Source organism: Tinamus guttatus, unplaced genomic scaffold, assembly GCF_059628265.1.
Source record: "Tinamus guttatus ecotype Peru unplaced genomic scaffold, ASM5962826v1 Tinamus_guttatus_pri_ptg000661l, whole genome shotgun sequence".
NCBI classification, from domain to species: domain Eukaryota; kingdom Metazoa; phylum Chordata; class Aves; order Tinamiformes; family Tinamidae; genus Tinamus; species Tinamus guttatus.
This window is the reverse complement of record NW_028289195.1, coordinates 262686-334774: the sequence shown is the minus strand read 5'-3', so window position 1 is coordinate 334774 and position 72089 is coordinate 262686. Positions and strand designations below refer to the sequence as shown.

Below are 72089 nucleotides of genomic sequence, written 5' to 3'. Positions count from 1 at the left end.
TTTGACCTCTGTAAACAGAGGTTATTCCTGGTTTCCTTTGCCTATGCAGGTGCTTTATGTCTTTTCACAGCTCTTTTACTACAGTTTCCTTATCAGCAATTACTTGCACAGTAATTCAAATCCAATTTCAATATTGACTACTAGATTGTGAGCTCTGTGTCAAATTCTTGCTCTCTAGCATGTTCTGTCTCCATTAAGAGCTTCAACAGACTTAAGAAGGGGAAAGTAAAATGTATCAATGGCAAATGATGGCAGCCAGTCAATTATGCTTTGTGTCGCACGGTCCTCTGAGCTCACATTAAACTCCTACTGCTCCTGATAAAGTATAAGGAACATTTCTGTTGAAAATTAAAACAGGTAACAGGTTATGTTACAGTGCGTAACATAAAAAATTACTTCTTGAATCCAGAGTAGATCACGGCTTTGTCTGTCTGTACAGAATATGTTCCTCCTTTAATGCTTTCACAAGCATTCACCAGGACACCACTAGTTAGCCTTCTCTGGGGCCCTTTTTTCCTGCCCTTTCCACAGTCTGAGCTGCAGGAAGGCGCTAAGGAAGGAACACACTTGTTCCCGGTGCTTGCTCGGTGGGACAGAACCGCTCCTGGGTAGTACAACTGCACCAAGAGGAGCAGAGTGGTTTATGTAATGCTGCCCAGTTCCACAGATAGGGCAGTTCTGCAGCATTGCTGCTGCCGTAGGAAAATGCTTTGGAGGTGATGGACTGCCCCAAAGAGGAGAGAGCTGGATTCCCCCTTCCTCTGCATCTCCTCAGTCTGCGCCAGGCTAGGAGGTTCAGCGCAGGCTGAAACGAGGTCAGTTAGGCCCGGGTTTCGTGAGGATGATGCCCGGGGAGCACCTCTGAGTCAGCCCCGGTTAGGTCAAGCGCAGAACCGGGTGCATTATTGGTATAGTGCAGAGGTGCCAATGAAGCATCATAAGAGATGAATTTTCACCTTCAGAGTTCAGAATCACTCTTGGTCTTGTCTTAGCAGGGCTGTAAAGTTTCTCCAGTTAACTGCTTATGTTTTAAGATCGTAGATGCTTTTGATTCTATGTTTGTACAACAGCCGGTGCAGAGAAGTACCAGCCTCTAGCTACTGTGCAGCTTCCTATTTCAAATATTTAAAATAGCATGTGATTCTGAACACCCCATCACTAAATGTGTGTGTGTTCACCGTCCTTCACTGCTGCCAGTATTCCAGGCTACTGCCTATCACAGCCTGGAGTCCATAGTTAAACGCCTATTTCACAGATGTTCTCTATTTCTGATCACAGAAGTAGCCAGGGTAGAGATGCAGCATGTGTCACAGCATTGTATCCACACTCTGATGTATAGCTTTCTTTTGTAACATACCTAGTCCTGACTACTAAATAGAGAGCACATTCTGTGAGTTGGTGGATATATTTCTCTGTTCTGCTCTTGCAGTCATTTCCTACCTCTCTGGAGGTGCCTTCTAAGGAACATCCTTCTCTTACATTAAACTACTTCCAATGAATGCTGTCTAATATAGCTTGAGGGATGTCTGTGATTTTTTTATTGTTTCCACTTTTGTTACATGCAAGTTTTATAAAGGACAAGTGTTTTAGCTGATGATGACCAAAGTATTGAAAGCTTCTCACCTCCTTCTGTTTAGTAGCATCACTGAAAGTGAGAACAATATGTCACGATCTTGTATATAGCTGCTTGACATCTGGCCAGGAAAATAATTTAATATGCTGATATCACTTGTAAGGAGAAATAATTGATTCTGCCAGGTTTTCAAAAAGCACACTGCTTTGCTTTCCACCTGGATATTTGTTGGTAGCTGTCCCAGGTTATTTGTCGCTAGCTGTCCCAGGTTATTTGTGTGTCACTGCTCTCGCCTGGAAACAGTGAATTCATTGTTCTGTGTCTGGAAGTGAAATGCATTTATGTTGATAATAACATGAGAAAAATCAATCTCATTGATCTAAAGTGTTTATGTATGTACACTGGATGTCCTGGCCAGTTCTTCCATGGCTATTACACTCTGTAAATTCCTAGACTGCATCTCAGCTGTCCATGAGCCAAACACTGCAGTGACTTTGGAAGCCCTTGTGCAAAAGCAAGCAGAATTCTGGCACTTTCTAAGATACTAAATTACTTTTTAAAGTATTTATTTGTTCTGAGAGAGCAGCAACTTCCTTTTTCAATAAAAGTTCAGATTCTTGTGGCATCTCATCATGCCAGTTATTACGGAAAAAAAAAAAACAATATTGTGAGACCAGTGCAAGAGTTTGTGGTCATGCAGCTTTCCTGCCACCTGTCCCACTGGTATTTTAAAGTAATTTTAAATTTTTCCAGGTTTAGCACCAGTCAAATAAATAAAAAAATAAAGCCAAATTAAAAAAAAAAAAAGGCATTTTTTGTATACTCAAATAGACCGGCTAATAACACCTGATGACCATTTCCAATGTCCAAGGGCCAGATCTGGGCTCCTGTTTAGTTTCTGCTTATGTGCTACTATAGTTGTGCTTCATTTCGCTAAGTGTGGAGGCTGGATCCTTTGCTGATTCTCATGCAAATCAGCCTACTCTGCTGTCTCCAGAGAGGCTCCCAGCTTTGCTCCCCTGGTGATTCTTTCATTGTCACAGGCATAAGAGTCACCAGAAGCCACAAAGACAGGTTCTGGTGACAGTGACTGGTAGTCACAAATGAGTGTTTCACATGAGATAGAAATATGGTTTTATTTAAGAAAATAACCATTCATAGTTGGGCCTCTGTCACTTTAAATTTTAATGGTAATAGTAGTAGTGGAACTTTAAATTACAGCTTTCAGTGGCTTCACACTGAATCTCTCAATTATTCTTCATAACCACTTTCTCAGAGCATGTGCACCGTGACACTGATATCACAATTCAAATCTAAATTCAAAACTGACTGCAGGGCTGCGAGGTATGTGGTGGCAAGTCTGCCTTGCTCTATCATTGCCAATCAGCAGGACAAAAGGAAGCATAGCACCTCAGAACGGGAGCCAGCTGTTTGCCAAAGGTTTGAACACTGGCAGATATAAATCCTAGGGGCTTCACATGAAGAACCTCCACGGTTTTGCCACTGGGCTGTATGTAGTCCACCTGCTTTCCTTCAGTTAGGTCTGCTGAGGACTGCTCCTATGGACATGGTTTTTGCGTGGATAAGGCCAGCATTATCATCCACACCAGAGGAAGAAAGCCAGTCCGGAGACAGCTTTGGGAAAGGTGAGCAGATTCAGATAGTGGTTATTACTGTTATTACCGCGGTGGTGGTGAAGGTTATTATAGTACCTCTCTGAGGAACTGGGCTTGCTGAGTCAGTAAGACAGTGAATGTCTCTTGGTTGGCTTTCAGGATGAGTGGAAAAGAATGTTACTTCAATGATACCAAAATTATATGCAGAGTAATTTTCAGCAAGAAAAGAAAGGAGAAAGTTCCAGGTTTATCACTTCCTGATATAAATTAAGCCCATACTAAGTATTTTTGCTGTAACTGTCTTAAACTTTGTTTATTATTTCATCGGTTAATGGAGCATATGAGCATTGCTTCCTGGTGGACATAGAAGACCAGGCCCCTCACTGGCAGCTCCAACTCTTCAGCTGGAAAGATGTGCGGAAGTGGCAAGAGAAAAGTTCAGTTCTGTGTAACCAAAAGTTGTTTTTTTAAACCCTAGAATACTAGAGAAAAATATTGCTGTTCAGTGATTGTGTGAGCACCTATCTTTGGGACTGCCTATAACGAAGAATTCCAACAGGAAAGATAGTATTTTCTACCATTTACAACCCATGAGAGCTAGAAGTGGCTGCACCTGCAGATCGCAATAAGTGGGTGGGAACAAGAGACCACTTTGTCCTTCTAGTAACCCTGTCCAGATAACTAGAAATCTGCATACAGTGGCTTAAACCCAGCTCAGGCAGGGCTCCTGTTTATTCCCACTTCTAGCCTGGATGAAAAGCATGAGGATGGAGGTCAGTTCAGAGCTATTTGCATAATCCAAGCTCTCATTTTAAGAAAATTAAGTGCCTGGCACTTTATGGTTGTGAAGAAACCTCCCCAAGGTGCGAGTGAAGTAACAGAGTCGCTGACAGTGAAGTCCACCGCAGGTGGAGCAGGGAATGGCAGCATGCAGGAGTGAACACTTCATAATGTAAACAAAAGTGTAAGAGAAAGGACTTTTTTTCCTCTCTCTCTCTCTCTCATTTTATTAAATCAGACTTATTCAGTAGTTGTTGAAAGCAAAAAAACACTGAATTGTATTTAGATAATCGTTCCATAAATAATGTGTGTTTTCACAGCAGTCACAAAGTCTGGAATTTATGTGCTAATTACAGACCCCAAATCATCTCTGCACAGATTTGCAATTAAAACTGAAATATTTTCATATACAATGTGAGCCCAGTATTCATAGCAACAGCTAAGAGACATGCTGGTTACAATTTGCTCAGTAAATGTGAATATTTTATGTTTGAACACAATTGTTTCATTACTGTTGTCCTTATATTCCGTATTTTAAAAGCTGAAAGAGTTTAGAGTGGAGTGCCGCATTGTGGATTGCTCTCCTTTTTAGAAGGTATGTGTGGTAATGTATATGCTGTAACAATCCAAAGGAACCAACAATCATTGGAAGATAGGGAGGAAACAAAATTCCTGTGTGTGGTTATCTTCTTAATAAATATTGTAAAAACACATACTTTTAAAACCCTGCAGTGACAGCAAAGTGCAGGAAGAATGCAAAATTAGGGAGAGTGTTGAATAATTCAGTAGCTTGTTATGTGATTAGATATGATTGGTCCACGCTAAGATGCTGCCCATAAAAATGATTTCCCATGGTAGCACTGGTCTAGGGGTGGGGGGTTTATGATGTCCATAAAATGGGAGAACAAGGCTTACTGGAACTAATAATATCATGGCTGCATGGAATGATGGATGGTCTTTAAAAAGGTCCAGATTGGTTTCATCTTTCTTCAGATTTTATCACTCACTCCTTCTTAGTCACGTGCAATCACTAAGGCCAAGAGAGGTAACAAGTGTTTGATGTATGATACTTGAGCCACTTTTGTCAGAACTGCATTTATTTCAAACTGCACTTGTATTTGATGCTCCCAACATGTAGATGTTCTTTATGTTTATTTCTTTTCTCCAAATGATGAGAACAGGCTCTCCTGGAGTTGGGTCAAGAGGTAAGCCGAGCTTACATTAGAATAACAGTGCCAAAAATCACAGTCAAAATTAAACAGATCGTCCTCCTTGCACTGGGGCCATTCCCATCACTGATTGAGTAGATTAAGAATTGTGTGGGGCTGACATCTTCTCAGGAAGACCTCGTATTCTTTATTATTTGCAGTGTGTGCACACCTTTGAGAATGCTACTTATGTCTCTTAGAATATATTATCCGTTTCAATTCACTCTATCCTTCACAATTTGCAGAGAATCACAAAAGCTCCTTTTATGTCAGAAGAAATTTCAGGTGAATAGAAAAAAGAAAAACTTAATTTAGCCATTTGGGAAAAAAGGGTCATTTTCACTTCTTTCTGAATTCTATCACATCTCCTCAAATACTACAAATCAAGACAGATATCTTAATCATTTGCTGGAAACATCCTTATCAGTAACTTATTCATGAAAGATTGCAGATGTGTGAACTCCAAAATGTTTGGCAGGGTCCCAGAGGAAAAAGAATATTAAAGGGTTGATCAAATAGCACTGTATTGGAGTCCTATTCATTAGGAGAACTTTCTGTTATCCCTGTTTGTTTTAGCTGGAAGAACTGGAACGAGGTAATGTAGTGGGAAGTCACATTTCTGCAACCTAATTTCACCGATACATATGTGTATATTTGCCCTTATGTGTGATCACAGGGCTGTGTGCATATGTATATTACCCCTATGGGCTCGTGAATTGTAACGTGTGGCATATAGACATGCAGGTCCTTTTCACTCGTGATGATTTTATCTCCTGTAGAGATGAATGCTTTTCTGTTTTGACAATTTGAACACTGTCTCAACACTGTTTAGCAAAATCAAGAGCGGTTCTCAGCAATTAATTTCTGCAGTCAATAGTATTCTCAAACCGGGCAACTCCCCTTGGAACTGGGAGCCATAACAGAAAAGCCCACGCGAGTGAAAGAGCAAGACAATTCATTAGACGGTTCTGCAGCAGCTAAAAGTGGCGGGGGATGTCAGCCCATGCTTCAATACTAATGAGAGTCATTGCATATTCATAACCCTAAATACAAGCAGCTTCGGATAAAAACTTTTGTCATGGACGCTTCGCAGCGAGAGCAAAGCACAGTGCTGCCGGTGTCGCGGCACTTCCGCCAAGCGCACGCAAGAGCAAGATGGATTGTTCTGCAACGCAGCCTGACAGCGAACTAAGAGATGCTGCCCCCAGGGTCCTGAAACTAAGCTTAGTTTGATTACAAGGCTCCAAGTAATCAAAGAAACAAAAGAGATGGGGGGGGGAAAGTGGCGGAGAGAGGAGGAGAAGAAGGTTGTTTTGTCCTGTTGGGGTTTGGGGCTTCTTTTTTTTAAAGATAAAGCAGGCTCTGAAAATGGAGCTTCCCTTATTGAGTGCTCAGAGTAATTATCTGCTAAGCATTTAAAACAGTTCATATCAATTTTTATCATGGAAGAAGACGACTGGTAAGCTCTAGCAAGCTTGTTCCCGTGTTGTAGGAACACTGCTGCATGTCTTAATAGATACAAATCTCTCAAACTGTATGAAGTTTCACATCAGTATGAATAGCAAAGATTAGTGAACTCAACCTGTCAGATATTAAAATCAGTTCTGCCAAGTGTGGCGCTACCCAGAATTCACTTCTTGCAGGTTCGTTTTCATTTTTGTTGTCAGCTGCTGCTGCTTCTCATCATTGTTGCTATTTTTGTTATTAGTTTTGAGAACCTACCTATCGACTTTGCTCACGGTCAAATTCCGGAGGTGCAAGGCACCACTAGCCTTTGCCCTTACGCTACCTGTCTGCTGGGGCAGCTGTTAGCATCCCCTGGAGTCAAAGAAGAGAAATGTGTGTTTCAGCACCCACTTTGAAAAAGCCTTGAGCATTTTCTCACTCATAATGATGTCTTCAGCTGGAATGCCAGCACATTTCCACATCTTTTTGACAGGCGAGCAGACTATAAAATATACATAAAATTAAATAAAACAGGACATTAACACAAAGGTTTCAAAATCTGATTACGGTGCAGGGTTGGATTTTTTTTTTTCTTCCCCAGCACTTTTCAAATCATGCATTTGGAAAAGAAAAAAAAAAAAGTAACTACATGGTTCAGGAGAAATCACGAAGGATTAAGGATGGGGAGGTTTCTCTATAAACTGTTAAATATCTCAGTCATATGTATACAGGCTTTGAAAGTAGAGAAATCTTGTAGTTATGATTGATTGAGGTAACTGATTATCCACAGATATTTTAAGTGTTGAGACATTAAATTGTCAGCCATATCAGTTTGATTGCAGTAAAACATGAAAACATTGACTTTTGTCTAGTTAGAGAAATTTATTTTTCCCAGAATGACAATCCTTTAAGTAGAAACCAGGCAGCTTGCCAGCTCGCCATGTCATACACTGAAGTTTGCAAATGCAACCCATATTTTCAAATGTTTTTCAAGGTTCAATGAATGGTGCATAGGTCTTTTGCAAATAGTCTCACAATAAGCAGATTTCCCTATACTGCTTCAGTCTTCCTTAAGCCGGGGTGTAGACTAGTATTTATTCATTATGAATAAATGAATGGCGTGGATGATGGTTTGCATTCAAGGTGTATTCAGAGCTCTTCACTTGTGTAAAACATTCTTCTAAAAGAAACAGTAACCCTCCTTGGACTGAAGTTATAGGAACAAGTTTGATTAATATGTTTTACAAGCCTGAAGTAAATGCTCATCATAACTGTCAGAAAGCTGACAGCTTTCAAAAAAGAGCCTTTGTTCGCAGAATGAGTAATTTGTGTGATCTTCTTTAAGATACCACATTCAAAATCTTAGAGGGAGAAGGTGTTACATTCAAGTGAATTCTACTCAAAATGTGATTGCTGTTAAGTCTGCTTTGTATTCTAGATCCTTGATATGCACACAGTATTTGACAGAATAGCAACTTTTTTCTTTTTTTTATCATTATTTGTTGTTCTTGCTTGTCAGAGCACCCGTGCTTTCTCATTACGCATATAGGAGCGTCACAGTTATTGAATGCTATACGTTAGCTGTGCACGTGTTTCTTTATTAATAAATAAAGCCCCACTTTAAAGATTTACAGTGTATCTTTAAAATTAGATTTGAATGACTGAAAGTGTAACTGAGCTCGACAAAAAGTCAGAGGACAACAGAAAGACAGATGATTAAGTTATATCTTAAGAAGCAAAGGGAGCAACTATTAAATGTTTTCTTGAATGTTAAGTATCTTTGCCTAACCAGACTGGTTACACCTTTGCCACGAAGAACTAGACAGTGGCACGTTCTGTCTCCAGTGGTAACAAGCAAGTACCCCAAGAATATGTCAACCACTGAAAAATGAAACTGAGGTTACCCATTAGTGTGGGAAAATATTTCCTTCCTGACCTCTTCAGGCAAAAAGGTTACCATACAGCATGAAGCATTCAGTTTGATTACTGTTAGATTGCCAAACTTTGCTCTCATTACATATTTGAGTAGTTACATATTTGTCTGTTTATGTGAGCATACTTGTAATGAATATTAATAATGAACTGATTCAGACCTCTAAAAAAATCTAGTCATAATACCTGAGTGTTTGGCAGTGGATTCCACAGCTCGATCTCAAGCCAGATAAGAGAACTGTCGTTTATTTTTATCTAGCCGTGTTCCCTTTTATTTTTTGTATTGAGAGTCTGAGCATAACTGAGGATATTCTCGTTGTTTTTTTGCCTGCCCCTACCAGCCTAGCTTACCCTTTTACAGACTCTGGGTTAAAGTGGTGTCTAGAGCAAGTATGAGTATGTCCACTGATGTCAGCCAGCCTCAGACCAAGGCCTACACTCATGTTTTGCAGTCCGACATACTAGGTGTCCTTCTCATACAGACTTGGATGTGCTCCCGTAGCCAACAGTGTGTTCTCAGTATGATGGTACGACAGTAATGCTACATCACAGGTTTAAAGCACGCAAAAATCTTACCTCATTGCTGGTCCAATTCAATTGCTGTTATGATTCTAAATCTGGAGTCCCTAAAATTCATAACACAAGGTAGCTTGCTGCTCTTTGCAAACAGCTCTTCCATACATCATCAGCATTACCGTCCTGCTTGTAGGCTCCAGAGTCTGCTCCTGCAGAACAAACTGGAAAAGCTGAGCCAAGAGTTTAGTACACAGCCAATCAGTAAGAGGAGGACTTTGGGGAGGGGGGTTGTATATTATTATTGTCATTACTGCCTTAAAAAGACAATGCTTATCCCTATGAATACCAACTGTACCTAATTTTTAACTTCAGAATTCTGGAGGGAGGTCATTCAATCCTGGTAATTTGCTGTAATTGAATCCCTCAAGTTGTTAAGTCAGTTTTATGCCTTACATCAACCTGCTAAGACCACATTTTTGTTTCCTGTGAAAAGAGACCTTGGAATAGAATACAGAAACAAAAAATGAAGAAGAGACTGAGGAAGCTGATTCACTAGAAAATATTGCAGTATAACTATTGGTATTTGTTGACCATGAGGAGACGTGACAAAGTCTATAAATATTTGAAGGCTTTTAACTGTAATCATGGGAAAAAATAATGACTGAGTTTACCATTAAAATACCTACCCTGATGTATCTATCTTATCAGAGAAAGTGGGCTCACTATGTCAGACACTGATGTAGTAAATGGTGTTAATGCTAAATCTTTAATGACCACAACTGTAAGATAGTAAACTGAGATAATGGGATTAGAATATGAAAAAGGAAATAGGTAACATCTAGAAATACTATTTGAAAGCATAATCCATTGAATTCTAGAGCTGTCTCTCAGATTAATTTGTGGAATCTCTATTAACTAGCTAAAACTCCAGTATATGGTAAAAAAAAAAAAAAAACAGCCTTTCTTTGACAGGGAGATTAATGGAGTGAAAAAATAGAAGAAAAAAGGGAAAGGATAAAGAAATTTTGGTATGTCCTCTGTTAAATCACCATTCTACTTGGCAGTCCCCTGTCTAGCATTCTAAATGTCATGTGGTGCTGTCTATGCATATACACCCTTGCAGTATTAACTAATATAAAGGTATTATTTCTTTTCTAGAAATGTCTGGCTATTTTTATTTCTTTTAGCTTCTTTTATCTTTTATTTTTAACTGCTCTTTGCATGTCATAGCATATACTCTAGTTTATGTTATCTGGCAGAATTTCAGCTCTAAAGTTTTTCTAAGTTCTTGAGTCCCTTCTAAAGTTTATATTTTACCTAAACCCAAATTAAAATAAATAAAGCTGAAGCAGGATTGTTTCCAAGTGCTCTAGGAAAAACATATGAAGACATAGGAGTTACCAATTAGTTTAGTCCTAAGGAATGTCTTTCATTTGGTGAAAAAGCTGAGAACTTAGAGGAAAGGTAGACCCAAATAAGATTAGGCATTTACAAATGGATCAGTTCTAGAACCATGTAATGGTTTCAGGTGGATTGTTCCCCTGAAACAGGTTGTTCAGAGAGGGTGTGGAATCTCCATCTTTGGAGACATCCAAAAACCATTGGGTCAAGTCCTGGGCAACCTGCTGTAGATGACCCTGCTTGAGAAGGGAGGTTGGCTTAGATGATCTCAGAGGTTCCTTCCAACCTCAACCATTTTGTGGTTGCAAACTTATTTTCTGTTTCAGTATTTACATTCATAAATGCTACATATTGCAGTTTATGTAAGAGAATACCTTGTACTGCAACCATTTCTTCTACCTGTAACATAACTTAACGTTAGCTAATTGTTGCTGTAAAAGGGTCAATCACTAATGAATAATATATTCCTCAACAAAATAGACATGCAAAAAATGCCACTCATAAACTAAACCACATTTTGATTCATAGCTCTGGTCTGGACTTGATAGTGCATATGTTACCAGAAATTTTGGTCTATCCTAATTAAAATGGGTAAGTGATGTTGGAAATTTTTTTAAAGAATATAAATTTTAAGGTCTTACAGTCTGTTACTTTTTTTTTTTTTTTGAATACCTAAGAATGAAAATAGTAGCTTGGTTGTTTTTTCTGCTGTTACTTCTTTCTTTGGGATAATAGATGTTAGTTATGTGGTGCCCCTGGTAGTAATTAGAATAGATGCACTGCCCTGAGGAAAGCAGTGACATGTTGCCTTTCCCAGATGCAGTGGTCAAAGCATAATTTGCAAAAGCCTTTTATCAGTCAGGTTCTCTGTCTGGTGTCTGGGAAGGAGTCTGCCTGCTCTCAGGTCTCCTTTTCTCCTACTTTCTGTGGTTGAGGTCCTAGTCATCTAAGCCAAAGGTATGCAAGATGAAAAAAATCTTTGTGCCTTCCAGCTTTTCCATGTGATTCTGTTAGGTGTAGGCATTTTCTGGCCCTGTATGACCTCATAGTAATGGAAAAAGTTCACTGTTTCTTGGACAAGATACTGCATACTAAATGAAGCTAAGGAAAAAAAAATGGACCTTCTTATCAATGGGAATAGTTCCCTGATTTCTACTGCTTAATAATTATTTTTTTACTTATCAACATAATTATAATTGCAAGGTAGAAAATCAATTACATTTTTATTTTGAACAAAAATCAAAATGAAATAGGCTATTAATTTAATCCTTTTCTTCTTCTTGAATCTACTGTAAGAAGTTATGTTAATGTTGAAATAGATAATAAATTACAGTATCTTCCTGTGTCTATCACATTCAGTTATTTTTCTACTGTTGAGTGTTGTCAGGGCTTTTTATGATATTATTAGGAAGTTAAAGCAGTGGGACTCATCAGACAAAATATCTTTCCTGGGTTTTAAGCCACAAAGAGGAATTTGGAAGAATTTTAGGAAGGCAAAATAGCATTCCACCTTTTACTCTTAGCTGATATCTGTTTTTAGTGCTTTTTGAAATTTTCAGATGAGAATTTTTTTAAAAAAAAAAAAACATAAAGCTGAGGGAAGAACAATTCTCTCCTTCCATAAGTGTTTTCTGATTCAGTATTTTGAAATTCTGTCCTATTTTCTTTGTTACTATTATTAAGCTAATCATGTGTGTAAAGCCCAATATTAAACAAATTTACAGAGAACAATTCTCACAAATTGAAATGTCTTCTCTTTTGTCCTTTCTAGGCTTTATAGAGTGCTCCAGAAAATCAGAGAGGCTTTTGGGGCTCCCAGAACTCCACTGTCCATTTCCTTCATCTCTGGTGGAACCACTAGAGAACCAGCTGCACTGTCAATTGGTTGATGTTTTCCATGCTCCTGCTTTGCACTTGTAACCAAGACAGTGGCGTAGCAAAGAGGACAGGTGAGACATACAGTCCAGGTATTGATCAACACAGCGAGTTAACTAATAAACACGTAATTTATATGGCACTTTATGTTTACTCTAAATTTTTATAAAGTAAATATTTATATACTTTATGTAATATGTGCATGGATACATGAAATATATAAAATTTTTTAATAACATATGACAAAAAGTTATGAACAAACTGAAATTATAGAGAGGTCCCTTGTGATTAGGAAATCCAATATAGAAAATATTGTTTCTCAAGTATTTCTTAAAAAAAAATGGAAACGGTTTTGGTCAGTTTGGTGAAAAACAAGCCAGTGAATCTTAAGCTGCTGTCTGGGTTCTTTAAACTTAGTTGGCTTATCTGGTGCTTAGCCAGACTAGAAACATTTACAAAACCTGTTATCAAGGGGAAGTAGCTTCTACCAGAGGGTCTGCAACAAACATCTAAGGGCTGTAGTTTTTAAACCTTTTGTTGTTTTAAGTCTTTCATTGGACATGCTAGCAGCCTCTTGGTTTATTTTGTAGTTTTGTTTATTAAATGTATTCAAATGTAGAGGGAAATTATCTGTTTTAAAAGTACTTGTTAATTATTATATATCTTAAAATCTTGGCATCTGGCTCTAAACATTCAGTTGCTGCATTATATTTTGACAAATGTGTCTTAAATACATTTTGAAATTATGCAAAATTTACATTTTTTTATTTTATAATCAAGGCATGCACTTTTAACTAGCCTGTAACCTCATCTGTTGCACAGTAATTACATGCTATACAACTGCGTACAATATTTACATAAGCTGTACAGATGTAGTAAACACTCAGCAGAAACTTTAATAAAGTCAGATTAAATCTTGAAGTTATTAATTCATTTTTAGTCAGGTCTTACAGGTATAAGCATTTGGGAAATTGATTGCAGAGGGTAGGGAATGACCTCAAGATTTCACCCAGTGCTAATAGATTTATTCTGAGATTTCTTCCTTGCTCTTAGAGAGTACACAATTCCTTTATCCGTTAATCTGAATGTTTGCTTTAGTACAGTTATTTTATAACTGAAGTTTGAAGATATTTCATAGGACTACAGCTACTTTAGCAGTTTAATCTCATAATAAGTATTAAATACAACTTGACAATAAAGATTATCAGACTGAATGGGTTTAATAGAGTTAATTTGCTGAAAAACTACAATTGCTTCTTTTTTTAATCAGAGCACGACTTCATGAAGGGAGGAAATTAACTCACTGCATATGACCAAATCCTAATTCTCCAAATCAGGCAAAATTCCCATGGAATGTAGTTTTGCCTGAACAAGGAATAAATAGGGTTAGCAAAGTTTGCCTGTTGTAGATAAAGTTCCCCCAAAATGGTGTTTTTTCCTGGTATTACTGTCAGGACAGTTCATATTCCCCATTGTGCTTCATGCTAAATTGGCTTTGCCAAAGTTTGCTAATGTTTACAAGCTATCACTACCCAATTTATCCTAAAGAATGGGTCAAAAACAGTTCTTGGTTACCACAAGCCTTTGGAAAATTTAAAATAAAAGTATGAAACTAAACAGTGTGTTTGCTCAGCTGTGTATCTCAGAGCCATAAATGATCTCCTATTGAATGAGAAGAAGTAGGAATTTCGGGAATTTTATCCAAAAATAAACAAGTAAATGTATGCATAAGAACAGATATCATCCATTGAAGAATGCCAATGCATTGAAGAGACATTTACATGGAGGAATTTTAGCACAGAAAATCAATAACAATTTATATTATTGTCATCATCAATAGGAGTTTGACTGTGATAAAAATGTTTGTTTTCCTTTTCTTCTTTCTTTTAAAAATAGGAACAATAGGTAAAGTCTAATCCTTGTTGTTTAACTCTGCTTACCCTAATGAGTAAATTTTCAGACTACAGGTGGATTGCAAAAGGATTTTGGCAGTGGATTCAACTGCCAAAACATATTGAGAAAACCCGTTTTCCCACTAATATTTTTCATTTTAAGTCAGTCTCTTGCCAATGTTTGTGGTGAAATGCAGGCAAGAGGCTCATGAGAGATCCTTTAGAAACCAAACCATATAAAGAATTTGTTTAAAGTGTATCACAGAATGCTTAAGGTTGGCAGGGACCTCTAGAGGTCATCTAGTCCAACCCCCCTGCACACGCAGGGTCACCTAGAGCACGTGGCACAGGACTGCGTCCAAGCGGGTTTTGAACATCTCCAGAGAAGGAGACTCCACAACCTCTCTGGGCAGCCTGTTCCAGTGCTCTGTCACCCTCACTGTTAAGAAATTTTTCCTTAAGTTCCTGTGGAACTTTTGGTGTTTCAGTTTGTGGCCATTTCCTCTAGTTCTATCAGTGGCCACCAGTGAAAAGAGGCCAGCACCATCCTCCTCACTGCCTCCCTTGAGGTACTTATAGACACTGATCAGGTCCCCTCTCAGCCTTCTCTTCTCCAGGCTGAACAGGCCCAGCTCCCTCAGCCTCTCCTCATAGGGCAGATGTTCCAGGCCCCTGATCATCCTTGTAGCCCTGCGCTGGACTCTCTCCAGCAGCTCCACACAATACTCCAGATGCGGCCTCACCAGGGCTGAGTAGAGGGGCAGGATCACCTGCCTCGACCTGCTAGAGACGCTCTTCTTAACGCACCCCAGGATCCCATTGGCCTTCTTGGCCACGAGGGCACACTGCTGCCTCATGGTCAACTTGTCATCCACCATGACACCCAGGTCCCTCTCTGCAGAGCTGCTCTCCAGAAGGTCAGTCCCCAGCCTGTCCTGGTGTCTGGGGTTATTCCTCCCCAGGTGCAGGACCTTGCAGTTGGGTATGCAAGTGTAGAGTACGCTGAGTCCATTTCTCTTAATTTTCCTCGCATTGTACAGATGCTGCAGGGTGGGTTTGACTTTGCCAGAGCTGAGCTTTGGTGATTTCTCTGTCAGCACGGTTATAGTGAGTAATGGCTCTGTCAGCATGGACGGCTTGCCCAGCTCGCAATCTCAGAGCTGCCTATGGCCCCACCCGGGTGTCTCTTGGACCTTCAAAATGCGCAACTGATGTTTGAGCTCCGGGAACGCTGGCCAGGCTTCAAGATGAGAGCCCTTGTACTCTGCATGGTATCCGGTGGATGTCCAAAAGTGCCAGGATTCCTATCCAAGTAAAGCAAATAAGTTGCCATTGCTGAGAGATGGTACATTGCCATTCCTCTGCACAAACAGCTATGCTGCTTGCAAATGTGAATCCCCCAGAGTGTAGCGTGGCACTTGGGATGGGCACAGGCAGAGCGTGGAATTGCCCCAGCTCCTCCCCGTGTCACCTCCCCATAGCTCAGACTCAGCACAGGCTGAGATAGCATAGTTTTCACACCAAGAGTCTGAGTTCCACAACAGTTTCAGACTTTCTCTTTCTTCTTTTCTTTTTTTTTTTTTTTTTTTTTTGCTAAAAGCCTGTCGTTTTAAAATACCTCATATATATGCATATATGTAGATGTTATATAGATTTAATAGCTACAATTTGAAAAGTAGAAAATCATAGATATGTGTATACATGTGTGTTTGATCTCTCCCACTTTTCAAGTCAGAAAGACTTGTCAGCATTTTACTATGGAGATGAAAGAGGGAGGGAAAGTAGCTTATTAACAACTGGAATATCTGGACAGGCTTAACACACACTGAAGATGTAAGGTTTGGACACAGCTTTCTGGTGTGTGATACCAGAGCTCAAACTCAGTTACTTAAAAGCATGTCATAGCCAGTATTTTACACCCACTTGGCATTAGTATAAATGGCTACGCAAGGTGCAGAGCAGTAGAGAATTAGTCCCACTGAGCTTCATAAAAATCCAAAGGAAAAAAAAAAATCATACTTTCTTTGTGAAGCTCTGCGATAAGTATGTCTTTTATAACTTAAAATGTTTTGGGACGTGCCAGTGTAAAACAAAAGATCCCAGTATAGCCAAGAGGAAAGTATACAACACAAGTGAAAACATATGGAGTCATTTAGAAACAAGCTAAAATTTGTCTTTTACAACCCCCCCCAAACACACAGTCCTGTTTTTCCTGCAAAGGGTGGTTCTGGATTTCCTTCCAGATGGAAAGTTGAGCCACATAGCCCCATTCCAGCATTTCTTACAAAACTGCTGCATTATCCTGCTTTTTCTTTTTAACACATTTTAACAATATAAGAATTTAAATAATTCATTGTTTTTCTCATCTTGTTCAAGGTAGAAGAGGAAAAGGCCATCAGCACTGCTAAAGGTTGCCTTCAGCATCTGTGATTGCCATTCATAGAACAAGCAATCCTCACTGTCACTGGATTATTTGCAGGAAGGTGTTTATTTTATGGACACCATCCAAGGAACAGCAGCAGCAGTGCAGGTACTAACACTTCAAATTCAGTAAATGGCTGGACTCATGGGATTTCTTTGGCCACTCTTTCTTTCTTTCCTTTATGATTTCCTCTTTCATTGTATGTGACATTCCGAAGGTAGAACGCTGCTGTTGCACACAAGTAGCCTGTGGCAATGAGTAAAGAAGAGGCTTTTGCAAACCCCTTTGCAAGAGGAAATGCATTAAAAATGTAAACCATACTAACTGTCACATGTTTATTTGTTCAGGTGGTTTATTGTGATGTAGACTGTTATGACACAGTGAAATCTATTATATACATCTGTGATTGTTTAATGTCACACAGCTTTCATTAAGTGTGTGTTGGCCTAAGTTCTCTCGTCTTTCCAAATTCAGCTTGGTTCCTGCAGACTGCATGATTGTTGTAGCATCATAAAACTTAGTACAGATCTTTCCTTTTCCTACTCCTTGGCATGAGTAGACCAGCCCGGAAGCTGGTTTGTCCTACTATGAGTAACAGGGTCTACAAAGTGTCTGTGTATTACCAGCTTGGACTTGCCACAGCTTTATATACATCCATATGGGGTCCACACCACACATCCCAGAAGAGCTTATATCTAAAAAGTGTGTGACAGAAAGGAAAGGGATGTGACAGCATTTGCATGTGCTGCAGAGACTATCCTCCACAGATTGAACTCCGTTGCCAGCTCCAGGTGAGGACACTGCAAGCACAGTGCCAAGGAATCAGTGCACCCTTAGCAGCAGCATAGCTTGAGCCATTAATTCAAGTTTTAATTGCAGAGGCCTGTTTCTGGTATTCTGCCCAGAGAGGAGCAGGAGTCCCAGATGAAATGGGCTGGGTCTCTCAGGGTAGGAGGTCTTACAGCAACTATAGACCCTCTAGCTGTATATAGGTCCTACTTGCCATCCTGCTGGCAGCCCTGTATCTGCTTTTCTAAAGGTGACTCTTTAAAAATGGACATTGAATCGCAGGACCACAACAGAGTTGCTCCAAAGGTCAAGGAGAAGGAGACAGTATGGGGCATGATACAGGAATGGTTAATAATAGATTAAATAATATAAAATAAGTTGGCCTCCTTCACCCTCCGAAACTGAGGCAATTGTTGGCAATAGATTCACCATACTAAGGCACAAATGTCCCGCAGGAGCCCAAGGGCTGTAATCCTTCTTGCTATTAGTGCTGACCTGTACTCTGACCTGCCACGCAAAACGGAGCAGCCACACGCCTGCGTGGTGCTCCCCATGTAGATGAGCGCGATGTCCATCCTGGTGGCAGTCATTTACACGTGTCAGTGACCACGGGCGGATCCACCACAGCCGCCCGTTAACCCTCCAGATCCCAAAGTGAAGGCCATGGGCTCCATTCAGAGGTTGGAGGTCAGCACGGTGGACATAGAAAGTGTTCTGAGATGTTTGAGATAAGAAGCCCTTAATGAAATGTACTGATTTGGGGAAATTAGCATGTGGGATTGTCCTGATTTTCCTGAAAAACAGCTGTTTCCCCATTAACCATTTCCAGATATTTAAAAAAAAAAAATCTTTTTCCCACAGATAAGAAATCATAGAATCACAGAATGCTTAAGGTTGGAAGGGACCTCTAGAGATCCTCTAGTCCAACCCCCCTGCACACGCAGGGTCACCTAGAGCACGTGGCACAGGACCGTAGCATTACATTTCTAGGCATGTCATCGACAGCAATATAAAAACATAAATTGATAATTTTTTTTAACCTTGGATATTAGTTTTTTGAGTGCCTCTACCTCCCCAAAAAAACTAAATTGACACAGTACAAAAATTTAAAACAATGATAATAGCAGGGAAAAAAATGTTTTTCTTTTTTTTTTTTTCCTAACTTGGTGTTAACTTAATGATATGTGACATTGCTATCAGTGCAGTGCAATAAAAATGAAATGGTACCCAATGTGCATAGACACTATGGAAATTTCAAATGACAACAGCAACAACAAAAATTATACTTTCCCTTTCCTTTCTTATGCCCTTTGCATTAATGTAAGGATATGTGACTTTGCTATCCATGCACTGCAATAAAAATGAAATTGGTGGCCAATGTGCTTAGACAGAACCTTCAAATAAAACAAAAATAAAATTATATTCCTTTGCATCATGTAAAGGATACATGACATGAGGCACACATTTCGCTTTGCTGCCACATCAGAAATAAAATACCAGATGAGAACCTATATTTCTTTCTCATTATGAGGGAGAAAAAAAATGTACTTAGAAACATTTAAAAAAAAAAATCTTCATTTGTGAATACGGGAAACATGTTTTAAAACAGTGTATTCTATTAGACTCATACTGTGTTTATACACTTCCTAAATGAATGCTTTTTTGGTAACGTGTTTGTGTCTAACATTACTCATATAAATAAAAATATACAGTCACTTTATGGGATAATAGGCAAACAGACATCTGCATGCAACATTTCCCTCATTAGATCTTGTCATGCTAGCATATTTTTATGACTTCACTACAAAATACAATGTGCTGATTTGAAACCTTCTTGAATATAACTTATTATACTTATATATACGTATGTTAACGACCCAAATGCTTTAGTTATGCTTGGAGAATTATTTAATAAAGGAATAGTTAATGCTGCTGTAGAACAAGGCAACTAGACCTGGAGGAATACACCAGTAGACACTGTGCGAGCTGGAACAGCAGCTCTTAATCTATGATCAGTGAACCTGATGGTCCACCAATTGCTTTAGACAAGATGGACTAGCAGGCAGACTGTCCTTATTTTCAGGTACAGAATTGCATTACAAATAACTGTATATGTATTAGGTACCTTCGCATAAGTTTTCATAGGCAAGTAATTTTCCTCATTAACGCAAAGATGCATGGTATTTATTGGAAATAGCCTGTGAAACTGGGAGTTCTTCAAGAGACTGCAATTCTTAAGAAAATCTGCTTTACGCTTTCAAACAAAGACAATAAAATAAAAGCACTGGTCTGGAGGGCTCGTCTTGGAATTAGGAACCCTCTCAAATTAACGGGAGGGGACTCCATTTTTTGGATGCTGTAAATTGATGGCTATAATTGCTAGCACAAGCACAACTGCCATAGTTAAAACCCTTCCTGAAAAAGGAGCAAGGGACCGAGAGTTGAGCCATTGGCAATATCATGTCAAGGAGCCAACAAGCACATGAACAGATAAAAGTATCTGCTGTTTTGAATTATATCTGGATGTATACTACCAACAAAGTAAAAATCAAGGAGTTATATGGGTTGATAATCTGGCCACAGAAATGCATCAATGCTTGAATGCTGTCACGTCACACTACAGAAGCATTAGACAGGCCAAGCTGTAGAGACCAGGAACTACCAAAGAAATGATTTATGCCCTGGTCAGTCTGCACAAACTGTCTGTTCTGAATGTATTAAAATGCTTTCTTAGCTGTGATTGAAAAAAATGGAATGAATCCCCCAAACCATTAGTGCTTTCAGCTGGGTTTGATCAAATTGTTACACTCTCCATGCTCAGGCTCTGAAAGATGAATACATAATTGAGAAATTCTCTTTTCTAAAACATTTCTTAAATCCAACAACAAAAGAGTTTAATCATAAAGTTACTCCCTTTTCAGGGATAGTTCTGCCATAGCTGTTTGGATAGAATGACTGGAAATCAGAGCTACAGTCATTTAAATAATCTGTTAAAAAGCTATTAAGTTTCCCTAATGCTAGTCGTTTTTAAATGGCTCTTGGTTTGATTCATGAACAATACATGAACAGTACATGACTCAAATGGGCAATTTTTATTAAGCACTTATTCCAGAATGAATGTCAAACTGGGTGAAATCCATTGTATATTGTAGCATTCTCATATATTTTTTAAAATAGTTATGCCTTAAAGTCAAACTTCTCAGAGACCAAACTTGACAGAGAAGTTGGGACTGCCACAGAAGATCAAGGGACCAATAGAGGATGAAAGATAGTGTACAGATAATTGTGAAGATCTCACTACAATACAAGTGCTTTTGAAGTTCTGTAATGACTTTTTGCTATCAGGACCCGTCAGGTTTAATTGAAGTCAAAGCTTGCTACTTAATCATGAGATCCATAAGTGTGTAAATATTAGTGCTGCTGCTGAGCAATGAATCGTCTTAGTATTAATTAGGAAGAAAATTACTTGTGCTGCTGGAAGGGCACAGCGCCGAGCGTGCCACGCTGAAAGGTGCACTAAACTGCTGTTAGTGTATTTACAGGGAGCTACATGCAGCAGAGGGGAATCAGGACCTTCTGGTTGAATTCCATTTCTAACCAGCTTGTTTTGAGGCTTGAGTAGGTTGGTTTCTCACCACACAACTGCTTCTCAGTTATCCTTGCTGTAAGATACAGTTTAGAGAAATTATTGCTCACCTGTCTGTGATACTATAGGAACTGAAAAATTTACTGCAATCTAACATGGAATTTCCTACAGTTCAAAGCATTTCAGTTTAATGCATAATACATAAACATAAGGGCAATCACCCAGTGTTATATAATCTATGTGGTTAACATACCCTTGCTTCCTGTAAACAGATGATATTGGGATGATATTAAAGGAAGAGTTATGGCTACTTGCCATTTTGAAGCAAACCATATATTGCTAGTTGAGCAACACAATCAAAATTCAAAGCATTGTTTCTGCCTTACTATAAAGGAAGTTGGACCAAAGTGACTTAGATTCTGCTTAAATAATTCTAAATTATGGTAAGTATTTAGATTTAGATTTAGATTTAATGTGGACCACAATAGGATTTATGGCTAGATATGAGATATGGCTCTAAATGATGATATTCTAAAACATGATTGTAAATGGGTAACATAAAAATTAGCACTACAATTGTTAATTTATACTCAGAGTGTGCTTCTTACAGTATTGTGGGTAGTGAAGTGACATATCTGCAGAGCCCCTTGCATAATCTAAAGAACTCCCAGGACACAGTTTTTCAGTTCAACGGTTCATAAAGTTAAAGTTCATCCACTACTTAAAACTTCATGGAAATCTTAACACCCATTTTTGCACATGGCATCCTTGCAGCAGTATTACCAATCACACACCAAAAACTGTTCCAAACACCCTGGAAAAAGAAATGGTTTGGTTAGAAATCTAGATGAACTAAACTTCTCAAACACTTTAAAATTTAATACATTCCAACTGTATTCCATTCTGGGCAGTGATGCTTCTTTTATTGTTGAGTTACTCAAGCCCATAATCAAGTCCCTGATATGTTCAACAAAGCATCAGGATACATAAAATATCTTACCAGATAATCCTCTTTGGAATCCACAGTTCAGTTATTAAGTATTCCTTTTACTAATCTCTCTAATCCTTCGTTGATATAGGTCAGTAAAACAGTGGCTAAATCTCTTATGATAAAAATAAGTCTGGATTTTGTATTCATTGCTTTTTAATTTTTTGTTTTATTTTTCTCAGCTGCTCCCAGTCCTGAAGACACATCCCCAGTTTAACAGGTGTTGCCCTTGGCAAGCCCCACAAACTAAGGGGAAGGGCTTCGCATAAGTTTGTCAGCTGTGAGTCGATACTCACCAGCAAACTCAGATGTATTTGTAAAATTCATCTGAAAGTCAAGCTAGGGGTGTATGCTGTTTGATAACTGAGATCATATTAGCTCACTAGTGTTTGCAGCCACTGGATTAGCAATCAGTGGTAAATCTTCACATGCAATGAAAGTTAACAATGCTTTTCCTATATTGTTCCCCAAAAAAATGACTGAGTCTGTTTTCCCTTTTTGATTACAGTTCATTTAAGGGAAGAACGTTACTGCATGCTTTGAAAATGTTTTATGTGTCTTTGGCTGATAGAACACACAAAACGTTTCAATAGGCCCATTTATTTGAGCAGACGTATTAAATAATACTTTAAATGTGAACATGCATGTCATAAATTTTGTAGTCTCTTTAAAGTAGGATAAATCTGTGTATTTAAAATAGTCTTTCTTCAAAGCCATCTTTTTTTTCAGGCAGTCATAAAGGAAACTCTGATTTGTGCTGCATGAACAATGCCAGCATCATCATTTTAATGTTATCCATATGGACTTCTAATAATAGATAAGAGACTACATTTGTATTGTATGTCTTAGAGACATTTAAAATCTTGATAAGGAAAGGCTGATTTCATTGGCCCCACAGTTAAAGAAAAGCAGACCCTAATTAAAAGAATTCTGTTCTGAATTAACTAGTTTGACATGTGCTAATTGACAGTTCCTGTGAAATGGTTCTAATTAAAGTCAATATGTCTTTTTCAATTAAAAGGAAATTAAGAATATACTAATATACATTAACAACTTAATCTGCCTTCAATATCCCATACATCAGCTGCTTTTTTTCTAATGTTATTGGAGAACCATCTGACATGCATCTTCTACTGTTTGGTTATGGTGCCTCATTATTACTCAACAAGAATGCAGGCGCTGGTGTATGTATCCTAGAGCATACATATCCTAGAGCTGCCTGTACTTAGTATGTGGAGTTCCTTATCTCTTGTCCCATTAATGGTAGATTCACCTTTCCGTGCAAAAGAAAGCAACTTTTCTTTAGGGCAGAAATATTCTTCCTAATTGCGCATGGGGGCAAGTAGCGACAATTAGTCAGTGAATCCAAACTTCTAGGGGAAGCCTTAGAAGCCGTGACATGCTGCTGAGCTGTTCTTTCATTATTTGGCCTGAGCAAAGGCAGAGCTTTGACTTTTGAGAGCCATTTCTCCTCATGTTCTGTCTCAGAAGTGAATACAGAACAGAGTTCTCTGGTGGGAATGCTTTTAATTGTATATACAAGAAGAAAATCGAAAACATGCCTGCTTGGTAGAGCAGTGCTGAAAACTATCCCATTGTTGTCGCTGGAAATGTGACGTGGCTGTTTATAGCCACAAAATTAAGTATTCAAATGTGCCATTGACTTTTTTGCTACCATTTCCAAGACTTTATTGCTACCGACTTTCCTAACTGAAAAAGCTCTGTGCAAAATATCAGGCCCCATGCTGATCAAATCACTATCTCAACGTATAGTGAACTCTGCAGAAGATTACCATTTGCTTGTGTGAACCTGAATTTCTTATTGATTTTTCATAATTTTATTGCTTGGTAGATAATATAAGAGTCAAATGATACATTTTGGGAGAGGATAGGCACTAGGAGAACAAGTAGGCTTAAAAGATAAATTAGTTGCTTAAGAAAACCTTATACAGGCTGTTAAAAACACAGTCTCAGTTCTGTTAAAAAAATCTATCTCAGGGAACACTACTTCAGCTATGAATATTCACTCTGTTGAATTTATCATTGAGAGAATATATTATCTAGCCAGATTTAACCAAATCTTGTCTCAGCTCCAGCAATTTTAAAATTTTTATTTTTTATGAAGTGTCTCAGATCATAGCAGAAAACATTCATCTTTTTAAAAAGATGAAAATTCAGAAAATAAATATCTTATTTACCTGTGCTATTTTGAAGCAAATTAAGTGACAGGTATAATTTTTGTAATTCCAGAAACTGAATCAGAAGGTACTTGACAGTGTGATTAAACTTCCGAAACTATGTAAAATGCTTTGAAAGGATTTGTGGGCTGTGATGAGGATCTGCCTTTTTGTTTTGTTTTGTTATTTGAGGTTGTTGGCTTTCCTGGTACTTGTCAAAATTTATATTAATTTCAAGAAACAATGTCCAAAATATTTCATTCTCTTGAAATAAAAATGATGATGTTGCATATTATAATCTGGTTCTGTTTAACAGAAAGTATACAGCCAGATTTTCAAAACTGTGGGACCAGATATCATATATGTGTTACTTTTCACATGAAAGCAAATGTTAATGGGTTTAAAACTTGGTCCCAAAGCATCTACTCTGATACTATCGACTACTACTACTATCTACTAGCTAGATTAAAAAAGCTCATGTTAAAGCTAAGAACGGTATTCTCAATCAGTTGTCCTAATACTGTGTGGAACATTTGTTCAATGTTTTGAACATAGTAAGATACTTGGGCTGCTTGTCTTGATTCTCAGACTAAGAGTCAAGTTCTCTAAGATTTTTGGCTGATTTTTATGGGCCAACTTAAAAGGCCTCAGAAAGATCCTCATCCTTCTCTCCTCCCTAGTGGGTTGCTAGTGGATCCAAAGGATTCTAAACAAAGATTTAAAAAGAAGAAGCAAAAGAACTCAGCTAACCTAAAATTAAGAATGCAGACTTTTAAAAGTGGCCACTGGGTTCTGTCAAATGGAGTTAAATACACAGCTGCCTTTGAGGAGCTGGGATGAATAATCTGTTTGTGTTACTTCAGCGTGAATAAGTTATTTGACCGAACCAGGTGATAAGCTAATCAGGTCCTAAGCTAAAATAGTCATAAGCTTGCAATAAAAACACAAATCTTAAATATATCTTTTATTTAGAGGAGAAGGCTCCCATAACAAATGGGGCTAGCCTCCTTGATACCATGGTTTGGTCTACTGACACTTTTTTACATATCACTGGCTAAGCTGTAAACAGCCTTTTTAAAGAACATTTCTGTTGTATCTAGGAGCTGAAATGACTCAGACACCACTCCCTTCTCAGAGTCAAGTTTTTAACCACTGCCTGGGCATGGTACTGGTGCAGATGCACCATACCAAAGAAAGATGTTAAATACGTCCCTAAGTCAGTAAATAAACAAATCTCTGGGAGATGGCAGAAATTCTGACTACTTGTATTCATTAAAATTCCATGGTACTTTGCACAAGAGGAATGCTAATCCTACAGTCTAAACTGAGGCCCAATCCCGCAATCTCTTAAAATATGCTTAAAATAGAGTTAGACTTCCTGCGAGATTCACTTTAAGGAACTAGTTGACTGCACCTCAACAGTACTCTGCCTGTCTGAAACACAGTTTGTGTTTTTCCACTGTGTGTGTTGTTCTTCTCTTACCCCCTTTCATTGTTGTTTTCCTCTTGGCTGCTAAGTATTCACTGTATTCCAGCCCAGAGTAGCTACATCTCTTGCACAAGTGAAAGAATGGAAAGAGAGAGAGGAAGATGATATGTAGTACTCAGAAAATCATTTTGCTCTTACTGCCTTTCCTAAGCCTGTTTCAATATTTCAACTTCTTGGTCTGAAAGTGGGGAGAAAAGGGGAGAGGGACTGGGGCACTTGATAAAAGAATTGCCTTGATTCTGAAAACACTTAGGAATGAACTTCACTGGCAAAGTAGACACATTAACTTCAAAAAACCAGGGCTGTGCTTGCTGGAGCGTGCCAGCGTAGCGCATCTCCAGGACGTGTCAGAATCTTTTTCTTGCAATGTAAACATTTTAAATGAGCTCCATCTTGGTAGCTCTTGAGCACTCTTTCCACATGCAGATAGTCTCAAAAGCTGAGTGATCATATAGGAAAAGAGGCTTCTTGGATAGATAAAGACCCTGCTTTATATAATTAGCTTTCTAATATATCAGCAGTATTGTTACTCCCAAGAAAAAAATATCACTATGTGAATAAAAGTACTAAACTTACAAGTTAGCTTCCTGTGGATGAAGGTGTAGATGCTTTTCAGCTGAGTCTGACAGCCTTGAAAGTTAAAAACAAAGTAAGACGAAAAAAAATCAAGTTCCTGTGAACCTTCCAGAATGCAGCTATCTTTGTCTTTATATAAATAATTAGTGAAGCAGTCTCTCTGTTTATATCCAGCCTAGCTAGATAGAGTTGTTTGTGTGGGGAAGAAACTGCTGTGTTCTTGATGTAAGCCAAGCACATCCTATAAATTCTAGAGTCCAAGAAAAATTTTTCTTGGCAACAGGTCTTCTCAAGAAATCAGCATGTGGGACATGGGATGCCATGGTCCGTGTAAAAACCTCTGGTTAGCAAGCTTTTACAGCTCGATGTCTGTCCTTAGCATTCTTTTCTCCTTCCCCCTCCCCTTCATGGCATTTTCTGTATGTAGTCACATTTTCCTTGCCATGGATGCTGTGAAAATTATACATCCTCTTAATACATACATTATGGAAAGTGTTTGTTTTCACTGTTAGAACAGATAAACATATTTTCAACATGTATTTGTTCATGAGCTGAAAAACAAAGTCATGTGGGGTGTTTTTAATATCTTGTTGGCTCTGCTATTGAGAACATTTGGCCCCAGGCTGCCTTCATTTACATACCATGCCCCACATCTTTTCTATTATTGTTAATTGAATATTCACATTTCAGTTCTCCTGATTCTGACCCCCATTTTTTTTTTTTTGCACATTCCTCTATACTCAGTGGCATTGATTTTTCTGGCATTATTATTAACATTAGCATGCAAATAATTGTTTCATTAGAGTCATCCCCTTTATTGCCAGGGAAAATGGCTTAAAATCTTGTTGAACTGATAATATGTCTGTCTCCCTCTGTTCCATACGTATAGGTAAAATTATTACTGAAAACAAATAGAACTAAAGGGTTATACTAATTTCTACATTTAAGTATTCTGACTTTTCTGACCTTTACATTCAAGCCTTTACATTTAGGACTAAGCTTTGTCATCTTCATCTTTGCCCCAGGGTATCTTTATGAAACAAAAGCAGGAAGCTGAGCTAGAAGGACATACTTTTTCTCTAGCTGTAACAAAAGTTGCATTCTAAACAACTAGCTGAAAATAGTTGAAATATGTCATGGAGTAATCTTTCAAGAAGCATTCCTTCCACTACACTAGTGAAATCTGATTCGGATTCTGCCTTTATCAAGATTTTGATGGCTCTATTCATTTCAAGTACACAGACAAGGGAGACAGACATGTGAACCGTTGGCTTGGTTGCTGAGTGGAAAATGTGCAGAAGTGGTAAACAGGTAAGAAATCTTGCATTTGTCTTAATTACTCTCTGCACACTTTTCATTATCCAAGGATCAGGAGAGCTCCTTCTAAATCCAACTAGGAGAAATCCTACTGACGTGCCTTTCAAATTGCCCTGCAGCTCCTAATGGCCTTTGAAATAACTGGCCAAAGTGGGGTATTGGATATTCTTTTAGTATCTGAAATAATGTATTACTGAATTTCTGCACCTTTTTAGACAACTATGTCACTTTTCATGAGCCAAGGAGCCACAAAAAGTTTTCAGTTCTCAATAGATTATTTTCAGGAGCTTCCAATCCTGCTCTAAACCCCACGCAAAATCCTCTGGGTACACAGCACATCAGCATTGCTTTATAAGCCAAGGCAGCAGTTTTGAAGCCACAGAGCAAAGATCTTCTGGGTCTTCTGCCATTTTTGCTTGCAGTCTAGGAAAATCTTTCTAAAATCTGAACCTAGAGATGTATATGGACTTCAGGATGGTATGCTTTAAAGTCTGTAACTAGCAAGGTTAAGATTCAACTAGTCTTGATGCTTTGGAAAATAGTCGTCAGTTATGTCACTAAAGATTATCTCATCTGCAGTACGACAGGGAACTTTTACTCATGTCAAACCTAAGTCTTTCAATTTGTAATATCATTCCTGGCTGCCATAACTGTTTGAGTCCCACTGAAGGAACAAAACTCATGTGGGTGCATCCGTCCACCAATATGTTGTTTATTAAAGGAGTGATGGCTTTGATGTATCTGTAGAAAGAAAACGTGCTGCACAGAAATCAGTGAATGTGCCAGACGAAATCCAGTTAAATGTATATGAAAAGTACACTGTAAAGAGAGGTTGTAATTCTAATCCCAGATAATAGTAAAAGGATAATAGTGTAAACAGATTGGCACTTCTAAGCTCTCTAAAACATGCAGATACCTTGTTTCACTGACACAGAAATTGCTCCTCTGTGTAAGAGCCTGTTAAACTTTGGGGGCAGCTAATTTACCTTTCTTACCAAAGATACTCATAAGGGAGACTCTTCTGGTGGATGAAAAGAAAAATACATGCTGTAGATTTCAGGCACAACTCAGACTGCTTTGGAAGTCAGAGGGAGACTTTCCACTGACTTCCAGAGATGTTGGTCCATAACTTCCCTTACAGGGAGAACAGTTCCCTCTGTGATACGTAAACAGTCGAATCCAGCCTCTGAATACCAACATTTCCAAATACTGGTATGTAATGCTAGAAATCTCAACTGCATCACCAAAGTAAGTGGGAGTTTTGGTCAGTCACATCCATCTTTGTGTAAAGTAAACAGCATTCATAGATGGGGTTTTTTTTCTGGGTTTTTTTTTTTTTTTTTTTTTTTGGTCTGAAAGCAGGTGCAACTTTCAGTTGGGCACCTAATTTGGAATTTGATGATAAAATGTACACAAACAAGTTTGAAAACTTCAGTGTTTAAAGATAAAGACAAAGAAAAACAGGCAGTGTTCAAGAATCAAAGCAAGATTCCTGTAGGGGATGCATGTTCTGAAAGGGTCAATTATTTTCTGTAGATGTTGTCATTCTGTTGGTATTTTTTGTCTCACACACATTGAAAACTGCTGGTTCTTAAAAGTCCTAACCTTGTGTGAAGTTTGTCCATCCTCCTATTAATTACAGTTGGTTTGTGGAGAAACAGCATACATTATCCATGAATCCAAGAATTAATGTAATCTAAGAAATATCAGATGAAACATTGCAGTGGGGGCTTTGTCGTGTTCTTGTTTGGGTATTTGAGTTAACCGTTATGGCCTTGATCCATGAAATGCATTCTACTGCCAAAAAGCAGCCCACTAACATCAGCTAAGTATGTCTGTCTATGCACAGATCACATTGCAGGACTGGAGCCCTGGAATGCCCTTAAAGTGAGGCCAGACCATGGTCTTACGTAAGAGCTCTTATTCAGCCCAGTTGAAATCAATGGGGCTATTGGACAAAAAAATACAAATGAGAGAAAGGAATTTCCAGTCCAATCTTTCATGTTCCACATGGTTTGTGTATGTGCATAATCAGAATGCAATGTAGTTTTATATTTTATCATTTAAATCATAAAAAATAAGCATAATTTATGCAGGATCCCACATGCCTGTTAAATAGTCAGAGTACTTTTCATGTGGAGAAACTAAAGGCAGAACTGAGATGTCTGTCTCTGTGCGTATGCATACAGCATTTCCTGAGTAAAACTAACTGGAACTAGCTAAAACTAACTAAAACTAGCTGCAACATTTTACAGCAGTTTTCAGAATGTCAGAGGCCAGTTTTGATATGTATCAATAATTAATTACAAGCACTTCTTAAATTCAGTTTTTTCTTCTGTAAACATAAAGTTGCAGTTCACCAGGCTGCTGCCTTCCTGACCAGGGAAACATTGTCACGCAGTTCGGAAAGGCCGAGCTGGGTGATGTAAAATGACACAGGAGCGTGTAGACTAGTTACGTTTTAAAGCCTGCAGTGAGCCAAGTGTGTGTCAGGAATGCCGCAGCAGGAAGTGGCTTGGATGGCAGCGGAGACATTATGTTGTGTTTGTTTAAGTTGGGGTGTGAAAGGTGAGCCCTCCCAGCTCTTTCATCACCGTGGCTGGGATTGAAACGCTGCCTGCCTGGCACGGAGGGTAAGGTGTGTGTTCTCTTCACGCCGCTGTCAATCTTTGTGCTTGCAGGTTTGCAGGTTAGGAGAGAAGACACGTTCCTGCTTTCAGCATGTGAGCAAAAGATCATGATCTGGCAAATTAAAGTGAAATGAAAACTGAGTCTTTTCGCCAGGTTTACATTAGAGCTTTCTCTTTATCTCTTGTGTATACTCTTTATCTCTGCATATACTGCAAAAGTGACAGCTACAAGATCTGGGATAGTCCTTCAGCTGAAGATTTCCTTCTCCATGCCATGCAGAATGCGTGCTTATGTGTTGTTGTATTTTGCCGTTGTTTCTCAAGAAAGCATCTATTTATTACCTATGTATTTGAAATGTGCACACATATATTCAAACAAGAGCCGATGTGCATTCACTGATGAAATGTAAATTCCGTTCTACATAGTTCTTGGAAAACAGCCACATATTTTAATTAAACTCATGCACTGCAAGCCAGGCTAGAGCCAAAGTCTTCAAAAGAGCAGCGAAAAACAAGCAGGCAGAGGTGTATAGTGGAGTGATAGTCTAACAAAGGAAAATATCCTGAGGACCTATATAACAAGTATTATATGCATGAGCAATTGCATTAGTACAGTCCAAATTATGCATGTTGAAGAAAACATGCATTTTTTTTTAAGAATAACATTTTCTGGTCTTTGCCAGTGTGCTGTCTAGAAATATCTGTGTTCTATGTATTTGCCATTTTTCATTGACTGACCTGTACAAAATCTTAGCTAGAAAGATACCAAAAAAGGAAAGAAACAAGTTCTAGAAATAACAAGGACCTCCAATTAAGTTTTAAGATTCGCACCAAATGGAATGACAAAGTAAGGAAGCAGGCCACAGTGTTTAACTTCACAGAATATAGCCACTTGTGAAGTGTACATTGTTACTGTAGAGATTCTTCTGATCCTACTCTGTGTTTCTCTTTGCATCCATAAGATGAGGGGGTGATCACCAGTGGGAAATGAACACTCACTGCAGTATCAGATTGGGCTGGAATCTGTCATACTTGGAAACCAGTGTGAATAGCATGATCTTACACTCAGGATAAGAAGGGAATGCTAAAGTTCTGACTGAGCAAAGTGATACCCAGATAAGAATAAGGCAAGATCATTTAGTTCTTGGCATATAATTAGATCCATTTTGATACTTCCCATAGCTAAAGGTTATGCATTTTTTTTGTTTTAATTTTGCTACTGTCGTTTCGTAAGGAAAAAAAGCTGTGTTAAAAAGTAGCTGAATGTTTGCGAATTGCTCAGGATTCATCCTAAATATTCAGTGATTTGTAGGGATAGTTTGTCATAGGGGCAATCTTACTAAGCCCTCATCTGTAGAAACTCAGTTCTTTATAAAGTAAATCCATGCAAATAATTGCCATGGAGGATGCACAGGCCTTTCCAGAGTGCGCCATGCATGGTCAAGCCCTAGCTTAATTTATTTTAGGTCAGTATATTAAAATCTTTTTCCTGATACTACATTTGAGCTAAGATTATATTTGTTAGTATAAGAAGAGGTCATGGTGGTTTAATCTAGGAAAATAATTATACTTGGTTGAGGTACAGTCCTTTCGAAAGAGGTTAATGATACATTCCCTTTTTTCTCCTCCAAAGTGACAATTTATAAAGTCATTTAATTAAAGCAGAAGTCACCTTCACACCTGCTTTTTTTTTGTCAGCTCTGTTGATGTCAACAAAGGTTCTGTGTGTAGAGCAAGTGCAGAAAGTCAAGCGATGCACAGTGGAGACCGGACATGAGCCTTTTACTCTGAATGCCCTGGATGGTGTTGGCTGTTTCAATGATTGATTGTCTTTGTGATTAGTCTTTGTGATGTTGTCACACAGTAGACTTTCTAGTCAGGGCTAACCTTTCTTGTATGGAAACTGTAGTTCTAGCAATAATGGTTGAGCACTTACCTCTTTGTATGTCTTTTGTGGCCATATTGATTTTAGACATTCATGACCTCAGCAGTTTGGTAAATAGGACATTATGTCTGAAATTTGCAAATTTTATGTGGATAGCTCATCCCAGTTAATTCAAAGTGAAGTTTGCATTTGACCCCAGCAGGATCAGAATTTCACCTTGATTTGCCATCATTGACCCCTCCAGTGTTATATAACCTTGATCTGTAGAAATGCTCAAAGTAAATGCAGATTTTTCTTACCAGAGCACATGCCATGCGCATGTGGCAAAACACCAAGTTTGATAATTGTTTGCATTTATTAACCTCTGACCAATGCCAGGAACCTACATAAAGATAGAAAGGATCTCAGAGAATCTAACTCTCTCCTTAGCTTAATCCAGCATTCTTAGTATACCTAGTCCAGTCCTTTGGCAGAATTTTTATGGATTTTCAAGCATACAGGGTCAAACTGTTCTGTGCATCCTAGAGCCTTGTACTATCTTTTTCAGCTGCTGTCATACATGACATGATACGATGGCCTTTTGCAGCTTTCTCATATCTTCTGGAAGCGGCATAGATGCTACCATAGAATGTTATAAAACTTCTCTTTATTTGCCAGGGACTTTGTTTTATATTACTCATAGAAATACCTCAACGCGATGCATGGCACTCAATTCACCCAACTTTAGCTCTCTAAAATTTAGCTCCACTCATGTAGAAGTATTTATTTCTCTTCCGAGACATAAAATAGCTAGGAGGCTAAGAATGGTGTAGTAGTACTAGGATCTTTGTTTTTGTTGAGTTCTCAGTCAGTCCCTCTTTGTCATCCATAAGAATTTTCTCTGCTGGGCAGGACTGTTACAGGGCATTGTAGATATCTTGCCTCCTGTCAGTGCCATTTTGAATTAATGTTTTTGTGAAGGTTTCAGGTGCAGAGGGCCTAGATATAAAGAGCAATTTACGTAACGCAGAACAAGGGCTAATCTAGTATGTGGCTTTATGTATGGCTTCATGAAAGGGATGGAAAGAATGAGGGTCATCCTGGAGCATAGATTTGCTTTGGGCCTCCACCTTTCTGTCAGACAGACGAAGTGTATCATTTAGGTTCATATCCTAATTATTTGAACATTATGGGAGAGTGAGTTGATGACAAACTTTTTTATTGTTATTATTCCCTCGGCATTTTAGGGACCATATTTGAAAGTAAAGTGGACTGGCTTCATGTCTTGTTCCTGTTTATCCCAAACTATTTTTTAATAACAAAGCTGTTGCCACCATATGGGTGCCACAGGTAAATTATATTTTTCACTCTCAGCGTCTAAGTCAAAAAATAAATTTCATTTTTCTAGACAGCAAAAGTTGGAACATTCATTGAGACAGTTATCTGCTACAAATTCCTCAGCTAGTTCCAGAAAACCTCCACAATATCTTTCTTTGCTCATGCATGCTTTAGAAGCAGAGCTATATTTTCAAAAGAGTCTAGGGGATAAAATTACATAAAGTAACCTAATTTTACAGCATCTGGGAAAATCCTTAGCCATCGGTTGACATCTGTCTCTGCTCTGCTGGAACACTGAGCTGTAAACGTTTCCTTGAAGTTTGCATCCAAGCTTATGTCTCCAAAAATATGTAGTTCTATCTTCCTTGTTGAAGTTGTTCTATAACTGACTCAGGGATTAAAACCAGTCATCTGATGCCTCAGATAAATGGGGGAAGAACTACCAAGTTACACAGAGTCTGGGTATATTCCTGATGCATGAGACACTCACTCACTCACTCTTGTTTCTTTTCGTCTTCTGTCCCTCTGCTAAAAACATGCTCCTCTGGAGTGAGAGCAGTTCATGAGTCCACTCGTGCTTATTTTCTAAGATGTCTGGAAGTATTATTAGTCATCGGAAACCTCAGGCAAAAGGATAAATGTACATTTCTTTGCATAGAAAGGCTAAGTCTTCCTATAAATGGTTTACATTTCACACACACACATGCACACACACGTAGAAATTGGCAGAATGTAGATTCAGTAGGGAAAAAGAAAGAATAATTCTGTGGAAGTGATCCAAGAAGGGATGTAAGAATCTCCTGTAAAGGGACAGCAGGAGCATTGCAGCTGCCTCGCACGCTGCTGTCCATGCAGCAGCAGCCAGAGTTGCACCTGATGCTGGTGGGGCTACTCACACATGTCTGGCACCCGCTTGATGCAGGAAAATGCCCTGTGTTCAGCAGAGATATAAGATTTATATGGCATTAGTCATGAGTGAGGGATCACTCTTCTCATCAGCATGTCTCACCTGCGAGTCTTGTCCCTTCAGTTAAAGGTAGGGGAGCTTCGCTTCTCGTGTGCAATGTGCAAGCTTCCAGAACGTTTATTTGCTTTCTCTGATTTTCCTTCCCCCAACTTCAAAACTTGCTAAATGAAAATAAGGGCCGTCGATCTGCAGTGGAATAAGCAGTCGCTTGATAGCGGCTTGCTAGCTCTTGAAAGCGCTGCGCAGCTGCTGGCGCGTGTTTGTGCTGGCATCGCAGAGCAGAGCCCTGGGAATAGGGAATCTGATTTCAGAGAAACAAGAGCTAGCTTCAAAGACGCCAGCAGCTCTCCCCAGCTGATAGAACTTTTACGGAGAGAAAACAACAGTGAAGCAAGAAACACGCCAGCAATATCTCCTGTTACTCCTCTGCAGGCCTTTTAAAAACTTTCTTCTCGTTTATCTGGTTATATACTTCCGTTTCTAAATTCTCCCTCATGGTGGTTTTTACCTTTTCTGTTGGTTTAGGTGTTTGATTGTAGATTTCAGTGTGAGACTGCATTACTTCAAAGCACATTACATTGGTTATTAAAGGGAAAAAAAGCCTTCTTGTAATTGCAATATATCCTTGGAGGACTCTTCAGAGTGAGAAACCAATTGGAAGTCTATTAGACAATTTTTTCTTCTTTTTAAATATAGATTAAAGGGCTATTATTCTCTAATAATAAACTAGCCCAAAGTTTTTTTGTTCACTGATGCTAGGGGTATTTAAATATTCCAGATAATCTAGTTTTATCTTATTTATCTGGGAACGATCTGGTTCGAATAACCATGGTCACCAAAGTGCATGCTCAGCACTTTGGCTGAAAAAGGCTGAAAATATCTAGGGTGTGGGAGAGGCTATTTTGCAAACAAATTATATGCTTTCTTTTTTTTTTTATCGGTGTATTTTTTAAATTAAGAGGAGTCCTTCTCCTGTTTCATTTAACACCAGTTTGACAGTTTGGTAAGGAGAACAAATCCATATCCTTGAAGTTACAGATCTGGTCACCCTGTGGTGTGAATTCTTGAACTGAACAAAATCAGTGCATCTAGACCAGCTAAGATGTTCTAGTTCACATCAGAACCATTCTGATATAATTATGGAAAATGCTCCTCGTATGCATTGCTGATGTGCAATAACATTTTTGCCTCTGCTTGTGAAAGAGGCTTCTTTTTCTTTTACCTTTCAGAGCACAGTTTTCTGACACTAATGGGTTGGGATATTTCCATGGGAAGGTGCTGTGCAAGGGGTTCCTTGAGAAGGGAGAGAACAGCACCAGTTTGCTTAGTTATTCTGAATGTACGATGGATGAAATGTCAGAAATAATTCCACAGGCTGCCTATGTGCGATCCCTGGGGACAAATGCCTGCATTTGAAATCCCACTGAAGGTTTAATTTGCCCAAATGAATCGCTATCCTGATACCCCTTGTTATTTTTGCAGAACAGTAACAAAATAACTCTCGACAAATTACAAACCAAGAGCAAAGTGTCTCTGGAATTATTACATATCGCTCATAACTGAATGTGGCTGATAACTCTTAATCAGTTAAAAGAGCTGTAAAAAGGCAATACTTTCTTTGGTCCTGATCACTTTTGGTATTGGACATGTTTGAACTGCAAAAAATTCAGTGATACCTGAGGGGCCAGGGATCCATCAGGAGCTACAGCCAATGTTTAACTCATTGTGTTATATATAAAGAGTACATGATTGTGGCTCTTAATTTGAGAATGTAGAAAGGTGAGGAGAAAAAGTGTAAGCCATCAAAGTAAAATTATTTGGCACAAAGCTGGAAAAAAAAAAAAGGCTGGTATTCTCATCCTAACTGAGCTGAGAGCAAGAGTGTCATTCAGGGATAGAAGGAAAGCCCCATTCCTTAGGAACTGGAAGGAATGGATGGTTCACTATAAAATAGCACAAGAAAAAGAGATTGGAGAATTAATTCCAAGGCAATTTCATTATATATTTGATAAACGTTACACAGACAGTAAATACTTATTGACTTAGTATAATGTGAGAGTTAGTCTTCTGTTAACCTTTATGGTTTCCTGGAGACAAAATCCAATTCAAAATATGGACGGTTATTTTAAGATCAGCCTGTCCTTATTTACTTATTAATAACTGAGTCAGGGAGAAAGGTTTCTCTTCACCATAGCAAGAACACAGCCCTGATTTTCAGAAGTGCCCTCTGAATTTCCAAGCATTTGTTGGCACCCCCAACTGTCTGCATGGGAAGGCACTGTTAGACCCCCAGCCTGCATGGCGTGCACACACAGAGAGTCTGGGAGCTGCCCATTTTTTTTCCCAGTTTATAACTATTTTTTAAAGGCCATTTCTGTGAGCTTACTTGTGTGCGGAAAGTTTTATGCTAGATAAGAGCACATTGAAAGTGGGAACTGAAACTCACTGGTATATATTGCATGTTATGGAAATGGCTTCAGAATTTTGGTCCGTGAATCTTAGATGGCTGGGTGGTCGAATGGTGCTTCTCCTTTTCTTTACTTACCAATGCTAAATTTCACTTACAGTGTAAAAAAATCCAATTTAAGAAATGCACAAATGTAGTATACACTTGTAAATATCACTATTCTGCATAAGCAAGTTAGCAGCTGCTTCCTTGGAATAGCAGTAATGCAGAAGTGTATATTATATTTTAGCTGTCTTTTTTTTATTTGCTGTAGGGATGATGTGTAAAGATCCTGGATGAAAGGAGAGATGTTTCATAAGATCTTTGACAACAGAGGAGTTGATACATGGGATTCACTTGGCATTAAGAGGTAAGCTATTCTATAAAAGAGTTTGAGATCATATTCTATCCAATGTAGTTTATGGATGTTTTCATTATGCATATAAATGTCTAATCCTTTTTTTGAAACCTGCTAATCTCTTGGCCTAAATTATGCATAGTGCAATGAGTTCAACAGGTTAATTGTCAGGTTTATTTTTAAAAAAGAGAAAGGAATACTTCCTTTTACTAGAATCTGTTTTTTTTGTTGTTGTTGTTGTTCCATTAAACTTGGCTTCCTTGAGTAGATAAACAGAAGATCCTGAATTACCTTCCATATGGCTCCTTATAGTGAATGGTGTTGTTATATACTTTCTTACTCATTTTTGTCAATTGCGAAGTCCCAATCTTTAATTTTCTTTCACACAAAAATGAGTGCATTTTGTACTTTTTGTGAGGCACAGTCCAGTTGTGTGGGTTATCTGCAGGCAGTGAAACCACGCTATTGTGCACTCCTGCTCCCAGGACTGTGTATAGTTACATGAAACAGCCTTTAAATAAAACGCAGAAACAATCCTGGGAGCAGAGAGTGGAACCAAAAGGATGCCCTAAGCACTAGAGCTGCGCTGCCTTTTATGTTCACTTACTGGCCCCATGAATCCTGAATTCTCTCCTTGACTCCAGCGTTTTCCCCAAAGGGTAGGAAATGTGGATTTGAATGCCCCGAGGCAGGAAGGGAAATGGGACCCACGTGTCCTTCTTCCTGTGTGACTGCTCTGACAATAAGGCTATTGCATAGAAGAAGGGAGAAGGCACTATCACTTTCTCTCTCCTCTTCCCGAAGTATTTTAACAGAAAACAGTGATCCCTTCTCAGGTTTTTGGAAAACAAAGGGAAAAAGCATGTAAGATCTACACTCAGGAGATTCTTTGGCTATCAAGTGAATAGACACTTCTGTAAGTGGTTTTGAACCCATTTGGAGGCGCTGGCCGGGAAACACAGGCTGCTCATTCAGTATGCAGAATTCCAGCCTCGGAGGCATCTGCAGTAACGCCAGCCTTTGAGGCACTTCAGTCTTAGATCACCTAGATCTTCTGAAGTCAGTTATCCAAAGCCAGCCTCTCTTGGGCTACACTCACTCCTGAACAAGCCTATCTCTCTTCACTGGCAGCAGAGGCGCCTCCGACTGCCAAATGTTTAAAAGGACGGAATTAGGTAAAATCCCACTTAGATAATACTGCAAGTTTAAAGGCAGTAGAGAGAATCCAAGCCTTGAAATTGGATTTTATACTCTAGCAAGAAAATACAGAGCTGACTTTCCATTTCTGTTCTATTATTTTAATGCAGTTGGGGTATCACCAGCAGGGTTTTTAATTTGAGCATTTTCTGCTGGCAGCAGAATCTCTCTAGCTAGCTTTGTCTGACCATATCGCACCTTAGCAGCAAATAAAGACATACTCAGTACATTTATTTGACAAGCACAGTTCAGTTGTAACCACTGGAGTACTTTACCACTTGTTGCCAAACATTATGCCCTGCATAATGCCCTGCTTCTCACTCATGCCTGTCCTGCTCGCTCAGTCATTGCAGTTTGTGTCATCAGCTAGGATAGCAGTTTCACTGCAAACACATAATGGGAGTGACAAGAACTTTTCATACCATATGGAAATGCTGGGACATCAAGCATAGGAAAATGGCTATCAGCCAGTGCTTCTGATGATAGTCGAAGTTGTTCCCAAGTTGTCTCCCTCAGAAGCACAACTGTACAAGTACCAAGAGAGAACTAGCTTAGTATTTGCTTAGCCCTGACTGGTTTTACCAAATTGCTATTCCTATTTAAGTTTTATATTTATGCTTTTGGCTGGAGCTAGTGTCTTTTTACAGGACTTGACTACTCTTTTTCCTCACCTAGCTGGGAAGGCTAAGACCAAAACAAGATTATGAGCAACAAAAAAGCACAGGTAGATGTTTACTTGGAGGAAGTGTGTCATGAGATGTGAGGATTTACCTTTGCGCCGGCTCCTGCTGTTGTGGGCTGCGTGAGATGGGCAGTGTTGGAGCCTGCAGGCTGCTTCCCTTTGCAGTTTTAAGGCATGTTGGTCTTGGGATCCATGTAATAATCTGTGAAAGCAATGGTTTCTGCTGCTCTGTTTGGAAAGCAAAAGAGAGGCTTTTTGTTCTATGAAGAAATTATTTACCATAAGTTTGACGTTTATATATTAACTTGATGTTGGTACATTATGTATTAACATTCGCCCCACTAATGCCTAGACTGATTCGCCCAGAAAACTGGATTCATTTGCCACTCTTTCTTCTTCCCCTCTGCTGCTTTTTTTTTCCAATGTCTTTGTTTTCCACAAAGTGAAACTCCTTTCATAATAATGACTGTTGACATACATTAAGAGAAAAGACATGGTGGGGGTGAAAGTGTTATATTTTTTTTTTCTCTATTTTCTCTGTAATGACATGTAGATTTCTCACAGCGTCTTTATCTTCAAAGTCCTTTGCATATATTTAAGTAACTATCACTTCACCTACCAAAGACACACTGCATAGGATTGCAGCTACAATTAGACAGGGTTAAAATGCCTGATGACATTGCCTGAGAACCTAACTGTACTAAGGCTCTCCAAAATGCAAGTTCTGCACTGGACTTAGCAATGGCAGGTGATCCTAAAGCATTTTCCTCACTGGGAGTGAAGCACTAAGGATTACGAACTTGTGGAGTGCATGAGATCCATCCTTTTGCTCAGATTGTAGTGCTTTTATGAAAAGTATGGTAAAAATGTCACCAATGGGTTTTAATTTAACAAGCCTCATCACTTTCTAATGGTGTCATGTCAATGAATTACAGCATTAGTGCAGCAGCTATTACTTGCAGGGTTTACAAGTATATTATCTTTATTTTTTTCATAATTACCCACAAATTTCAGCTATCCTGGAGAATATAATCTACTGCAGAGTACTTCCTAATGGGACGTGTGTGCCAGAGATGAAAAGGACTGTAGTAGCAGGGAGCTGTACTTACTATGAAGAAGACCTTGATTGCAAATTAATCCTTTGAGTATCGCTGGCATAATGTATAGATCCAGCAAAGTAAATAAATCTTCCATGGCTGACAAGCACATTAGAGACCTCTACCCTGAAACCTTTCTGTTGCAGACAGTAAAGAACCAAAAGAGGAGGGCAATCCTTGGGAGGTGGAATAGCCATCTGCTTTCAAGTTTGCCTGGTGCTGCTGAACTGCTCCAGAAATGCTTGGGAAGTGTTATATAGATCCAAGGGTTTGTTAATGCCATTTTGAAGATCCTATAATGAGCCAGAAAGTCCAAAAAAATGCTATTTGTGTCTCCCACACTCATCCCAGTAAAAGGCCGAGCTAATTTGACCTAAAAAACAGAGTGAATTTCTGTTGTGTTTTGATTCTCCTATATTTCAGTACTTTGCACTCAAAGTTAAGCTAGAAGGAAATGCAAATTTTTACAAGGCTAAGCTCTGCCTATGCTTGCTTTTGTGATATGTGTCAGGTCCTACTACTCAACACAAGTGCGACATACGCTACTAGGTGGGCCCATTAATTATGGTCTCTCACGAGACCTTTAAAATGAAAGCTACTGCCTCTGGTGGTTTAGGTGGAACAGAGATATATAACCTCCTAAAATATCTGCAGTAGCCCCAAGTTAACAGCCAGTATTTTTTAATCCTTTTAGTTATATTAATACCCTATTTTTTTTTTCTGGAATGAAGTTTGCCAATATAATTTGCAATTATTACTTTGCATAATAAATTCATCATTTTGATCTTCTGACTCTGAAAAGCAAATCACCCGGCATATATTATCCATGGGAAATGAATTTGTTTGTGTGTTTCGCTAAGATAGATACAAAATATGCGTCCTTCTGGGGTGGAAAGGAAGGGTGGGCTAGATTTTAATAAGACAGCAAAAAAGAATCAAGACAATTTTTGTAATAAAATCCTGCCTAAGCCTAGCTCTCCCAGTAACAAATCCCCTGGCAGGAAGCCTGCCGGTGGAGCCTTTCCAAGACCTCAGTCTGAACGGCAGCCAGGGGCTCTCCAGAACAGGCCCAGTATGGCTTAGCACCTTTCCCCTCCGACTCCATGCCCCGCCGCCTCACGCTTGCTGAACTCCAACTCTTGGGAGAGAGGACTTTGCCGGCCTGTTTACAAACAGCCTATTTATTCCTCAGGAGCTGCTCCGAAGGACATATCCAGGTCACCTAACCCTGTGTTGTCACAGAAACAGTGAGCTTCTGACTTCTTCCTGTAAGCAAGCCAAAAAGCAGGGAAAGCGGCTGGCAGTGGCACTGGGTTGCTAACCCGGCACTCCTCACTTAATTTGCTGTGTACGCTGAGGTTTAACACGTAAAGGCACACTCATGCCCTAGCTGTTGAGAGTCTCACACCCATCAGCTTTGCATGAAGCAAAGATGAATGTGTATTTTCTTTCCCCCTCGCCTTTTTTTTTGGGTGTTTACCTCAGCTTCACAAGATAATTTCAGTAGCTATGCTTTCTTTTATTCTTCCCAAGGTTTAAAGCTGTGCCGGCAGCTTCATGAACATTCTTTCCCTTATTAGTTCAGTTCCCAGGCTGACATTTTTGTCTCTGCTACAATTTTCATTTAAGCTAACATCTCACTTGCTGAGTTGCTCATTTGAGTCGATAGTCATGAGGGTTTGCTGAGAATACTAGCCAGGAGGCAATTGCTTGATGTTGGTTTTTTTCCTTGTTGTTTCAGGAAAATATATATATATATATATGTATATATATATATAAATAATAATTAGAAACAGTGAGTCAGTGCTGGTGCTTTTGTGGTCAGATAGATATCATTTCTTTCATGTTAACACAAAACCACACAATGACTTTTACAGCATATCGACATCTCCTGTGGGCTGTATCCTGTACTGATTTACAGGTCATATTATTTTATTTACCTTACTGGGGTTGTACTAAGTGGAAACTGGTGAAGAGTTTTACCTTTTCAGCTCTATATGCATGTAAAGAAGAGCCTTAAAAATCCTTGTTATTTCTGATCTAAATCCATCATTTAGTAAATGTTCATATTTCGGCTTGTAATATGACTTGATAAAATTATTCATGTGTTTCTTTTCTTCCCACCAATACTTTGGCACAGTAAATGGGTAGATCAGTGTACAGTAGTAAGATCTTGAGTTGCACATAACGTTCATCTGCCTCTGTGCAGACTGCATGTGAATACAGTATTCAGTAAATGCATAAGGAAGCATTTCTATTAGGATTTTTTTTACAAGGCACGGTGGGCTTAGGTGACTTTGTTGTTGTTGTTGTTAAGAAATAAGACTGCCACTTTCACATGTCATATTAAAAGCTACTACCCCCATATCTTTTAGTTCTATAGTCAATGCTGAGATCTCAGCCAAGGGCACAGCCTAGGCATTTGCATGTGAAGATGAAAATAATCCATTTTGATCCTCTATAGAAAATGTGGTAATAGTGGAGGAAGCTCAGAAAACATTACCCATCGCTCTGTGCCATGGAAGTCTTGAGGGAATAGCATTCCAAAGTAGGGCGTAATGCTGCAGTACAGCGTTGCCTGTAATGCTGGGAAGAGCACAAAGAAGAATTCAGACACAACAGCAGTTATCCTGACAAAGATTACATCTATGCGGGGCGAGGGAGGGTTGGGAAAAAAAAGAGGGAGAACTGCTGAAATAAAGGCTGGCTTCATCACACTTAGTGATAGCACTCAGCTGAGATATCTAAGCTAGGAGTGCGGTGACCATAGGTGCCCCAGCCAGTCAGTGGGGAGAGAGAGAGAGGGTTCTGAGTTAGATATTAAATGGGATGAATTCAAACCAACCATAGACAAATGCTAAAAGTCTTGGTTTCAGTGTAGATTTGCAGCTGGCTATGCACTGCTGTGTTTTGCGAACAAATCTGTTCTTTTAGAGTACAGATTATGTAGCTGGTGCTGATCTAGCTGAGGAATCTGCTGCCCAGATCCAGTGGTATGTACTAACATGCCATATTGTCCTTCTTTGCTCTGGGGACAGGTGTATCTGGCCTTGCAGAAAACCTTCAGAGTGAGAAGAAGCACCATTTCTGCTGAAGGCACAGTCCAAGATGAAAGATAAAGATGGTCTACTGAAGGTATCGTGTGTGTGTGACAGGTGGGCTTCCTCAGCCACAATTTGCCATAAATTTTGAGTGTGCCGGAAGCCAATAGGTCTACCATTTGTGGCAAAAATACCTCATAGAACAGCTTTGCCAGATTAAAGCCTTTAAATGTCCCTGAGAGGAACTGCGACACAGTTGGACCCTAAAATCTACAGCTCCGTTATTGTGTTCAGGGTTAAACCACCTCCCCACTTGTCAGGGGAGAACAGAGTGGCAGCTTTCTTGTTTTCTAGCCAGTGGGGCTCTCAAATGGAGTTCATGTCCTCTTCTAGCATGTGGCGGAGCTGAGTTTGGTGATAGTGTGTGCACTGTCTACACTTGGCACAAGGAACAAGTAAGACTCAGAAAAAAGGGGTTTCTCAATGTTGTGAAGTCCTGGCATGGATGCACTTCACTGTCCACAAAGTAATACCCATCCATGGTAGATTTATTAGCCCCTGAACTCTTCTGCATAGCTTCACCCACTTCCCAATCTGTGATTATCTCCGTTTTCCTCTTCATAGCTGGAAGTGTAATCTTAGCTTTCAACTAAGCACAGGAGAATTTTTACTCCAGTTCTTGGCAGGACAGTCATTTTCTGAATCTGCAGCATTTTGCTGAACCTGTGCCCAACAGGACTCTTCATAAGAGTGAGTAATAATTCTAGAGTGGGATCTCTAGAGCCACATTAACTGATATATGTATGCAGGTTTAGATGATGGATGTGGACTTTTGGAATCCAAACATATACAAAGACAAAGTTACAGAAAGAAAAGCAGAAAGGAGAAAAGAGTGATAAAGTTCAGTGCTTTATACCATCTTATCTCTCCTCAGACTATCAGTTTTTCAGCTGAGGCCTCACAATGTTTGCACATCTGGAAACATCAACAATCCTGATTTTGAACTTGGCCTTTTCAGTATCTGTAAAGCACTGGAGGAAATGCTCCCACATAACTTACTCCCAAGTAAATATGCTGTTTGTAAAGCAGTGTGCGACTTCCTGTCTAAGGGCTTAGGATCAAAAAAGACATATAATATGAAATAAAAATTGTGGAACAAAGTGTGCAAGAAGTCTATGGGCTTAGCACTAAAACTGCCAACTCCTTTTTAAATAGAAGAGTATTTTTGTGCATTAAGGGAGTGACCTTGTTGGCAAACAGACACAGGATTTATGTTTTATGTTACATTTCAGCTGTTATCTCCAATTAAAATGCACCCCTTATTTATTGGTAGAATAGAACCTTCAGAACAAGCACAGCCAATCTGTAGGATCGAAACTGAAATTTGAGAGCTAACAAAATTACTCCAAGGCTCACTTTTTGCCTCTGTTAATCCACAACGATTTCTTCTCTGAAATAATCTTTTTTTATTCTTCTCAAGAACAGAACTGCTCTTATGCCCTTATTCCCTAGCTCACCTGAGAATTATCCAGGGTCCTAAGTGTTAAGATTGAGATCTTTTCTGCAGCAAAATCCTATTTAAATCTCCTGGATATTTGGTAGGAGGCAAAGACTCAAAATCTGCAAAAATAATATGTGCTAAAATTTGCGGAAGGAATAAAATTAATGCATATGCCATGGCACTACCCTGTACTACTTCCCATCTGGGAGGAAAGAAATAGGCATTTCAGCTTAATAATATGCATGGTTCTCCCATTAGATTCCAGAATCTCTTAATGTAGATACACATCATTTTCAGGATATCAACAGACCACTTGAAGTATTATTTATACTCAAGGCTAGAATGATTGCCATGAGAATAATTGTGTAAAGGCTGGAATAGGAAAACAAAATTAACATTGCTGAATGGTATTCAGGCCTCAGTGATTTGGCAAACTTAGTAAAGATCACATGTCGGTTAAATGACAGATACGAGCCATTGCAAAAAGATGTAGTGGTGTTTCTTGAAAATCTCTGATAGAGTGAAGGATAATGTTATTAACGTTCTGCTTTGTATGTAGATGTTGTGAATTCCATATGTTCTTTATGATTTCTGTTTTCAAATATAAATGACAGTAGATTTTTTTAATTAATGTGCATTGTGGATGTGTCTTTTTTTTTCCATTGTAAAAATGATTAAAGCTGTTAAGCTTGGAAGAAAAAGATCTAAATAGATTAAATCCCAGCCTACAACTCCCAGCCTACAACATAACTGAGCTTTCATCAGTAGTTACAGTATTTTAGCCTTCGTGATCAAATTTAAATGCATTTTCCCTTTTACTCTTCAGGATCTGAGAGATTCTTTCTCCCAGCCAGCCTCTCCTCTGTGTTCCAGATCCCTCCTTGCACCCTGAGCTGGTACCAAGCTTATAAAACAAGTAAGAAGTTTCAAAACAGAGGAAACTATTGGCCTAGTCTCCTCAGTCTCTTGGTAATGCAGGCTGATTTATTCTGCTCTTCCTTAAAGCTGTCGTGTGGATTGCTTTAATTCGCAAATGATGCTTGTGTCACATTAAGGAATTCATGTGCAAGCGATATGCAAAGAATAATCTCTCTGATGATAGTCTTGTATTTAAGCCTGTTTTTACCAAATTGTCTTTGTCCGTCTTTTAAACAAAGATACTTGACCTGGGTCATCCCTTCCTGATAGTTTAAATTCCAGAGCAAGGTTTTAATTTGCTTGTGTATCTTCCTTCTCTTCAGTCATGGGCTTATAGGCACTGGTTAGTTTTCAGGTCCCCTTTAGAGAACATAAAGGGTGCTGTAATTTTTTTAATTGCCAGTGACTCCAGAAATTCCTCTCATATGTGAGTAGCTTTCAGTTACTTCCAGAGTTTAAAGAATACAAGTAAAAATATCTTGCCTGGATTTCAAATACGTTAGAGCAGTGTTCCCATTAAGAGAGGTAGCGTGCTGGCATTTTCACTCGTAAAGCCCTGTACGTGGCCAGAAGGAAGGAGGTGGCCACCAGGAAAGCCCCGGAAAGGCTGAATCAATCCCCAGTGAACATTTCAAAACAATAGGAAAAATAGCCTAGCAAATTTATGTTGTGCTGACAACTAGAGAGTTGCAAACCAAGTGCAAGGCCATGGGAACATGTGCTGCAAAAGGGCACACATGAGCACGTAGCTTCCTGCAAAGGCACTATCCCAGTGGCTACCCGAGTGCCCAAGCCCTGCTCTGCTCTGCTTGGACATGCCAGAGGACACATCGCTGCCAGACGTGGTGCCCCTCTAGCAGACTCTTACGTTTCCTTTCATGTTGCACACCTTGGCCTGACGCTGAGCAATGAGCTGAGTGGTGACCCGCAACGAGCCCTTTTCCCTTTCATGTTTCACCATGTTACATCGGTTGCCATTCCACATGACTCCCATAAAAGACAGGCACGTGGCCTAAAGGTAAGTGCATTTTCTAGATGAACCGTTACTTCAGTTTTTTGACCTGCCATCTCCTCCAGTCTGACCAATCTTTTAATCCACTCGATTTTAAAACTACATGATTGGGCTTTGATTTTTACCTCACAGTCGCCCTTTAAATCATTTCTTATCCTCTAACTCAATTATTAAAGCTTAGTTAAAATTATTACAAACATCTTTTGGGGGATTATGCTCTTAATCATAATTTTTTAATGAATAGAGTATTCAATAATCTGTATTCATGATGTGATCAGAAATTTAAAAAAATCCCACGAAAGCTATGTATAATATTCTAAACGACTCAGCATTTAATTAAGGTTATTAGAGGATTAGAACTGAGATAGAAAGATGAATAAAAAATAAATCTGAAGTCTTTAAACATTGTTTTTAAAATGAATGACCACATTAAGGTTTTCCAAAAAATCAAATGGTGATATATTTTTTTTTCTCTCTCACAAAATCCTGCTTTAGAAATGTATTTTTGTGTTTGGAGGGAAGGAAAGGAAATTAAAGTCTTTGAAATTGTTCTATAAATAATGTGGACCCATTGAGTATCAGTCTGTGCCTTTACTGGCGCCAAAATAAGCACCCAAGCGCTGGGATCGTCTCTCTAACCACGAGAAAAATCCTCTTCTATCTGCAAAATTAGGAACTCTGTTGAGACTTTTGAACAGAACCCAGTGTGGGAAGATGTACTGTTCAGCAAATGTACCAGAGGACGTTCTGTACCCTTCCTCTCAGACCTTACAGTATATCGTGTACTCCACAGCCGCACTATTGCCAGTCCATATTATCCCGGGCTTCCTTGTATGGAAGTGAGCTTTGCAGCCCAGGGCAGACACTCCTACAGTCTTCCCTCTGCACACGTTCAGAGATGTTATTTAAGAATGCCAAGCCAGCAGTTGTGGCTACATGTGATGCACAGATGCAGGGCGAAAGCGCTTTTTGTAGTGGTTTTTCACCTTGGACACTCACACAGATTTCAGGCAGCCTCAATCTGGTCTTCATTTTATTTTTTCTCCTTGGGTTCCCTGTGGCCATTCGAAAGTAAAATGCACCTCACTAAACCTATTCTAGGGGGGATTTAGGATCCGATTGTGCATTTGTTCTACAAATAACTCCCACCTCAGTCTGTCAGTCATTCCACTTGCATAATTTCCACAAAAGCCTGAGGGAGTTTTTCATGCAAAAGGACTTGAGGGTCAAGCACACTTTAGAAGAGATTCATTTTACTTTTTTTCAAAGTAAACTTAAACAGCTTTAAAACTGTTCAGCATTTCCAAGCTTAGATCAGAGCTGGTCACAAAAGGGCAAAATGTGGCCTGCTATTTAGATGTTTGAGGCTTGTTTTCCACAAGGCAAAGGGCTGGTCTGGGTCTCACTGCCACATTTTCTCTGGGGTCAATGTGCATTGACTGAGAGTGTAAGATACTTAGAATAATTTCAGCGGAGTCAAATACTCAAAAGCTATGTCATCGCAGCAGATTGCACTCTGAGAAGAGCAGGAAGGAACTATATTGCACACAGTTAAAATGTTAGCAACCACATTTCATTTTTGAGAAGGCAATTTATTTGTCCTGAAATAAAGAGTTGATTATATCTGTTATTACTGTTACAAGAGCTTGATATATCACAAAGTGGAAGAGTTACAGCATGTACCAACTCTCAAGCAGGAAAAATGAACCTGATTCATAATTCACTTTGAGAATGTCTAGTTAGTCAATCAAGTGATTTGTAATCATAAAGGCTGCCAGGAATTGAATGAATAATGGACTGTACTAAAATCCTTGGATTTTCTAGTATTCTTATTTCATTATGTGACTTTTATTGCTATTTCTGATAGTTGTCTCTCTGTCAGTAGAACAAATTAAACTATTCATATTTACTGGAAGGAACTTATTTGACTGTTTAATGTGCATAATGAATATACAAATGGAGTGACCGCCGTATGTAACGACCAAATATGAGATCTTTCTCCACAAAAGCTAAACCTTTAGGATATGAAATTTAGATGGAAACTGTCTTTCTCTTCCTCCCACCTCTGTCTTTCCTCTGGAAAGCATTTTAGGGTAATCAATTCTAGCATAGATCATATGGTTACAGTAAATTTTCTCGAGTTGTTTTATAACTATAGAAATGACATAATTCATATACCATAGCATCTGTTTAAGAGCAGCTGCTTTACTCTGTTGCAGTAGCTAAGGCACTACAAAGCCTTACACTATATGATTATCTAGTAAGATGTGACCTCCAGCTTTGTATTTTTAGCAGGAATCTGGTAGAACTACAAACAAGAAACAACCATTCTAAATCAGAAACCCTTTCTGCAGAAGTCAGAGCTTAATATATGTGTTCTTTAAATGTAAGAGTGCAGATTTAAAATATGCTTAGTTTCCTTTCCAGATTTTTCTTACAGGTAGCACACCTCTAAGCCATACAGGTAGCATCGAAATTTCAGCTCACTGTTTTGATATTTTGTTGTTATCTTCTAATTTTCTAAATATGATATTCTCAATATTCTGAAAACGGACTCAGATAGCATTGTGATCTAAAAATATTAAGTGCACCCGCTTTGTGAGCTACCTTATTCCTGGCGTGTTCCCCTATGTACAGAGCAGATCCATTAATAAATTTTTGCCTCTTTTTCTGTTTTACATTTATGCTGTTGTAATTTTACATAGTGGGGGGTTTAGGTGGGACAGAGAAAGAAGAAGTGTTAACTAATAAAATTCATTTAATTTACATGTTTACAACTGTATTGATAATACTTTAAACAGAAGGATTTTAAGTATTTTGCTGATCCTATACCTGCAATCCAGATGTGAGGTTGAGACTTTCCTATTAAAACCCAAAGTTATTTCTTCATTAAAAAAAATACACAGGACATGCACATAATTTCACATAGCTGTAAAGTGCATCTAGTCCAAACTATATTGTGAACAGTACAACATAATTTGTTTTAAGAAGAGGAATATCCTTTGTGGGGGACCGATCCACTGAAATTGTGTAGGAAACTAATTTCAGTGATATCAGCAGGCTTTGGAACAAGCTCCCAAATAAACCTGAAGTTAGCAAAACAGGATACAGTTAACCAGACTGGAATATAGCCAAGGTGCTAGGGTGGTCGTCCCTACTGTTACAGATGTTCTCATGCTACTTTAAAATAATCACAATGGATCAGAGCCTACATTTTCCACCTTCTCTAAGGCCACTGTGTTTTTAAAGGAACAGCATCAAATCAAATGTGAAATACACATCAAAATGTAACCAGCTGTAAAATTCATATATTGGAATATCTTTCATTCCCCGTGAAAACACAGCATTCTGAACATAAATCTGTGGAAATACTTATTGTCCAGATGAGATACTGTAGTAGCAGTGAATGAAAGCAAGAACAGAAGTTTGAAATCTGAAATAGCAAAGTTAACTGGATTATTCTAGTTCTGCCAGCTAAGATAGGAGGGGAAAAAAGAAATAAAAGAATACTGAAATAGTTTGGTCTTTACTATTCAACTGCCAAGGGAAAACCTGAAATCGTTACTCAGCGGTTAAAAATAGTTCATTTTGTTGAAGTAGTAACATAGTTTGCTTTACTGTTGTTTCTTCCTGCTAATGTCGCCTTAGAAATGGCTTAGAATACAAAATAAAAATAAAATAGTTTTAATCTAGTGTGCAGTATTTACTGACTTTATGTTCAGTATTTTTTCCGGCTGAAGGCCCTGCCAATGAGTTTCCAGCTGAATTGCTGAAGGGAGGAGGCCCTTAGCGGTTGTGTAAGACCTTGTTGACCACCCCAGAATTGGATGCCTGTCCAGGATCATTTTCAAGCAGTCATAAGCTCACGCATAAATTTCAGGGTCATCCTGTTAGAAAGGAGTGTGCTCGGCAAAGCCTCCTTGCCATGGTCATGTTGTCCATCAAGAAGGTTTTGGACAAGCAACTGCAAGGAGCTTCCTATCTGATTGACTGGCAGCAGCTTCCTCAGTATCTTGAAATGCAGTAAAGCTGCTTGGAGTCAGAACTGTATTTCTTTAGCACTGTTTAGTTTAGTGTAAAATGAAAGAAATGGCCAGGGTAGCTAATTTTAATAGCTACGCAAAGCACTGGAGCCGTGTAGGATCCCCCGATTTTCAACCATAAAAATGAGGCCCTGGTGTAGTGAGCCAGGTGTTTTTAACTTGTTGCTCACTGGAAAATAAATGGATGTCCGTAAAAACTAAAATGAGGAATCTGTATGCATTCACATGCTGTCTCTGTTCATGCCCTTCGTAGAGAAGTAGAAATTTGTTATTCATTAAACACTGAAGTTTAGCTAAACAAATAGATTTAATTATGCTGTACTTTCCATGTTTTTGCAAACTACGGAACTTTGATCTTTGATATAACAACGCATATGACAGGGAGGTGAATTTTACTGCTGCTGGTATAAATGCCCCGTAATAGCAGAGGTTAATGGGTGGGCAAGAGACCATACTTCCTCTCTAAATACAGCTCAGAAGTCTGGGAGTGTTAACCACTTGAATGCCATTTCATACATTAGGCAGCCTCATTTAAATTTCTAGTTGAATATATTAAAGAAAAAGAAAGTCATACAGTAGTTAAATTGCAGCAGACTTTTAGACACCCACAACACACCAGCTGTTGCTTATCGTTGTCTGTTTCAATGAAAAATGCAATTATTGGTCTTTGTTGCAAGAGCATATTTTCTGTAGAAGTGATGGTGCCCACTTTTTTGGCAGATTTAACTGTGTTTGTACCCTGCCATACCTTTTTTTTTTCTATTTTTTTACTGGACAATTTGAGTTTAATTACAAAACTGACAACAAAGTAGGTGAGATGCCCTCAGCTTTCCCATCTGTACAGAGCCCTGAAGATCTCCGTTACTGCCATTTATCGGTTATTGTTTATACTTCCCTTCTACTCACTTGCATAGTTATGGATATATGGTCTCTAGTAAAGAAGAAAGCTACTCCCTGCTGTTGAACATGGCAAAAATAAACTGTGTCAGAGGTCTGACTGCATGTTTATGTTTGCAGTCAGCATATTCCCATTTATACTATCCAGAAGTTGGGCCCAGAGCCTAGCAATTTTCATATACAAAGTATATGAAGAGATGAATCCAGAGTTGTCAATACACTATTCCCTGTTGTATCCACCAGAAAAAGTGACTTTGTCTCTCTCTTTATATGTTTTGTTTGTTCTGATTAGGGCCAACAAAAGACGGTACTTTAATCATCCAGAACTCTGAGATATTTGGCCTCTAGCAACTAAAAACAGATTTCCAAATTTCAGACTGGAAAATAATAATAATAATAATAATAATAATAATAATAATAATAATAATAATAATAATAAGGCTCTCAGGAAATGACAGGGAATTGTTAATAAATGGCTCAAAATATGATGTTGTAATTATAACAAAAATTTCATTTTTAAAACAGGTTCTTGCAGATCTTGGTTCTTGTCTTTATATGAACTAGAAGTAAATAAAAATATTTTGAGGTTGCTGTAACACAATGTCTTGATGCTTCCCCATAAAAAAAAAGAAAGAAAAAGAAAAATCGGCTATACTTCTGCACCATTTTTCTGACAAATTAGCATTTTTTTCTGGAAATGGTTCTGTTGGATAATTTTTGACGCGTGCTTGATCAGTTCACAGTACTCTGTCGCTTTGTTGCAGCACCTTCTGCTCTATCTGGCATTTGACCTCAGTTTTTTCGGAGTCAAGCAGCTCTATCTGAACTTCTGGGTCAGGTAAGTAGCATCTCTAGTTTCCAACATGGGAAGGAGCTTACTACTCTACTGAGCAGTATTTGTGCCTTTGGATGATCATCTAGAGTGCCCGGCCTTGTAGCGCTGCCGATGTGCAGGCCTTAGTAATGTTTAGCTCGGTTGCTGGGATTTCATGTTTATTCTGGTCCAGGATTCATGGATTTGTATTTCTGCCATCTGCCTCCATTTGCGATTACCACATTTTTTAAGTATTGGTGAGCGTTTGGTTTGGTTGTTGCAAATTGGATACTGATGTAAGGTCAACTTTTCCTCTGCCCAAAGGGATTTGAGTATGCATTGTCCACTCCATATTGCCCCCTTAAAGAAAGCTCGTAACAGTTAAGATCTAGTGTGTTTTCTCATGCTCCCTGGCCAAGTTATGTGGAGTCAGTCTATGGAGTTTCAGCAGAAAACAACAAAAAAAAGAATATATGACTTTCACCAATCGAACAAAATGTTGTCCACAAGACCTTTCTCTCCAGCCACAGGCAGCTACTATTGATGTGATCCAGAGAGACAATTAATCAGGGTTTAATATTTTCTGTAACACATCGCTGTGTTTTGTTTTGCTTGGGCTAAACAGCACAGAGACATGTCTATCTGTGAGTCACTTCAGAAAGGAGAAAGGATTCCCATATTCCAACTGTAAGTATCCGCAGTGCTCTAGGATAATAAAGATTTGTCTCATCACCTCTGTTACCTTTTCCTCTGCTTAGATGAGAAGGGAATAGCTCAGGCACCAAACTGTGACAGGAGGTTCAGCATGAATCCGCAAGGGACCATGATGCAGGCTAGTTACTCCCTAAAGGGCTGCTTGCTGCGTTTGCAGGCTTTGGTGGAGTTTTTTTTCTGAGCTACCTACCCCTCTCTGTGTATGGCAGACTTGAGAGCCCACAGAACTGTCATTTCTTTTAGCATCAAGGGCTGGAAACTTCAATATTGGACATCCAAATATTTGTGTGGATCTAACTTCAAGAAGCCATTAAGGTTAATGTGTGGGATTAAGCAATAAGCATTTATTTTCATTTGCATAACTAAAATAAGTATGTTTTCAGAAATGCCCTGAACCTGCTGTTACATCTGTGGAAGTCGTGTGTTATGAAAACAACTTGACTAACGTGAAAACAGGGTGTAACCAGACTTAAGCCCAGTGTTTGTATCTTGTCCAGGGAACCCTAGGAAACAATGGGCCTGTGTTTTCAGAGCATAAAACTTTCCTATTTTAATGGAAAGAGAGTTTAACAAACATAATATTCACCCCTAGTTCTTCTTTAGATAAAGGGAGAGATGGAAAATCCTAGAGACAAACAGATCTCTTCCAAATGATCTATGTGGGAATAGAACTGCTAGTACCGTACAGCCAGTAAGAGTCCTATGGGGAGTCTAAACTTTATGTGAGCAGAGTCTAAGTAACATTCTGCTGTGTGCAAATCCAGCATTGGCATGGGAAGATATGTCTTTTGCCCAAAGATGTACTGATCCCAGGGTCACAGCTGGAAGTTGCATGTGTGGTCTGTATCCAGCAGAAGCTCGTGGTGAAGCGTACAGACTTGGTCTAAGCTCCACTCTGAATCCCACAAACGAGAACCGAGTTTTTAAGAATGCATCTCAGCGGAGCACAAGTGGCTTTGCTAGCTCACGCCCGGTTTGTTTCCTGGTGGAAAGCATGTTTTCCCACAAACTTCTCCTGCTTGATAGAGTGGCAGCCATAATGTATCATTAGTGTATATGTGAGGGTTATACAGCTGTCCCTTCAGTAGATATTAATTCTACATCCAGAGCTATGCGAGAGGTCAGTGTTTGCTAATCTAACAGGCTCTGTCTCTCTGCAGTCCCGCAGGGATGAAAGGATGCGAGCTCCACTTAAGCTTTTCAAGTTTGATCTGGGCGGGATTCTGCACGTTTGATTGCAGATGGGAAGGACGGGGGTGGAAATCTGTCTCCATTTGTAACTCAGACTTTCCAAGGCAAGAATATTGTTGTTGTTATTTGCCAAGAGCAAACGTTTGTGTGTGTGTGTGTGTGTGTGTGTGTGTGTGTGTGTGTGTGTGTCTGGTAAAGGAGCAGAAAGTTTGCCCTACGTGAGCTGAAAAGGATCAGCAAGTAAGAAGGGCTGGAGAAGATGACAGCATTTGCTCCCAAGCAAGACAAGCCTTGCTTTTACATGCCAGCCTCTCCAGGCCTGGCTGTCAGAGCAGGGAAGCTGCCAGCTGCTGCATTTTGTGCCTTTCCTTTCAAAGTTGCCTGACAGTGAAAAACCGTCGTGATCCCGGGCAGAATGAATTATACCAGGAAAGGGGGGGATCTGTAGCACCAGGCGAGCCTTTGAAAGGAAGCTTGTGGCATTCCCCAGGACACCGGTGTTTTCCAGGCTGCCATGCCTGCAGTAGCCGTCCTTTCCTTACTGCAGGCTAACACGCCAGGAAGGCATTCCCTGAAGAATGTCAGCTTTGCAGGGATCCCCAAGAGTGTAACCCTTCTTACAACTATTGTAATTCCTTCAAATGCAACATTAGATGAAGAAAAGGTGGACTCTACATGGCATAGAGGTATCTCATGCAAGTAAATATACGAACGGTGCTCAAGCAGGGCAAAGAATATTTTCTGGCTTTATAGCAAGACCCAGGTTTGACCTGAAATTACAGTAAATTAACTTAGTAAGTAGCAAGCTAACATTCCTCCTGGAAAGCAGAAAAAAAATAGGGTTATAGCTCAAAGATTTCCATAGGTTTGCAATGCACTTGTGTCTGTGCTATGCAGCACAATAAATTTGCTGTTCCCTTGAAAGTAGATATTGAGCTACTCTCATTGGAAGGCAGACGTAGAAGTTAAATAAACGCTGTCTGCTCTCAGCGCTATCCAGAACTGTTGTTTCGGCACAGCATAGCTTGCCACGAACCCGAGCTGGAGATGTATTAGCACATGACAACATTACTTTTTACCACACAACTAATTACATCTAAAGTTTAACTTGAGAGCACTAAATCAATACAATTTTTTAGCGCTGCATCATAAAAACAAATAGATTAGTACGTCTGACTGCCGTGTGCAGATGGAAAAGCAGCAGCAGGCTGCAACAGGAGGGTTTTCTCTCCTTCCCTCACCCTTCCCCATGACATGCACTGAAAAGGGATCCCGACTCCCTTCTCCTGACACATTCCAGCGCTTTGTAGCCTTCTTTTGGGATCCGCTCTCTCAAGAGCAGACAGATTGATCAGAGGGAGGCCGATCGCAGGCACCTCCCAGCAGGCCGGGCTCTCTGTGACCTGATGTAAACCACATTTCTTGGCCATATCCCAGACAAGTGTATTGATCAATAACAGATAGGTGAGCTGTGGATTTTAGGGAAGAACGAACGGTGAGGTTTGCTTAGCCCTTCCAGGACACATACACCCCTTTTGTTAGACATGATCAAAACATTGCTTTGAGACTGACAAACGCCCAGTCTTTTGCATGCAGCTGCTTGCTGAAATTGCTATTAAAACTAAGCAGCCCTACTGAAGGACCCTGCTAGCTTTTCAATAATGGGTCAGGGGGGCGCAGAGAAGTCCGAGTCACTTTTAAGAATTGGTAATTTTACAGCACAGCGAGGGAAAAAAAAATCTTTATGGCTTTCCTGGGACTTCAGGATTTTGTGTTTCTATTTTTACAAGAATGGGCTGATTTGTCTTAGGCTATTACTGTCTATTACTGCTGGAAGTCCCGGGGAAAGGTGGGAAGCAGAGAATTCTGGCAATCTGCCTAAAGAGAAATCAATGAAACAAATTAATCCTTCGCAGGCTGCAATGACACAGTAATCCATCATTCAGAGCGGCTTTTATACACCAAATCAGAGAGCAGAGGAAAGAGCCCTGGGGGACATCATAGACAACAACTTACAGCAACACTGGGAAAATACTAAGGAATCAGTTTATTTAAAGAGGATAGATTTCAGTTGATTGCCTATTTCGTTCTACAGAGATTTTTCTTCCAGAGTGCTGCAGACTTCGGATGGCTCTATCTGCTCAAAGCCAGCTCCCCGCGTTCCCTCCTTGGGATTTCAGGATGAATGGGGAGGAAAAAAAATGGGTCCTTTTAGCCGAGATAGCAGGTGGCTCCGGGGTGACCCGAGAAGGGGGTGGCTCCGCGCAGCCCCCGGCCCAGGGACACGCAGGGACATGCAGGGACACGGGGGTACACGCGGGTCCTGTCCTGGGTCGGGCAGTGGCCTCGCTGTCCAAACCAAGGGTGGGGGGACGGGTGAAACAAGCACTAGTTACTCAGTGGTTTCACAATGTACTCGAAATCCATGCAAAATCCAGGGAAGAACTGCAGGGAATGAGTGCGTCAGGGAAGGGCTGCCCGCAACGTTGAAACATAAACACCAGGGTGCTATTAGGAAGCCTTTTTTTTTTCTTTCTTTCTTTTTCTTTTTTTTTTTCTTTTCTCTCTTTCTTTCTTTCTTTCTTTCTTTCTCCTTCCCACCCCTGGAGGGCAAAGGAGTAATTTTGGTAGCCCGCTTGCGTGCTGGTTTCACCACCCCGGACGCTTGGGAGGAATGTTTTATCCTGGCTTTCCCCCTCTTTGAGGAGATGGATAATGTAAAGAGGCGGCGGTGGTGCTGGGGTCAGGAGAACTATGCTAATTGTGGAGCTTAATTGCTTCAAGCAGTCCTGCCTCTAAACATGGAGAGCGCCCTTGATGGAGTCAGTCTGTTCCTAATAAAATGAAGAAGCACTGAATTAAATTCCCAAGAAAGGGACTATAAAAATTTCCACAGTGTAACTGAATGACTTCACCTATACTATTACCCCTCGGATGACATCTTGAAGGAAGGCAGGCTCCGCAGAGCCTCCATATTCATAAATCGGCCTCGCTTAGGCCAGTAAATCTGAATTGATTTTAAAAGGCTTTCCTATCCTCCCAACCGAATGAAGTCACTGTTAATTACGTGTTTTCTGTTAACAGCGTCACTCTTCTTCCCCGCGTTACCTGCTCGCACACTCAGTGAACCTTGCTCGCAACCCGGACTAGCAGCTTTTGCAGGGTGATGAGGGGCGATGGGTTTCCCCATGCGACTCCCCCTTTCAGGGCTGCCCTCTTCAGCCTGCCCTGGGCAGGATAAACTTTGCCCTAGGTGTTTTTAGAGATGATGGATGATCCTGGGGTGCGGAGCTGGGAAGGACACCCGCCCCGGTTTGCTGGCTTTCTCGAGGGAGCCTTTTCCTGGCGTGCTCGCAGAGACCCCGGGGTGCCGCTTCCGCATGTTTCCCACTTGCTGTGGAAGCGCGACTTGGTGCCCTGCGCGACTCCACCATTCCGCAGCCTGGCGCGAAGCAGGAGCTGCGTCCCTGTGGGATATCCCTAGAGGGGGCGGGCGCTGCCCCGCTCGCTCTGCAGCCGCCCCGTCCTAGGCTCTCAGGAGGAGGCAGACGCGTCCTGTTTAATTAGGCAGAGGAGGTGTTTTGCAAAGCGCTTTGCACCTAAAACGGTCACTTCTTCATCTTTATATATACATATATATATATATATATATATGTATGTATGTATATTTTCCCTACAATCTTTTATGCCATGTAAGCCCACCTTCATCCTCCTGAGGAAGAGTCATGTGCTCGGTGTGTGGGCGCCTCTCTCGGAATAGGATCCAAATAAACGGATGGCCAATGTAAAACTATCCCCTCAAGACACAGGACTAGGAATTGTCAAGGAGACTTTGGTCCTCTCGCACTGTCTGTTATGCCAGTCACTCGTCATGATCCCTGGTGTTGTGCCATACGTCACCGTGACACTGATCCATATAACATACTTTAATGCTATTCGGAGATGCTTCGGCATCGCAGGGCGGGCTGCCTCCACCCCGCACCTTTGTAACTCATTGAAAATGAATCCTCTGGCTTCCTCTCAAACGGATTTTTATACCGCTCACACCCAAAGCGACCATCCCGGGCACTTTCTGGCCAAATCGCGCTCTCCTGGGAGTTTCGCCGTTTCCTTGGGCTGGGGCTTTGTTCTGGACCCTGTCCCTCGCCTTTAGCCTGGGCTCTCGCACTGGGAAGCTCCCGGTGCCCTCCCGTTCCCACCTTTGGGCTTCAGAGCGTCCCCTCTCCGCGATGCCGCTCGCGAAGCGACGCTCCGCACGGCGCCTGGGCAGCTCCGCGGAGCCGCGGGGGGAGTGCAGCCCGGGCTGTCTGCGCGCACGGAGCGCGGACCGCGTCCCCCGCGGGCTGCGGAGCTCGGGGCTGCCGTAGGCTTTAGGCGAAGGGTTGGGAGCTGCGGCGGAAGCGGACAGCAGCCGCTGCTTTCCAAGTGCGTTACGCGCCCCGCTGTTCGGATGGCCCTTCCCGCCCAAAAACCGCGCCCCTAGGCATTTCAGAGGTAAAATACATATATATAATAAAAATAAAGGGGGGGGGGGGAAACCCAGCAATTTAGCACCAAGGCTGCCCTTTCGCCCGATCGCGCAGGGGCAAAGCCCGAGCCCCAGCTACTCCACGCGTTAGTGCCCGCGGGGCCGGCGTGGGGCTTCCGTGGATGCGCGGGGGCTCCGCTTAACTCGGATCCTCCTGCAGCTGCTGCCGCTTGGTTCGAGGCTCCGGGAGGGCTGCAGACAATAGCGGTGGCTGAAACACCTGCGATCTATCACCGCAATAAAATATGTGCCGTAATGCGGAGTAATTGCTCTTTCCGCTTCCAGAGGGAGCTCAAAGCTGGAAAATCAAGGTTAGAGCCGTCCAAAGTGTAAACAATTACCACAGGGCACATCCAAGGCGGTAAGCAGATAGACAGGGAGACGGACAAACGGGGAAGAGAGTTCCCCGTTTGTCTCAGAAGGGACTTTAGTTTTCATTTAGCGGTGTGCAAAGACGGATAAAGAGTCTGTCAACGTGTATTAATCTGTTTAGCTACAACGCAGGGACGTGAAACTTTTGCTTGTGTGGAACTGAATAGAGGCAGCAGGAGGAAAAAAAAAAAGTAGAAAACCACGATGTATAAGGGGGAAAATAGCCTGAGGTAAAAGGTGAGCAGACACCGGACAGATTTACGGCCTGATTAGGACCGTAATAATTAATTCATTGCAGCCCACGGGGTTGTTTAGCAAAGATATAAACTCTGGCTGGAAACAGCCGCGTGCTTGTGTATGTTCGCCCAGGATTCACTTATGTGGCTCTGTCTACGCGTTGTGAACGTTTGTGCGCCGCGTGAGTGCGAGAGTTTCTCCACTCGGGCTTATCCGCGAGTCCGAGTAGGAGCGTGCGAAGTTATCTCGTCTCCGCGCGGCTAATGCATAGGCATGTGCGCGTCTGTGGTCCATGTTGTATTAAATGCACACGGTCCCAGCCGGTGCATCGCAGTTCAACAGCGGCAGACGCTAAAAAAAAATAATGCCGTGTCTGAAATAGCAAAGCCTAATTAGAGGGTCAGGAAGGTGCCTCCGACACCCCGGAGAGTGGGTGGGACCCGAGGGCAGAGGAGGCTCCCCCAGTGCCCTGTCCTGCCCTGTCACCTGCCCGCCCTGGCTCTCACACACACAGCCACATAAAGCACCACACACAGCACTGCACACACACAGCGCTACACACAACCACACACAACAGCACACCCTGTCACAGGGTGTGCCCCTGCTCCGGCCAGGTGCGACCCCCCGCGCTGCCCCCGCCGCGGCTCTCGGCGCTGCCACCTCCCGCTCCGAAATCACAAGAATAAGTTACAGGTTTGTTTCCTTCGGGGAAACTAACTAAGTATAAATAAATAATCAATCCCTCTTTATTTCTGTTTTACTCGAGAGTAGCACGGCAGTGTTTATAGAAAGGAGGGGGACGGGGACATGAGGGAATCACAATCGTCTCCGTGGCGAGCCCTTATCTTCCCCCCCAACCCCAATTAACCGCCCCTCGCAGGGCTGCTGCTCACAGCTAAACTGAACTTAAAAGTGAGGGATCTTCCCACACTCCCCTGCGGAGCGTCCAGCTCAGCGAGAAGGGCGAGCGGGGCAGCCCTAATTCTGACCCGAACTCGGATCCGCTCCTTCACAGCAGAGCGGTCAAAACTTTATTTTATTTGTAATTCCACATATATCACAGATCCTTTTATATTTTCCTTTTATTTTTTTTTCCTCTCAACAGGTGCCCCAACACTCCGTGATGGAACCCTGATCCATAACAGCAGTCAAAAAAATACCATTGTTTATCTCTTGATAATAGTAATTTTATGCGCTATAATGCAACATATATAGCAATGAATATGCATGGAGAGCTCCGAGTGCACATGAATGCATAAAATGCTACCTTCCCAACCTGGTCTTTTTTCTTAGTTGTTTCCAACAAAAGGCATCCCGGATGCTTTTAGTAACAGCGAATTAATTCCAAATATTTGGTACACAAACTTAGGAAGTCTAAAGGAGATTAATTTTCCAGAGTAATCCAATTAAAAGATTTCTAAAACTAATCTTTTTGAAAAAAAAAAAAGTGGAAAGCTAAGGAAGAAAATCGTTCCTATGACAGTGATTTATGGTACCAGATTGATCTATGAAACGAGGCTTTCCTGGCTTGGAGATGACCACTTCCCCCCCGCCGAGGTCGCAAGTGTACCCCAGCATACATGCGCCTTACTGTGGCATTTCTTTATTATTATTATTTATTTCATTTTATTTCTAGATAGACTGTCACCCAGGACTGACTCTCGCCCTTAACGCACCGAGGCAGTGCTCGGTTGCTTGCAAGTACCCTAGACTTTTTAAAGTGCTAATAGATTTATGGTCTCTTTTCTGACGCCCATCCAGAGTAATTAGCACATATGTTCTAAATAGATGATAGTTTTGTGAGCAATAAAGCAATTACCCATCGCTGGAGCTGACAGTTCCTCCAACTAAACTCCAACCAGCAGCTAATTGGAGAAGTCATTTCAGCTCCATTGTCTGCAATTAGTCCTGCTAAACTATTACACCCAAACTACCTGGTTTGAGGTTTATTTATTCATTGCCATTTGCATTTGTGAGCACTCCCCAAGTCGCGCCTAACTTTTCCAAGCCCTCAGGGCTCTATGGGGCTGGTTTCCGCCCCCCCCCCCTTCTTTATATATATCTATATATATATGTATATTTAATTATTATCAAACGAGCCCGTCTCTCGCCTCCGAGACCCTCCGTGGGCACCGGAGCACCCCGGTGCCTCGTTAGCGGCAGAGCAAGGGACAAGATTTGGGATCGGGGGAGCCTTTTCTGTCAATTCTGGCAACTGCTGCCTCCTGCTCCTCGGAGGTGGGAAATAAAAATTAAAAGGCGGTGCAGGCTCAGGACTTGTGCACAGTTAGTGGAAAAAATGTGTTAAACATCGGTTTGACGCCCCACCGGAGCTTCAAAATATAGAGCGGCTGGATTTCTTCTACTTAATTTAATCTTTACTGGAGTGGGTTTATTCTTGCTAGCCTTTGGCCAGGAGTCCCAGCAAAACGGAGCCCAGGAGAGCAGAGGGAGGAGAGGAGGGTGGTGGGGGGGGGGGCACTGCTTCGTCTGAACTGGCAGCTTTAACAGGTATTTAACAGGAGCCACCTAAAGGGGTTGGGAGTAGGTTCCTTAAGTCAAGGCTCCTACCCAGGGCTCGAGTTGGTCCTGGAGTGCACAGATTTGTGGGCTGGAATGGGAACTTGTAGCCTTAGCAACAAAGAAGTCACTTAAAGGAATTTCCAGCGAAAGCATCCCGGGCTCGAACAGAAATACCAATTTCTGAGCGGCCAGGAGAGGAAGAAATAGTCCCTCCCTTGGGTCGCCAGGTCTTTAGCCCCCCAGAACAAAGCGTTTCCTATTCGCCAGCGGCTCCCAATTTGGTCTGTCCCTTTTTGTTTGTTTGTTTTTATTTTTTTCCCAACCATTTAAGCCTCTGGAAATACCAGCCTGAGAGGTGACTCTGGTGCGGAGGTGAGTCTCCCTGCCCTCCCGCCGCAGCTGGCGCGGGACTGGGTTCGGGGAGAACCGACAAGCCCGGGTTCATCACTCGTTCGGGCACATGGACAGCCCGCTCCGAAGGACGGGGCCAGCCCCGAGCCAACCGAGCTCCGGCGAAAATAATAAGAGTATAAATAGATAAAAATCGTGACCCGTGAGTTACAGCGAGCACTGGGTGCCCACGCAGGGCCGCGGGCTGCGCCCGCTCCCACCCGCGCAGCCGCCTCCCTGCGTCCGGGGCAAAAGCCTCTTCCCTGCTCTCAGAGCATTCTACCCCCCCGTGCCCCCCAACACACACTTTTTTTTTTTCCCCTCCATTACGAGCGATTAGATGGTGTCTATTCAAAGTTGCTGATCCAGAGAGAAAATAGGAGTAGATAAAAGGAGTTTTCAAGTGACCTCCTCGTCCCTTTCACACCAACCTGAGCCCCAGAATAGCCAGGGATCAACTCGGACAAAAGCCCTTTCCTTTTCCCTTTCAGCTTCAGAAGATTCAGTGCAAGGGGCTAACAATAAAACATATAACTCTAGCCCAGTTTGGTGGGATCGTGCAATTTTGTATACTTTATTAACGACACCGCTGGATATGGCCGGGCTTCACCCCTAGAAACGTGTGAATAAAAAAGGCTTCGCATGATAAAATACACAGCAGTCCCTTGCAGCTTTTGTGCCGGGCTGCAGCATTTTGATATGTTTATTCTGTTTCGTTTAAACGTTACCTAAAGCACATCCTCGTCGTCCCCACACAACCACCATGCCCTGTAATAAACTTATCTCCCTGCTGACAGTTTAAGGGAAAATGCTATGAGGTTTGTTATTTAGACCTGCTTCTAGTGAGGCAAATATGACTAGATCTCCACTCATTACCAGCTACATTTCCCGAGCAAAATACTTCTGCCTTGCTTTGTGCTAGAGGCACTTAGAAAGTGTCACGAAATGCTGTAATGTACGCGGGTGATCTCTGAAAAAAAAAAATCCAACCAAACCTACTTATAATGGACTAATCCCTGCAGTAGAAGAAATAGCATTCTATTAGACAGGTTACTATTAAGGAAATGAGTATACTGTGCCGCCGATTGCACTGGCAGGACAATCTTGCAACTTGCAAACTCCTTCCCAAACGTCAGCTCCTCGCCAAAAGCCCAAGCCGAATTCCAAATAATAAATAACACCGAATTCATCCCCAGCAGAAGTCGAGGATTTAAAATAGTCAGATGCGTTTCAGTGCAAAGCCTGCTGCTAATGGCTTTTGTGCACTTTTGTTGCTTTTGGCTCCCGCGCTTAGAGCACCGCAGCTTCATTTGTGCCGAAAGTAAATATTTGGTCCTGGATTCACCAGTGTGTCGAAAATGATTCCCAGATTTGCCTTATATAGGAAGGTGGGATTTGCATCGAGAGGTCATCATTTTATTTTCCTAGGGTTCGCTTGGCAATTGCTCCTTTAAACTATGAGACAAGTGGCCTTCGCTTTGGATGCTTCCCCCCCGCCACCACCCCGCCATCAACGCGCACATGCTTCTTTGAAATTTCCATGCACAGACTTTAATTTAATTTAATTTATTTATTTTTTACTCTTTGAGCCCTGCGTCGGCTTCTCAGGCGTTGCCGTGTTGATGGGAGAATGGGAGGCGAGTGCAAAGTTGTGATTCAGCACCCTGCTTTTCCGGAGGCTGCAGCCCGAGCTCGGGACTTTGGAGAGAACGAGCAAATGACAAAACCCCACTCGCAAAAAACCTGCTCGCAAGAACCGCGTTCGTAAAAACCCTGCTCACAGCAGCCCCGGCAGCGCGTTGAGCGCTCGCGGCAGATTTTCTTGCCGAGGGGGTGGCGGGGACAAGGCGGGAGGGGATGGCTGTCAAGCTGCGTTTTGCCAACACGGGCTAAACCCCGCATTCCCGGCAGCTCATTCCCTGGAGCGCAGGCGGAGGAAGGGAGAGGGGGTGCCGAGCACACGGACCCCCGCCCCGCCGCGACCCTGGGCAGCCCCGCGGAGCTGGTGTTGCCGGACCCGGGCTGTGATCGCCACGAGTGACGCTGGGAAATGCGCGGGGGGGGCGGCCCGAGCCGGACAAGGGTGCAGCCCGCCCCACAAGACTGTTGTCTTAAAAAAAAAAAAAAAAAAAAAAAAAAAGACAGAAACGGCCTGGCGGGATGGGCTTTAAGCGATCACGCTGAATAGAAGGCCACCCAGCAGTGCGAGGGATTTTTTTGTGCTTTTCTTTTTTTTTTTTTTTTTTGGGGGGGGGGGTGTATAAAAGGGGGACCTTCTCTTCCCGTGGTTTGTTCCCTTTGGGCTAAGGGGAAAAAAAAAAAAAGAAAGAAAGAAAACTCCGCATAAAGACACCCCCCCGACACACACACGCCGAGGAGGGAGAACAGCAGGGAGGCTCCTCACAGGTGGTGGCTGCAAGTGATCGGCCTAAAAACCTGATGAGGGGCTGGCAATACCCCCCTCCGCAGGCGCACAGGGCGATATAGTCCACCTGAGACCACTTCCCCAAGCAATGAGCCCTCGTCTGCCCTTATAAAACACAACTTTCACTCAATATACCTTTTATTGTGCTGTTAAAATATGTCGGTTGTCCTTCGGGCCAAAGAGGTTGGGGTGGGGGGAAGGAAAAAATAAATAAATAAAATAAAAGGAGAGAGAAAGAATTTAAAAAAAAAAAAAAGAAAAAGAAAAAGAGAGAGAAAGAGAGAAAGGAAAAGTGGGGTCTGGGAGGAAAGGCCCTGGGCCCACTGATGGGAAGTGAGGCCTGCCCGGCACTGTTGCCTGTCGAGGCCCGGCAGCACCGTGACGAGCGGCCCAGCTGCGAGCCGGGACGGGTGCTCAAGCCTGGAAGAGTCTGTCACTGTCGCTTCGGGTCTGTCTGGGAGCCCAGCCCAGGACATGGGGCTCAGATGCGCGCTGCCCTGGACCCCGAGCCGTCTACCCTCCGCGATCGCCCCTCACTAGTTATCCAAAGGTACCGGGGGTCGAGGGGGCAGTACATGGGCTCTCGGGAGGGAGTTTTCAAAATGCCAGGATGTTTTATACATATATATATATATATATAAAACATATATACATATGTGTGTGTGTGTATACATACATATATACTTTCCTATATTTAATATATTTTTCTTGTCAGAGCTGGGGGAGATTAAAAATGCTAGAAGTTGGGAATGAGAAATACATTTTTACATGGCAGAGCTGATGGTTGGGTCCTGTGACAGAAATCTATGTATTTATTGTCCTTCATGCACTCCTATCTGTATGCCTGTGTGTATATATATATATGTACATATATATATATATATGTATGTACGTGCGCATGCGGTGTGTATGTGTATTTTTATATATTGCTTTTTGGAACTTGGCAGGTGAAGCAGGCATTTCACATTGGTTTTGAAAAACTCAGACTGCAGTCTTAAACCCCCAGCTTACACGCAGCTTTCTCTCGGGCCACGTAAGAATACATAAAAGTCGGTCGAAAGTAGTATCTTATATTTTCCTCCCGTTTCCCGCCAGAAAAAAAAAAAAAAAAAAAAAAAAAAAAAGGTTTTAGAAGTTGTCACCACTCATCGCCAGAATTAACTTTTCCTTCCTGGAGGGGACAAGAGAAATGCAGAGGAGAGAGGAGCCTGCGTGGTCCCGGCTACGGCTACAGCAGGGAGGCGAAAGAAAGAAACAGAGAGAGAAAGGGTGGGAAAAAAAAATCTCAATGAGCAAACTCTACCCCCTCCCCCTACACAGAACTTGGCCACCTTGTCTGAGGAGAGCAGGGTCTGACAAGGTAAAGGGGGGATTAAGTTTGAGCAAGTGCCCAGGCTCTAGCGCGCTCTCCTCTGCCCACCGTGGACTCGCAAAGGTTGAAAAGCAACCAAAGCTCATAGCTCATCCTTGGTTCAGGGGAAACTGCGACCGTTTTTTAAGTATTCCTGTAATTTGTCGGGTAGAGGAAATGTCTCCTGTCTGTTGAACTTTGCTTTAACTTGGGCAGCTGAGACATAGGAGTAGTTTTATTGGTAGATGCGCTCCAGCCCAGCGGCTCCCGGTATCCTTCCCCACGCCCGTGCACCACAGGAGGACACGAAGATGGGCTTTTTCTCGGGAATCGCGCAAACTTCTTCGGCCCTGCAAGCCTTTTTTTTTTTTTTTTTTTTTTTTTTTTCCTATTTACTAGTTACATTCTGCACGCAACAAATGAAAATCAGCACCACTCACACCAAGACGGGGGGAAGAAAACACCCCCACACACACACGCACACGTATCCCCTCACACACCAGCATAATGCAAGCTGGTTTGTGCACCCTTCCGACTCAAAGCGTCTGATTGCCGTCCCTTTAATCTGTTGACACTATCGCCCATATAAACAGGCTGCCATCGATCTTTTCATTAGGTGATCAAGTAACAAACAGAGCAGGTGAAAGACGAGAGCAGAAGGGTGCTCGCTGCCGGGCGCCCTCACAGGGAGGCACAAGTTGCGCGCGCTGTTTACGCGGGCTCGGCGCGCGCCCCTGGGCTGCGCCTGCAGCCTCAGCTCGCACAGACCCGCGAGGCGATGCGGGGGGCGTAGATACCTCCGCGCTCTATCGGTGCGCGGTGCAAAGCGCCTGCGGGCTGCCCCGACCCCCCTGCTCACGCCCCGGCGTTACAGGAGCAGCCCGGGGGAAAAGGCAGGGACAAACCCCACGGAGGTGCCGCGGCGGGGGCGGGCTGAGCGCCGCGCGGAGCCGCGGGGGCAGCGCCGCCCCTCGCCCGCCCCGGCCGCGGCCGCGGCGCGCGGTACTTGCCTGGGGCGCGCGCGCTGCGCGGGTCCCGCGGCGCGGCGCGGTGCGTGCAGCCTCTCGCAGGGCTCGTGCGCGTGTGCGCCGCTCGCTGCCGCCCTCCGCGCCCTCCTCCCTCTCGCTCTCTCGCTCTCCCTCCCCGTGCCTCGCTCTGCCTCTTCTGCTCCCCGTCTCCTCAGAGGCCGATGAGTAGAAGCTGGGTGATACACATACGAAGCCGGCCTTTTTTGTCCTCTTTAATCTTATTCGTTTCACCTTTTCAGTGACCAGGAGACAGGACTCAGAGTTTATGCGGCAAGAAGACGAGAGAGGAAAGGAGCCCACTGTTGCATAGTCAATAACATCCTTTTTATCAATGCGAAATACAATAGAGACGGCTTCGCCGAGGCACTCATTGAAAATCTCTTCATTATTTTGGGGCAAAATCAAACGTTTATTCTGATCTTAGAAATGATTAAGGATTCTCCTCTGCGGGCGGATCTTGGACTCGGGTTTCAGGGCTGACACACACACAAAAAAAACATAACCGCGATCACGACACATCAAAATTGAGATTTTTTTTTATGATAGCAACATTTATTTACAAAAGAAATCTTCTGTCATACACTTAATCCCCTTTGCCACTGCAGGTTTCCTCCTTGGCTCCCAATCTGATTATAAACTTTTATGGGAGCTAAGAAGAGGATAGTGCGACTCGCTTTTTTTTTTTTTTCTTTTTACAGTTTGTCCCTGCTTTGTCACAGCCAGACTCCCGACCTAAGCGAATTTCAAACCTCTGGCAGAGGGGGGAGGTTTCAGGGAAAGGACGCTTGGGGGAATAGAGGCGAGCAAAGGTGCGTAACTGGAAAGAAGACGAGGAGGAGGCTTTATCCCAGCGTGGGTTCCTTAAATGAAAAATGAAAAAAAAAAAAAAAAAAAAAAAAAAGGAGAGAGAAAGAAGGATAAAAGGGGGTAAGAGTGGCGGGAGCGGGGAGCTCGGCGAGGCCGCGGCGCTGCCGGCCTGGCCGCTAGATGGCAGCCGGATCCAGCGATTCCGCGCGCGCCGCTCCGCGCGGCCGCCGCCACCACCTCGGAGCGGAGCGGTGCGCGGCGGTGCGGAGGGGAGCGGAGCAGTGCGCAGTGGAGCGGGGGCCCGCCCGCCCTCCAGCAGCGCCCCCTCCCCTGCTGCGCCGCGCTCCGCGGGTGCGCAGCTTCCGCGGGTCTCGGCGCGCGGGCGACGGGAGTCGCTTTCCGGTGATTCCTCGCCCGCGCCGGGGGCTCCCCGCGCCGCGCTCCGCAAGGGGACACGCAGGCGCGATGCGGAGTGGGGGGCGCGCGGGAATCCCGCCTTGTCTGGCCCCTTCCCTCCCCCTACGTTGCCCCCCCTCCCCAAATCCCGCTTTTCCCCCGGCGAAGCAGAACGTCGCTTCCTGCTCCCCTTCCGCGGCGCTGCCGCCCCCACCCCGGGGCGGGGGCAGCCTGGGCAAAGATGTCGGGGGGACATAAGCGGTGAGGAGAGGGAGCTGGGGAGCCCGGCAGCAAAAATAGCCCAAAGTGGGATCGGAGCACGGGCAGATGTGAACGTGTGAGTGAATGTGCGCGCATACACACAGAGGCACACAAGCGCCTATACTCCTTACTGCACACAGTGCGTTTTCTTCTGCACCATTACGGGCTCTTGCCTGGCTCCTGCAATTGAAAACAGACCCAGAAAGCCCATTTTCGAATATATATATGTATAAAAACTTTTCACGCGGAGTCCGAATTGTTGCCTTTTAATCCCCCTTTCCTCCTATCGTGATGCATCCTCCTCTTTTGATGTGTGTGCACGGGTGTGTGTGAGAGAGAGCGAGGGAGACCATAGGCGACCCATACTAATCAGGTCTCAAAGTAAATAGCAGCGCGGGGCGATCTCAATGTAAATTGCGCTTGTCAGAAGAATCCCCTCTCTCTCCCTCCCTCCCTTCTTCCCTCGCTCTCCCCCCCCCCACTCGCTCCCCCCTCTCTCCTCCCCTCATTCCCTCCCTCCCTTCCCCATCCCAGTCAGTAGGTAGCAGAGAATAAAAAAAAAAAAAAAAAAAAAAAAAAAAGCCCGGGGGGGAGGGGGGTGGGGGGGGGGAGCCAATGGAGTGCGGGGGGCTTGGCTAACCTTAGCCTCCCATTTTCTCTCCCCCCAATTCAGGGCTCTGACCAGTCAGTCGCCTTTGATTATCAGTTGCCAGCAGCCCTTCTCTTGGCTCCTTGACATGAGCTCCATATAAGGCAGCGATCTCCATAGAAACGTGTCAGTTTCAATAGTAGTGTCAAAGTTCACTATATACAGACATTCGCGCAGATCCCCCTTTCGGAAACATTGCTCTGCTAGGCTTCCCGTTTAAACGCATTCATTTTTTGGGTCTCTCTCTCTCTCTCTCTCTCTGTCTCCCTCTCTCTCCTCTCTCTCCTTTCTTGCATATTCTATTAGTTGTTTTTTTTTTCCCTTCATCTCCCTCTTCTCCTTCCTTTTCTTCTTTTTGCACTCTTCCTCCTTGTGTCTTTCGCTTCATTCCTGCAGGAGAAGAGAAGAAGAGAGAGGTGAAACTAAAAAAAAAAAAAAAGAAAAAAAAGAAAAGAAAGGAAGAAAGAAAAGGGGGGGAAAAGCACAACGAGAGAGAGACAGGAGAAGGAAAAAAAAACCCCGGAGAGAGAGAGAGAGAGAGAACGCGTTCACATCTTAATACCAATATTATTTTGACTATTCTTGCCTATTTTTTTTTATATTTTGGGGGAGGGTTTTGCTTCTAGCTGAGGAGTTTTTATCTGAAATACTTTTTTTAGACAAACAAACAAAAAAGAGAACCTCTTTTGGGGGGGGCGACTTCCACTGATTTTTTTTTTTTTTTTTTTTGCAACCAGCATCGTGTGTTCTCTCAGACGAAGAAGAAGAAGAAGAAGGAGAAGAAGGAAGGGACAAGAAAGAGGAAAAGAAGAGGATTTATTTACCCGACCTACTTTGGATCTCTCTTTTGCCTGCGTGTGTCATTATTATCGCCGTTCTCTATTTTTACACTTCGCCGTGAATTCATCTCTGCGAATTTAGTCACATCCGATTTTTTTGTGTTTTTTTTTTCTTTTTTTGAAAAAAAAAAGAGAGAGAGAGAGAAGAGAGCAAGCGAAAGGAGAGCGCGAGCGCGAGAGAAAGAGCAGCGCCCGGCGAGCTCCGCCGCCGCCGGCAGCACCGACCCGCAGCGCCCGCGCTCCCGGGCCGCCTCCAGCTCCGCGGCTCTCCGCCCTGCATGGCTGACGGCGCCCTGCCCTGGACCTGGCCCCCGGACTCCCCCATGCCCTGATCGCCGGCGGCCGGATCCTCTCCGAGGCTCCAGCGCCCCGAGACACCGCGGCGGCGGCGGCGGCAGCAGCGGCGGCCGGGCCCCAGCGGCGGCCCCGACCTCCTCCTCCTCTTCCTCCTCCTCGGCGCTCCGGCTTCCTCTATGCCAGCGCAGGCTGCGCGCCGCTAGCGCCGGCGCCGCGTGTGCGTGTGCGCGGGGGGTGCGTGTCCGGCGTGCGACTCCCCTGGATGCCGCTCCGCGCTCCCCGCTTCGCCCCCGCGCATTTCGCAACTTGAAGTGGCGGCGGCGGCGGCGTGGTGGGGGGCGGGGGGGGGGAGGGCAGGGAGCGCGGCGGAGGCGAGCGGCGGAGCGAGCGCGGGCGAAATAGCGAGACGAGGGCATTTTAGGAGGGGGGGGAGAGCCGAAAGGAGCCCTCCATCTCCCCCTCCCCCTCCGTAAAAAAGAAAAAAAAAAAAAAAGGAGAAAAAAAAAAGCGGCGAAATCCGCGAGCGAGCGAGAGGAGGGGGGCTCCTCGCGGCCCGAAATAAATAAAATAGCGAGACGGGCGGCGCGGCGGCGGCAGGCGGCCGGGCAGCGGCGGCAGGCGGCAGGCAGGCTCCCCCCGCGCGGCGTTCGCCCCCGGCGCCCGCCCGCCCCCCGCCTCCCTGCCCGGCAGCCCGCAGCGAGAAGCGCCGCTCCCCAGCACTTCCGTGGGCCCGAGATATGGCAATGGTAGTTAGCAGCTGGCGCGATCCGCAGGAAGACGTGGCCGGGGGCACCCCGAGCGGCCCCAACCCCGCAGCGCAGCCGGCCCGGGAGCAGCCGCAGCAGCAGCAGAGCGGCTCGGCCGCGCCGCACACTCCGCAAACCCCCAGCCAGCCGGGACCCCCCTCCACGCCGGGTACGGCTGGCGACAAGGGCCCCGGGCAGCAGGGCTCGGGCCAGAGCCAGCAGCACATCGAGTGCGTGGTGTGCGGCGACAAGTCGAGCGGCAAGCACTACGGCCAGTTCACCTGCGAGGGCTGCAAAAGTTTCTTCAAGAGGAGCGTCCGCAGGAACTTAACGTACACATGCCGTGCCAACAGGAACTGTCCCATCGACCAGCACCACCGCAACCAGTGCCAGTACTGTCGCCTTAAGAAGTGCCTCAAAGTGGGCATGAGGCGGGAAGGTGAATATCTCTTCCCTACTACCCTACCGTTCCCTCTGCCTCTCTGTGTGCGTGTGTGTGAGTGTGCGAGCGGCTGTATACATACATACGTGCATGTATATATATATATGCACACACACAAACACACAAGTGTGTGTGTGTATATATATGTATTTGCAGCTGTCCATGGCGACCTAGGGCTCTCTCTGTTTACATGCCCGTGTCAATCCCTGCCTGTGCCTGCTCTCCATCTGGCAGCCCTGCACCAGGTTTTGTTGTTGTTGTCGATGGTGGCTGCTGGTGGCTTCTCCTGCTTTTCGGTTCGTGTCTCCTCCCGCTCTTCCCCACCCCCTGCCCCGGCCCCGCTGCGCTCGCCCCTTTCCCCGCTCATTGTGCCCGCAGTCCCGCGTTACGGCCGCTCGCTATGTGGAGCTCGTGGAGCCGCTGTCCCCGCGCGTGTCTCCGTGCGTGGATGTGGTTTTGTCTATTGTTGGCACGAGTGTGGCGGGGAGGTGGAGGGCAGACGCAG

At 42.2% G+C, this 72089-nt stretch overlaps 1 protein-coding gene and 1 long non-coding RNA gene across 3 annotated transcripts in view; one reads left to right on the top strand and one right to left on the bottom strand.

The window, feature by feature from the left end:
• Positions 1 to 34586: 34586 nt before the first annotated feature.
• LOC148591964 (uncharacterized) lies at positions 34587 to 67379 on the bottom strand. Its single transcript, XR_015913983.1, has 3 exons — positions 67130 to 67379; positions 39155 to 39293; positions 34587 to 34668 (listed from the first exon to the last, which is right to left on the bottom strand). It is a non-coding gene; the product is annotated as an uncharacterized LOC148591964 (long non-coding RNA).
• Positions 67380 to 71092: 3713 nt separating this feature from the next.
• NR2F1 (nuclear receptor subfamily 2 group F member 1) overlaps positions 71093 to 72089 on the top strand; it is an 8836-nt gene continuing 7839 nt past the window's right edge. The window contains exon 1 of one of the 2 annotated variants that reach the window (XM_088536385.1): positions 71093 to 71581. In XM_088536385.1, coding sequence (XP_088392511.1) covers positions 71134 to 71581 — 448 coding nt within the window. In that variant the 5' untranslated portion in view covers positions 71093 to 71133. The remainder of the gene's footprint in view (positions 71582 to 72089) is intronic. The other variant, XM_088536387.1, reaches the window with a different exon arrangement.